The 72,089-nt window shown below is 42.8% G+C and overlaps 1 protein-coding gene across 1 annotated transcript; it reads left to right on the forward strand.

The window, feature by feature from the left end:
- The first annotated feature begins 25,880 nt into the window (after positions 1 to 25,880).
- Positions 25,881 to 32,889, forward strand: OBP (odorant binding protein). The gene is made up of 6 exons (NM_213796.1): positions 25,881 to 25,958; positions 26,415 to 26,554; positions 28,636 to 28,706; positions 31,244 to 31,354; positions 32,562 to 32,663; positions 32,870 to 32,889. The coding sequence occupies exons 1-6, from the start codon at positions 25,881 to 25,883 to the stop codon at positions 32,887 to 32,889; spliced, it is 522 nt and encodes a 173-aa protein (NP_998961.1).
- Positions 32,890 to 72,089: the final 39,200 nt, after the last annotated feature.

Below are 72,089 nucleotides of genomic sequence, written 5' to 3' on the forward strand. Positions count from 1 at the left end.
AGGGCTTTAACCCTTGCTGCTGAAAATTGTGCTGTGACAGAAGAAGCAGTGATGTGTCCTGGGGTGCTGGTTAGAAAGACAGGGTTCTAGGCTCAAGGAACAAGGATGTGGTCTGAAAAAGTTTGCTTGTGGTTAACTACCCAATTGACAGTCTAAGTGCATTGGAACCTTGGCCAGGAATCCTTGGGGGAACAGGGTGTGTGTGGTGATCAGGTGATAAATCTTCCATGCACAATGGAGATGGGAGTTGTGGAACCTAAGATATCCAAAAAAAAAAATGCAGATAAAACAGAAAAAGGATACTGAAATTTACAACCTGGGAGACAGACTTCATAGTTTTAGAATCCTGGATAACTTGGAGAAGGAAGTACCACTGAAAAGGTACACAGGATAGCTTGGCATTATTTTGGGGCAGGATGTAAGAATAAAGTTTCTGTGGGCATGTCCCATTTTTGCTATATTATAACCTGCATTTTGATCATCAGGATAAATGAAAGAGTTGGAATTAACCTTGTGTGACTTCCTTTGGCTCTCACAAGATTAATAAGCAGCAAAGCCAAACGGTCACCACCATCTCTTAGAGTAACTACTGTTTAGCTTCCCTGGATGGGCAGCTGGAAAAGTCTTCCAAACATGGAATGATCTTAGCACACATCCCCAGGGCAAAACATGTTGGTAGGACTCCAAGAGCAAAACCTGGAATGATGAAGTTATATAATGATGGAGGCGGTGATGACAGGAAGCTAAGAGGTGTCATGTGGGATCATAGCCCTGTTCAAAGTTTGCTGAATCAAGGACCTAAGAGAGAAAAACTTCCAGGGTATTATGAGACATCAAAATTCCAGTCATATATACTTCACAGCAGAAGATTAGATAAGACAATACACAGAGGAATATATGGAGAAAAGAGAAAAAAGGATTTGGGGGCTAAAAGAGAATGTAAAAAAGATAGTCTTTCTGGTCCTCTTGGGTATGAAGCTGGGGTCCACTGAAGATGGAGGCTGCAGAACCCCTTAAGCCACCCTCTTCTCAAAGATGTGACATCCAACACAGAGAATGATCCTGAGGCTTGGAGATGACCCTCGAGCATCAAATCCTGACTCAGCACTCTGGATGTTTTCACTTGGTTGAGTTGGAATTCTTAAGAGGTTCATGTTTCTTTATTTCACACTAAGAACACAATATATATTTTAGGGTATTTATTAGACAAATGACTAGAAAAGAAAAAGAAATTGAATAAAACTTTCATTAAAAAATACAAACAAGAGGTTTGTTGGCTGTTTCAATGTCTTTGAAAATAACCAGAGATACAGAAAGGGGAAATTTGTTTGTTTTCTCCTTCCAACTATTAAAAATAGGGGGAACTAATACCATGCTTTCTTGCTTGCCTGGAGAAACAACGGAGCCAATGAGTACATAGTCTATTACAGATTAGGTCTAAAAGATGTTTGGGGAATGGAGGAATAAAATGAACAGATGATATGCCTTCTTACATGAAGGTACCAGGCATGTTCATGGGTGGTCCTCTCAGTTTAAAAAAAAGGGAGTTCCCACCATGGCTCACTGGTTAACGGATCTGAATAGGAACCATGGAGTTGTGGGTTCAATCCCCGGCCTTGCTCAGTGGGTTAAGGATCCGGCATTGCTGTGAGTTGTGGTGTAGAGTCTGTAGCTCAGAGCCCAAGTTGCTGTGGCTCTGGCATAGGTTGGTGGCTATAGCTCTGATTCAACTCCTAGCCTGGGAATCTCCATATGCCATGGGTGCGGCCCTGGAAAAGACAAAAAAGACAAAAAGTAAAATGACAGAGCCTGCTGTGGGGCAGAAAAAGGTTATAATATACCCATCATTCCAGAGAAAGTGGAGGGTTTCCATGGGTATCTTAAGAAATTGTTTTAACTTGTAAAACCAGAGAGAAAATCTTTGGGTCTAGAAAAAGAGTTTATACATATCACCTCAACATTAAGAAAATAATACAGGTATTGGGGATATGTGTCTTGGATTGCTTATCCCATTTCGTATCTCAGGATATATAAGAAAATAAATCTTACTGTCCTTAAAATACTTGCTATGTTTTGTGACTAATCACTGACTCTAAAGGTCAAATATTCAGATCCACTTAAGCTTCTCCTAAATCAGATCTCATCGATAAAATGACAAAATGCCAGAATAGCTCATCACTGCCAACCAGGATATTTTAAGGTGACTTAATGTCACCAAGGTTTAGATTAACAACCTAACAACCATTGGTTCATCAAGCCTCATGACAACAGACCAGTCCTATGAAGAGGGGCAGAATTCAGATAACCTCCAACAACTGGGAAGCTCACAACTTCTCCAGAAGGACAGGAACCACCCGGATGAAGAGTCTGCTGCTGAGTCTGGCACTTGGTCTGGTTTGCGCCCAGGAACCTCAGCCTGAGCAAGATCCCTCACAGGTACCAGGGGTGGGCAGGTCTGGGAAGAGGTCTTGGCTCTGTGGGTGTCTGGGTCCCTAGGGGTTTTTGCTATGTGCATCCACAAGCCTAGCCATCTATCTCCAACTCAGACTTGCTCCATTAATTGGCTCCTTGCCTTCTACAAGTTGGTGTTTGGAGTATCCACTCTATCTATTCATGGGGTTTACACCTTTTTACTATTTCTATAAACTAGAAGGTGGATCAGCCAAGATCTGTTGGGAGTGGATTCTTGCATCTGGTGACAGAGTGTCAGCTATTTCAGAACGACATCAAACCCTTGTTTTAACTTTGCCATGATTGTTTACAGGATTTTCTAAATCCTGCTTTGTTCAGTGCACTCAGATAATGTGGGCTGATTTGCAAACGTGAGGGGACACGCTTGATGGATGATGGCAGCATCCATCAAAATAGATGAATCTATCTTTCTAAGATGGATTTTGATTTTAGCTTTCAGGAGCATGGAAAACCCACTCTTTCACAGCCAGTAACCAAGAGAAGACCAGTGATAATGGCCTATGCCAGGTTTATGTCCACAGCATTTTGCTAACATAGAGGATACAGTATCCTTCCACTTTTTTGTCAACTAAGTAACATAACAGGGAAGGAAAACACATAAAAATACCTGACCCTGAGGAAGGTCCAGCTTCTCTATGTGCGGGGACATGCCTGGGTTTTGCACAGGAGCCAGACCCCCTCAGGTGTACAGTTTAGAATGGTCTCTGGAGACCTTGTGTCATTTCCACCATAAGCCTCCAGAGAAATTCAGGGACCTTGGCTTCTAAGGAAAGTCCCAGGAGGTCCACTGGCATCAAGCCCTTCAAGGAAAGAGGGACAAAGCAGCAGGAAGTGGCCAGTGCCCTAAACCCTACAGTCCCCACCAGGGGCTGGAATTTTTCACACAGAATTTGTAGGAGAGCCTTCACACTGAGCCTCAGAGGTTGTGAGCAGGTGCAGGGCAAAAAGGGAGCTCTACCCTGAAGGGTGACTCCGAGATTTTTAGTCAGGAGTCAATTTATTAAAGTCATCATAACAGCAAGTGATATCCATGGAATGTTCATGACAGCACAGGTGTTTTATGAGGAATGTGCAAAACAAATAACATACTGTGACAAAGAAGCATATTAAGAAAACAGTAGGAAAAGGTTTATGCATGGAGAGATGGTGTATTAGAAATATAAACATAGAATTGATTATATCTTAAATTTCACATATTAGATAGCATAATTCAATTATACAGACACATATATAGCCTCACACATACACTCTCAGGAGATATACATATCTGTTCCCAATAATATTTTAAAGAATACCATATTATTTTCCTGTTTATACTTTGGGGCCCTAGATTTGACTTATATGGCCACCCCTCCTGAAATCAACTTTGATGTATTTATGTGGAATTATATGCACCATGGGGAAGGACATAGTTGAGTGAGTTCTGATATGTGCACACCTGTTTAACCACCTGAACAGTCATGACATACCATTCTCCCATCACTGCCCCAAATCTCATTTTTTCCCCTCACCACTAACTGCCTTCTAGCTTCAAGTAAAAACTCCTCTGATTGTCTCACCACTTCTACAACCTCAGACAGGGAATTGATGCCCCCTACATCAATTCCTTTGTTTCTTTCACTCAGCAAAAGGTTTTCAAAATGTTTCTGTGTGTCCATATACAAGAAGTCACTTTTTACAAGACACGTGAAAGGACTTGGTTTAAATGTGTAAAAATGTGTATACTTTGTAGTTCTTGCACAACTATTCCCACTTCGTGGCTGTTCAGAATCACTTCAGTGCATTTCCTTGAAGGACTCCTAACAGTGAACACACCTCACTGTGGTCATTCCTTTGCAATATGTCTTGTCAATAATTAAACTGGTTCTTCCTGAATTATTTCCATTTTAATAGTGTGTGGTTTTTTTGTGTAGGTCAAATAAATGTTTTTCATGTACATGCACAGATAGATCTGTATGAAGTCACTCAAGAATATTTTTACACAGGTGACAATCTATACTTATCATATAGGGAAATAATTTCCATACATCATAAAAGAATATCAGGTGTTTTCCTCTGTATGCTTCTGTGTGGGATTCTCTTTGTATACAGATATGTGCCCTTTCTTATTTCATTCTCCTATGATGTATTGATAGAAGAGGAGTTTGTCTTTTTGATATAAGTAAACACATTTTTCCTTTAATTTTTTGGCATGTTTTGGCTATCATCTAAAAATACACTGTCAGAGTGCTGAGAGACCACTAAGGTCTATCTTGAGACCCATGCCTCCCAGTTTCAAGCAAAGCCTTTTTCATTTCTAATAGGTTTTTTTTTTGTTTGTTTGTTTTCTTTTTTGGCAAAGGCTTTTTGCTTCTTTCCCTGAGATTCCTGAGTTTTAAATGTTTATTTGGTTTCAAACATGACCTATTTTGAACCTGCAATTGAGCTGTAGTCCTTCTGCTCAGATATGATGTGTAGACAAAACAGCCTGTCCCTTGGGAGTTCCTTGATCTTAGACAACAAATTTCTTCCTGGTTAATGTCCCATTTATCATAGGCACTGAGATGATCCCTACACAGGGTCTAGAGAGGGTTAAAAACTGAAAGTTCTGTTTATATGCCAAATTTTCATTGTTCTACATCAACCAATATAATGTTTTCTTTTTAAGGGTGAATGGAAAATGTGTAGAATTAACTACAAAGGGAACAAAGACAGACAACAAGGCTTATGATGATGTTGACTGTGAGTGTTTAACAGCTAAAAGTAGATGGGGGTGGAAATTGCGGTCTGCATTTCCTTCAAGACCCCATACATGGGAATTCTAGTTCTACTAAGGCTGCAGGTGTCACCAGGCTGAAGTCTCTCAATTTTCCAAGCATTGTGCTCTCATGAACAAAGGGCTCCATCAAACGATTCAGACAGCCCCTCTGACTATAAATGTTCCTTGTGGGGGGGGCAGACCCTAGAGCTGATATTTCATGAGGGTGTCAGGTACACAAAAAAGTTTCTAGAATATTTAAAACAACCTTAGAAACAACATCTCAAGGGTCTCCCTTGAGTGTACACATGAATAGCATCCTGCAGGATGCACTTTTTATAAACCATCTCAGAATATCTTCATCTATTTGGTGAATGCGGGATGAATTTAAAATCCACGGAAATCATAGGGATTTCAAACACCAACCACAATGCCTCTTACATGCAACTTTGGGTCAAAGCAATGAGGATGCTGGCTAAGACTGACATCTCTACGTTCTTTTGGACAGCCCTCAAAGACATGACTAATTTCCAATGGACAAAGGGGTACATATTTGATTAAAGTTTAAATATGTCAATATGCATTCCCAGGAGATCCCGGGGAGCCTAGTGGGTTAAGTATGGGGTGATGCCACCGCTTTGGCTCAGGTCACTGCTGTGGTTTGGGTCTGATCTCAGGCCAGGAACTTCTGAATGCTGCAGGCACAGACACACCAAAAAGGTGATATCTAATGCCTGGCTAACATAAGCAATAGCCTGCTGGCTGGGCAATGAAGAGAAATCAGTAAATATGTCATTGAAATATTTCCCTACATGTTCATCAATAATGTTCACTATTAGGAGGTAATTTTCATATATTATTTATTTATAAAACATAGTTGATTTAAATATTGTGCCAAGAGCTGCTGTACAGAAAAGTGAATCAATTCTTCATATATATACTCATAAACATGTATATATTTGCATATATGTATATATTATATATGTACATATATTCAAATACGTGTGCATATAATGTCGTGCATGTGTATAGGCAGAGACATAGGTCCATATTCCCTTTTTAATTAAGGTATAGTGGATTTACAATGTCGTAACAATGTCTGCTGTACAGCATAGTGACCCAGTCATACATATATATACATATACACATATTCTCTTTCTCTTATTATTTTCCATCATGTTCTACCCCAGGAAATTGAACATAGTTCCCCATATTGTAGAATAGGCCTGCACTGCTTATCCATTCTCAATGTCATAGTTTGCATCTACTAACCCCAAATTCCCCATCCATCCCACTCCCTCCCCATCCCCCTCAGCAACCACAAGTCTGTTCTTCATGTCTGTGAGTCTGTTCTCGCTTTGTAGAGAGGACTGTTAGTGATACGGATGGCAAAAACCCTCATTTGTAAAACCATGATTCAATCATACAGGCCAACTGTGAGTCTGAAGGAGGCTTACAGTCTGATTTTAACTTCCCCATATAAGCCCAGGCTCATGGATCCCCAGAGGGCTTGAGCAAGACACAGGCACTGGTGTGGGGCTAGGGAACCATGAAGCCATTTCTGCTGCTGCTTCGTCTTGGCTCATGCAGACTCCTGATATTCTAATGGTGAATACTATGGGGATCCAGGCAGAAATGGGATTCTGGGGTCTCAGGGGCACAGATCAGAAGTTTAAAATCTGACCTTGAGGAGAGAACCCAATGAGGTGTTATGGAGGGCTGGAAGAGAATGCCTTCCCAGGGTTTAGAGGGAAGACAAAGTCCATCAATGCTCATTCTCCTCCAGAGAAACATGGCAGAGCCACAGAGGTGGAGGGAAGCCCCCCCACGTGGGTGTGAATTAATTGTTTTGTAGTCGATGCTTGCACAGCCCGGCAACACAAATTGTCTTATTACCTATGGACATGGTAGTGGCCGCTACACACCCACTACACATTTTTAAAGTAATAACCGAGACTGAGGGGCTAAGGAAAAGTGATCATTCATATCAAATGTTCAGAAGATTGCCTGATGGTACAGGACAGACACTCAGCAACCCAAAGTTATGAAAGGTAAGTTGATTCTGGTACTCAAGAGAAAACAATTCTGTGGCTGGAATCACAGAAATATAAAAGATTGTTGAACTTACATTTGATAATCTATGCTCATGGTGTTTAAATATATTGAAGGCAGGTTGAGAATATGTCTGTTTTCTCTTTCTCACAGATGGGGGTAAATACAAATTTAAAGGTATTCACGTCTCTGAAAATGCCCTGATAGGATATAATGAAAACGTGGATGACGAAGGCAAGATCCCCAAAATGACTGCACTCTTTGGTCTGTATTCACACTAAGAATATTCCCAATGTCACTGTCATAAAACATTTGCCTTGTCAGCATTTTCCCTCATAAATGTAATATGTGCACATGCTAATCATTTTCCATTTACAAGGCCCATGTCTTTAGGTTCCTTGAGCTAAGGATTCTGGAATGTAATCTACAAAGAAGGGAGGGGAAAACAGGAGCTGGGAGAGGAGAGTATCATCAGATGTTTCCAAAAAGTCACACTAGTTAAAAGGAAAACCCCTCGGTTTGTAAATGTTCTGTCAGCAAGAGTTTTACTCCAAACAAGTTTCTACCATGTCAACTCTCTCAAGCCATGGCTTTAATCAAGTTGAATGCAATCTCTTTACTTGATGTTAGCTTTCAATGCATTCTAAGCCCTGGAACAGAAAGGGGTGGAATACATCTTCATGCTGTTTCATGTTTCTGGTGCCTTGTCCTCATGAATGTAGTTCTCAACCCCAATGACCACAAAAGGGCACCAGGAGGTGTGCTGTCACCCTGGACAGGAGTGTCTGTTTCAAAGAAGCTATCAGGCAGAACTGTGGTTGAGTGAAAGAAGAAATAGTCTCTCGTTATGAGTGTGACAGGGCAACTGTGTCTCTGGAAAGGGAGAACCCTGTTTCCTAGTTATCGCCTCCAGAACAAGGCAGGAATTCAGCAATAGAGACTCAGAAGCTGAGAGAGGAGCATGCAGGTTCATATTTGTGATGCACTTGACTCTAATGCATGGACCTCCTGAGGAGCCTTTGGGGTCCTACCGCTGATGCTGGAGGGTGTGCAGTCAGTGAGATGGATGGGGATGAATTCTTCAGACAGAGAGCAGACCTCTGCATCGTGGCAAATGGGAACTGTCTGAGATGCTCTTGAATTATTCCAAGTGAAGCTTGATTTGCCCATTCAATCTTATTCTGTATGCAGATACCTTTATGGGGGCAATTTTGTATTCAGATATATTTAATGGGGGAATTCTGCTGTATCCATGGTGATTTTCAGGCAAAGGAAATAAAATTCAAGACGAAGACTTGGAGAAGTTCAAGGAGCTGATGAGAGAGAAGGGCATTCCAGAAGAAAGTATGGTGCACGTCATCAAAGCTGCTAAAGGACTGTACTTTTCCTGAATCTGTCATCCCCTCGGTTTGTAAATGTTCTGTCAGCAAACACGTGGATTCCTAAAAGGTTTTCTTCCATATTTTTTATAAAGAATTATAAAGTTTTTTTTTATAAAACCCCTTACATAAAAAAGCAAACCTTGGAAATTTGGGGACACGGCATGTTCACTGATTTCATTCCTGTCCCTTATTATTTGTTCCCAGATGACTGTCCTAGCAGTGAATAAAAAGTGACTTCAACGTCACCTAACTGTAAGTAAAAATGACCTGCTATCAATGCTGCTTCAGCAAAGACATCAAGTACCTAGCACTGTAATTTTATGGATGTCGAATTTTGCAGGTTAGAGTTTTGGGACCCAATCACTGAAATCCTACTACCTGACCTCACCCCTCTCAGCTGTCACAGAATTCACTCTCCTAAATCTACTCTCCTGTTTCATTCATCTACAGGGTGTGCCACTGGGGACCAGGCAAAAGATTTTCTCTAGGGAATTAAGACCAACAACCAACATCCCTGGTTCCTGTATAACCTCATCTTTTTCTCTCCACAATCAAACTCCCTTTCCCATTTCATCTCTCCTGGTCACTACTCCTATCATGTTTGGTGGCTTTTGATTTCTGAGGGTTCAAATAAATTGATTGACTACACACCTGGAAAACGTGTATCTCTGTAGAAACTTACCTAATTGAATTTCATCACACAAATATTCCCATTAAATATCCTTTAATAGGGAAGATGTTCCATCAGAGAACACTCTTAAGAGGATTAAATAGAGATGTCCTATTGGTATCAAGGTGATATTGAGAAAAAGGATGAAACCATCATGAAAAATGAGGCAGGGTTATGAACATTTTATTGAACTGGGACGAGGAAGTCTCATCATGAAAAATACCCCTAGAGAGCATCTTACTCATTACAGGGAACGAAACCTATGTTCGACTCACTGAGGTTCAGAGAGAGAAAGTGTAAGATGCCATGGGCCATAAGAGGAAGAAACATTTATTCTGACAGCAACCAACCTCCTGAAACTGCACTGCAGAACACTCTTGCTCAACGCCCTGATCACTAGGAAGCAAAGATGGGGCAGCAACGAGACAGGATCGATCCACAGTATTGTGACATCAACGTAGAGCTTGGAGGAACAGTTTGACTCAGAGCTTATATAGGAAGTGGCGACTGCAAACACAGCTCACAACGTCTACACATGGTGCTCTCTCCTCTTAGGTCTCAAAAGCCAGTGGACACTAGTATTTCCAATGAATGACCTTTCCCACTGTAACTGGGTGAGCACATGCTTCAACTCAGCTTGACATTCAAGGTTTTACAACCAAAGTGTCTCAGTACCCTAGATGCAAACCTTATTCCAAAGGCTCGACAAAACCCTTGGGGAAAAAACTCAACCTAAGTGACTTTTATCAGAATTAATGTTTTAGACACTCCAGAGACATGGCCTCCAAATGGGCTATAGCTGTCTTTGAGGTCCTGCTGACTAGGCCAATCTTCCCAGCAGTTAGGTGGCTTCCCAGGAGGTGGGTTCCTTTTCTCCTTCACTCCTCCCTCTGGAATGCTAGCCCCATCCTGATTCCTTTTCTCTCTCTCTCTCTCTCTCTCTCTCTGTTTCTTTTATTCTACCCAGATATATCAAGAGTTTCTTGCCCTTTCTGGAGGTTTAAGGTCTTCTGCCATAATTCAGCTGATGTTCTGTGCAAGGGTTCCAAATCCTTGGGAAAAAAAAACACTCAACCTAAGTGACTTTTATCAGAAGTAACATTTTAGATCCTACATAGACATGGCCTCCAAATAGGCTACAGCTGTCTGCTGTAAAAGGCATCAATAAGGAATGTTATTATGGCCTGAGTTGGAAGTATTGGAGATATCGTGGACAATATTTAAAATCCCCCACTTTGTAGAAAAGAATGTCTGCCTCTAGAGTTCTGACTCTGGTCTATACAGTGTGTGTGGAAATTTTGGATTGAGTCCATGGATATACACATGAGCAATTGAATACAGAGTGAAGGGGTGAACTTCTTTAGGAACGTGGAGGGGAGGTGGAGCAAGGTGGTGGAGGAGTAAGAGGTCGTGTTCACCTTCTCCCACAAACACATCAAAAAAAAAAAAAACCATACACATGTAAAACAGCTTATACAGAACATTAACTGGATGCTGGCAGATGAACTTAAACCTCCAAAAAGGGCAAGAAACTCTTGACATAACTGGGTACAACAAAAGAAACAAAGAGAGAGAAAAGGAATCAGGATAGGATTAGCATTCCCAAGAGGGAGGAGTGAGAGAGGAGTGAGAGTGGCTTACCTCCTGGGAAGCCACCTAAATGATGGGAAGATTGGCCTAGCTGGCAGGACCTCAAAGTCTCTGAGAAAAGCACAGTAGCTGGACTGAGAACAGCAAAGCAGAGTGAGAGCCACACAGTTCATCTGAACCACTGGCCCAGACACCACAGCCTGAGATGCTCAGGAGGGGGCTGGGTGCTGAGACTCAGGCTCCAGAGGTCAGTCTGGGAGAGAGGACTGGGGCTGGCTGTGTGGGCACAGCCTGAGGGGCTAAGGAGCAGCATGCCATGGGCAGGGGAGCATAACGCCATGGGCTGAGGAGGGAAACGCAACAGCAGAGGGAACAGGGGAGAAGGTCTGGATGCACAGGAGAGGCAAGGCGCCACTGTTGGGAAGGGCAAGAGGAGGAGGGGCAGGTGCCATAGGAAACTCCCTACACTGTAGCGCATGCAGGCACATGACTGCGGGCTCTCAGAGGGTGGGGCGGCTCTGATGCATGCTACGAGGGGCGAAAAGCCTCTCGCACATTTAGGGGAGATTGCGCACTCCCTGTGCAGGCTATAGGTGTCCAGGCACCTCTTCTGGGGGATAAGGGCATCAGGGGGCTACCTGCGATGTGGTCCCTCTTGCATGACCTACAGGTGGCTGGGACAGACTGAGGCCTGCCACCACTTGGGGCCTTGAGTGGGTTCCACCTGTGACCCCAGTCACCTCAGGGGTTGGCAAAAAGAAAAAAAGAGGGCAGTGCAAACAAGCACCATACACTGTTGCTCTCACTCCCCTGGGAACACACCCGCCCTGCAGCTGCCACAGCCAACACTCTGAGTGGTGTGTCATTGGTCACTGTCCCTTCCCAAGACTCCACAACTAGGAGCAGCTGATACATCACCTCCTTCATGGGCTAAGTGGGACAGCGTACTTCTTGGGTGGTCTGCAGGTGGCAGAGGCAAACTGCAAGTTATCCCTGATTCCAAAGATAGGCATGGCTGAGCACCACTGGGGATACCTGAAAAAAAATTGCTTGCAACTCCTGCCACCTCAGAGGGCACCACAGAGAAGGACATTGTTACGGAACATACCTGGTGTTGCTCTCACTCCCCGAGGAGCACACTCACCTACTGGTGCCACTGCCAAGTGCTCTAGGCAGTGCCCAGATGCTTGATCACTGTCCTTTCCCAGGAACCTACAACTAGGAGCAGCTTGTGCAGCACCTCCTGTGGGGGCTAAGCAGGATGAGGTGTTTCTGGCATGGTCTACAGGAAGTGGGGGCAAACCACCAGAGTTACCTCTGGCTCCAGAGGTAAGAGTGGCTCGATACCAATAGGGGTCTGTGAACAGACACCATTTGTAGCCCCATTCAAGAGGAGGGTATTGTGACCGAACACCACCTGTTGGTGCTCTTGCACCCCTGGGAAAACACCCACCCTGCTGCTGCCACTGCCAAACGTTCTGGGCCGGACCCACAGGCCTGATCTCTGTCACTTCCCAGGATCCTGAAACCAGGAGCAGCCTCCACAGCACCTCCTATGTGGGCTAAGTGAGATAGGTTGCTTCATGCATGGTCTACGGTAGGGGAAAACCACCAGTTATCATTCCATCTAGAGATGGTCATGGCCCACTCCCACAAGGGTTCCCTGAACAGGCACAACCTGTGGTTCCAGTCGCCTCACAGGAGGGCACTGCAATCAAACACAAGCTTTTGCTGCTCTCAATCCCCTGGGAACTCGAACAGCCTGCTGCTGCTTCTACCAAAGGCTCTGGTAAACTTGTAGGTCTGCCTAGAGCTTATTACCACTTCCCGGGGCCCTGAAACTAGGAGCAGCCTGTGCCAGCTTCCTGCAGGTCCTGGCTGCTATTGAGAGACCAAAGACCAACCACCCACTGCTGGCCCTACCCATTGCCTCCTTCACCCTGAAAACACACTGAACATTGTGAGAATAACAGGCTGCTCAAACCGAAGAAAGAGAGAGCAAATATTCAAACTCCCACACCAAAAACAAATAGTAACCCCCCAAAAATACATGGGCTATTCTTGCAGAGAAGTAACCTTATAAGACTACAGTTTGGCTTCCAAAAACTCACAGAAAAACAACATAAGCTGGATGAAGAAGCTCAGAAACCATTCCCAGTTAAAGCAACAGGAGAATTCATCTAAAGCAGGCAGCTATGAAACAGATCTCTGCACTCTGACAGACTTGGAGTTCAAAAGGGAGATAGCAAAGATACTGAAGGATTTAAGAGGGGATATGAACAGTAAGGCAGATTCCCTCAGAAAGGAACTAGAAAATATAAGGAAAAGTGAAGAAAAACAAGAAAATTCATTTGCAGAGATACAAACTGAGCTAAAGGCCATAAAGACCAAAATGAATAATGCAGAGGAACTAACCAGTGACTGGGAAGATAGAATAATGGAAATCACCCAATCAGGACAGCAGACAGAAAACCAAAGGAAAAAAAAAAACATGAAAGCAATTAAGAGACCTATAGGATAATATAAAGTGGGCCAATCTATACATAATAGGAATTTTAGAAGGAAAAAAGGGGGGGGATTGAATATATTTGAAGAAGTTATGGCCGAAAACTTTCCAAATCTAAAGGATACTGATATCAAGATACAGGAAGTACAGAGGGCTGAAAAAGTTGAACCCAAACAGGACCACACCAAGATATATTGTAATAAAAATGGAAAGCTATAGGTAAAGAGATGATTCTAAAGGCAGCAAGAGAAAAGCAAACATTAATTATAAGGGGACACCCATAAGGCTATCAGCTGATTTCTCTACAGAAACAATCCAGGACAGAAGGGAGTGGCAATATATATTTAAAGTGCTGAAAGGAAAAAATGGCAATCTAGAATACTCTATCCAGCAAGAATATCACTTAAAATAGAAGAGGAAATAAAGAATTTTCCCAACAAACAAAAGCTAAAAGAGTACAGCAAAATAAAACCCATTCTAAAATATATACTGAAAGGGCTTCTCTAAATTAAAAAAGAAAAAGGAAAACAGAAGAATTAGGATGGAGAAAACCACAATTGGAAAGCAGTCACTTAAATAAGCCAGCACACAGATCTAAACATAAAGATGTTGGGGGAAAAAAAGAGACATAAAAATCATACAATGTGGGGAAGGAAAGTAAGAAAATATAGATTCTTTTTTTATTTTAATGATGTGTTTGAGCATATATGACTATCAGGCTAAAGCAAGCATATATAGGAAAGGGTCAACATACTTAAAAAACATGGCAACCACAAACCAAAACCAAACATTACATTCACAAAACTAAAAAGAAAAGTACTTGAATAAAATAAATGGAACCATCCAACCAAAAAAGAAAAGAACAAAAAAGAAACATAGAACCAACTGGAAAATAAGGTTTAAAATGGAAATAAATAAACATCTATCAATAATCACCTTAAATGTTGATGGACTGAATGCTCCAATCAAAAGACACACAGTGGCAGATTGGATACAAAAGTAAAAAGCTTCAATCAGCTGCCAACAGGAAACTCATTTTAGGGCAAAGGACACATATAGATTGAAAGTGAGGGGATGGGAAAAGATATTTCACGTCAATGGACAAGAAAGGAAAGCAGGAGTTGCAATACTCATATCACACAAAATAGACTTTAAAATGAAGGCCATAAAGAAAGACAAAGAAGGACACTATTTAATGGTGAAAGGATCCATTCAAGAAGAAGATAGTACAATTGTCAATATATATGCCCCTAATATAAGAGCACTCAGATATCTCCAACAAATACTAACAGACATAAAAGGAGAAATCGATGGGAATACAATCAGAGTAAGATTTTAACACCCCACTCACATCAATGCACAGATTCTCTAGACAGAAAATCAATAGAGCAACAGAGATCCTAAGGACACAATAGAAAAGTTAGACTTAACATTTACAGGACATTGCATCCAAAAAAAATCAAATTATACATTCTTCTCAAGTACACATGGAACATTCTCAAGAATTGATCACATCCTGGGGCACAAAGCTAAGCTCAACAAATTTAAGAGTGTAGAAATTATTTCAATTATCTTCTCTGACCACATGACATGAAACTAGAAATCAACCACAGGAAAAGAAATGAGAAAAAAAAAAAAAACCTGTCTACTTGGAGACTAAACTACATTCTACTAAAAAAAAAAAAAAAAAAAAAAAAAACAAACATGGGTTAATGAGGAAATCAAGGAGAATATTTAAAAAACACCTCAAGAAAAATACTAATGAAGACACAATGACTCAGAATCTATGGGATGCCACAAAAGCAGTGCTCAGAGGGAAATTCGTAACAATACAAGCCTTCCTCAAAAAAGAAAAAAAAATTCATATATTATGGTGAACCTAGGTTGGGTCTGTAGATATTTAAAACGTTTATATCTTCTTCTTGGATTAATCCTTTGATCATTAGGTAGTGACCTTCCTTATCCCATGAAACATTCTTCATTTTATTTTTTTTCCAAAATTATATTTTTTATTAAAGTTATACATGCACATACTTTTATAAAGGCAAAGAGTGCTTGAAGCTTATAATGAAACATTCTTCATTTTAAAGTCCATTTTGTCTGACACGAGTATTGCTACTCCAGCTTTCCTTTGATTCCTGTTGCCACGGAATATCTTCTTCCATCCTCTCACTTTCAATTTGTATGCATCCTTAGAAGTGAAATGGGCCTCTTGAAGACAGCATGTATATGGGTCTTGTTTTTGTATCCATTCAGCCAGTCTATGTTTTTGGTTGGGGCATTTATTCCATTAACATTTAAGGTACTTATTGATATGTATATTCTTATTGCCATTTTATTAACTGATTTGGATTTGTTTTTGTTGCTCTTTTTTCTTTCCTTTTTCTCTTGTTCTCTCCTCCTGTGGTTTGATGACTATCTTTAGTGTTGTATTTGAGTTGATTTTTCTTATTTGTGTATCACCTGTAGATTTTTGGTTTGCAGTTATTCTGAAGTTTTGATATGAGTCTATATATATATATATATATATATATATATATATGAGATTTTTTTAAGTTGTTGGTCTCTTAATTGCAAGTGCATCTCCAGTGTTCTGCATTTGTACCCTCCTCTTCTCACAATTTCTGATTTTGGTCGGATAATTGTGCATGGATGATTTTGTATCTTTACTGTATATATACCTTCAAAAATGACACAAATACATGGAAAGACATACCATGCTCTTGGATTGGAAGAGTCAATATTATCAAAATGACTATACTACCCAAGGCAATCTACAGATTCAATGAAATCCCCATCAAATTACCAAGGACATTTTTCACAGAACTCGAACAAAATATTTTAAAGTTTGGAAGCACAAAAGACCCAAAACAGCCAAAGACACCCTGAAAAAGAAAAATGGAGCTGGAAGAATAAGGCTCCTGGACTCCAGACTATACTGCAAAACAACAATCATCAAAACCATATGGTAGTGGCACAAAGACAGAAATATAGATCAATGGAACAGGATAGAAAGCCCAGAATTAAACCCACACACCTACAGCCAAATCATCTATGACAAAGGAGGCAAGAATATACGATGTAGAAAAGACAGCCTGTTCAATAAATGGTGCTTGGAAGGGATTAATCTCCAAAATTTATAAATACCTCCTACTACTCAATACCAAAAAACAACCCCATCAAAAATTGGGCAGAAGATCTAAACAGACAATTCTCCAAAGAAGGCATACAGATGGCCAAAAACAAATGAAAAGATGTTCAACATCACTCATTATTAGAGAAATGCAAATCAAAACCACTATGAGGTACCACCTTACACCAGACAGAATGAAAACCATCAAAAAGTCTACAAACAATAAGTGCTGGAGAGGGTGTGGAGAAAAAGGAACCCTACTACACTGTTGGTGAGATTGTAAATTGGTGCAACCACTGTGGAAAGCAGTATGGAGATTCCTCAGAAAACTCAAATAGAACTCCCATTTGATCCAGCAATCCCACTTCTGGTCATCTCTCCAAAGAAAACCATGACTTGAAAAGACACATGTACTCTCCAATGTTCACTGCAACATTATTTGCAATAGCCAAGACGTGGAAACAACCTAAATGTCCATCAACAGAGGAGTGGTTAAAGAGGAGGTGGTACATATACACAACGGAATATTACTCAGCTATTAAAAGGAATGAAATAACATTTTTAGCAACATGGATGGACCTAGAAATTATCATGCTAAGTGAAGTCAGTCAGACAATGAGACACCAAAATCAAATGCTTTCACTGACATGTGGAATCTGAACAAAGGACAGAATGAACTTCTTTGCAGAACAGATACTGACTCACAGACTTTGAAAAACTGATGGTTTCCAAAGGAGACATTTTGGGGGGTGGGGGATGCACTGGGGTTGTGGGATGGAAATGCTATAAAACTGGATTGTGATGATCATTGTACAACTATAAACGTAATAAATTCATTGATGAATAAAAAATAGAAGAAAAAATCTCAAATAGACTTAACCCACCACCTAAATGAATTAGAAATAAAAAAAACAAACAAAACATGAAGTCAGAAGAAGGAAGGAAATCATAAAGATCAAAGAGGAAATAAATAAAATAGAGATAAGAAATCAATCAAACCAAGAGCTCGTTCTTTGAAAAGGTAAACAAAACAGACACACCTCTGGCTAGACTCACCAAGGAGAGGACAGAAAAAAAAAATAAAATAAGAAATGAAAAAAGGAGAAGTCACAGCTGATAATACAGAAATGCCAAAAACCATAAGATAACATTGTGAACAATTATATGCTAAAACATTAGACAACCTAGAAGAAATGGACAACTTTCTATTGATTTTCAGCCTGCCAAAACTGAATAAAGAAGAAAAGAGATCAACTGAAGAGACTGATCACTAGAAATGAAATTGAATATGTCATAAAAACACTCCCTACACATAAAAGTCCAGGACCAGATAGCTTCACAGGTGAATTCTACCAAACATACAAAAAGGAAATTATACCCATCCTCCTTAAACTTTTTCAAAAGTCTGAAGAAGAAACACTCCAAAAGACATTCTATGATGCCACCATCACCCTAATTCCAAAACCAGACAAAGATACCACCAAAAAAGAAAACTATTGGCCAATACCCTTGATGAATATGAATGCAAAAATTCTCAACAAACTTTTAGCCAACCGAATCCAAACATATCAAAAAGATCGTACACCACTACCAGGAGGGATTCATCCCAGGTCCACAAGGATGGTTCAACATACACAAAACAATCAATGACATACACCGCATTAACTAAAGTCAAGTCAAAAATCACATGATCCTTTCAATGGATGCAGACAAAGCTTCTGACAAAGTCCAACATCCGTTCATGAGCAAAACTCTTACCCAAGTGGGAGGAGAAGGAAGATTCCTTAACATCATCAAAGCCATTTATGTCAAACCCACAGCAAATATAACACTCAGTGGAGAAAAGCTGAAGGTTTTCCCATGCAAATCTGGAAAAAGACAAGGATGCCCACTCTCACCACTGTTATTCAACATAGTACTGGAAGTCCTAGCCACAGCAATCAGACAAACAAAAAGAAACAAAAGACATCCAAATTGGAAGAGAAGAGTTAAAACTGTCACTGTATGCAGATGACATGATACTATATAGTAGTATATATACTGTATATTGCTATATAATTTTCTAAACTATAGAAAACCCTAAGGACTCAACCCAAAAACTACTTGCACTGATCAAATTCAACAAAGGAGCAGGATATAGGACTAGCATTCAGAAATCAGTCACATTTCTCTATACTAACAATTATGAGAAAAGGATTACAAAAATACAATACCTTTTAAAATTGCACCACAAAAAAATCAAATACCTGTGAAATCAGCTGACCAAGGAAGTAAAGGACTTAGATGCCAAGAAGTACAAAACATTCATCAAGGAAATTAAAGAAGAGGTAAAAGAAATGGAAAGATATTCCATGTTCATGGGTCAGAAAAATTAATATTGTAAAAATGGCCATACTACACAAAGAAATCTACAGATTCAATGAAATCCCTATCAAATTACCCATGATGTTTTTCCCAGAACAAGAACAATCCAAAAAATTATATGGAACCACAAAAGACCAAGATTTTCCAAAGCAATTCAGAAGAAGAAAAAAAACACCCAGGAGGCATAACTCTTCCAGACTTCAGGCAATATTACAAAGCCACAATTACCAAGACAGGTGGTATTGGTGCCAAAACAGACATACAGACCAATGGAACAGAATAGAGAACCCAGAAATAAACCCAGACACTTTCGGTCAATTAATCTTTGACAAAGGAGGCAAGAACATAAAATGGGAAAAAGACAGTCTTTTCAACAAGGATTGCTGGGAAACCTGAATAGCTACATGCAAATCAGTGCAACTAGAACACACCATGCACAAAAATAAACTCAAAATGGCTGAAAGACTTAAATATAAGACAAGACACCATCAAAATCCTGGAAGAGAATATAGGCAAAACATTCTCTGACATCAACCTCATGAATATTTTCTCAGGTCAGTCTCCCAAAGAAATAGAAATAAAAGCAAAAACAAACCAATGGTACCTAATCAAACTCACAAGTTTTGCACAGCAAAGGAAACCACAAAGAAATGAAAAAGACAACTTCCAGAATGGGAGAAAATAGTTTCAAATGATGCAACTGACAAGGGCCTAATCTCTAGAATATACAAGCAACTTATGCATCCCAACAGCGAAAAGCCAATCAACCAATGGAAAAATGGGCAAAAGACCCGAATAGACATTTTTTCAAGGAAGATGTACCGATGGCCAGCAAGCACATGAAACCATGCTCAACATCCCTGATTATTAGAGAAATGCAAATCAAAACTACCATGAGATACCACCTCACACCAGTCAGAATGGCCATCATTAATAAGTTCACAAGTAACAAATGCTGGAGGGGTTGTGGGGAAAAGGGAACCCTCCTGCACTGTTGGTGGGAATGTAAGCTGGTACAACCACTATGGAGAACACTATGGAGGTACCTTAGAAAACTACACATAAAACGGCCGTATGACCAAGCATTCCCACTCTTGGGCATATATCCAGACAAAATTTTCTTTAAAAAAGACACATGCACCCACATGTTCATTGCACCACTATTCACAATAGCCAAAACTTGGATTCAACTAAAATGTCCATTGACAGATGACTGGATTCGGCAGATGTGGTATATACACACAATGAAATACTACTCAGCCATAAAAAAGGACAAAATAATGCCATTGGCAGCAACATGAATGGAACTAGAGACTCTCATCCGGAGTGAAGTAAGACAGCAAGAGAAAAACAAATACCATATGATATTACTTATATCTGGAATCTAATATATGGCACAAAGGAAACTTTCCACAGAAAAGAAAATCATGGACTTGAAGAATAGACTTGTGGTTGCTTGGGGCGGGGGGGGAGGCAGTGGGATGGACTGGGAACTTAGGGTTAATAGGTGTAAACTATTGCCTTTGGAGTGGATAAGCGAGGAGATCCTGCTGTGTAGCACTGGGAACTATGTCTAGTGACTTGTGATGGAGCATAAGCATGTGAGAAAAAAGAATGTATACATGTATGTGTAAATGGGTTACCATGCTGTACAGTAGGAAAAATTGTATTTGGTAAATAAAAATGAAATAAATTTTTAAGAAAACATTGAAAAGGAGGACCTGGCTGAATCAAAAGCATCACAATGTTGTTAGTATGGGTTTTGTGATATATCACCAACATTAATCAAGGAAAAGAGGGTTTTCACCAGAAATGCTAGAGAAATGAATAGAATAGATATGTAAGAAAAAACTAGAAACAAAGTTACTTCCACCAAACGTTTTCTATGAAACAGACACGTTTCTTGCAACACTGACATAAGATGAAACAGAAAATTTAAATATTCCTTTTTTTTGATTAAAGAAATGGAATCTGTCATCACCAAACTTTCCATTAAGAACATGCAGGTCCAGAAGATTTTACTACAGAAACTTCTCCAATATATAAGAAGGAAAAAGCACTGCACTCCCTCAAAGTTTTCAGAAGGAGAGAGAAGAAAGTCTGTTCTATGCATTTCCTGAGACCAGCATAACCTGAAGCCCCAATTTCTGCTCTTTTTCCAATAGTAATCTTTTAGAGAGTATTCACATACTGATTCATAGCGTAGAGATCCAAATTATAAATTTACTACCTCTTCCACAATGAATGTGTCAGACCTTCTAGACTGTTAAACTTATTTTGAAATATTTCGGAGTTCCCATCGTGGCGCAGTGGTTAACGAATCTGACTAGGAACCATGAGGTTGCAGGTTCGGTCCCTGCCCTTGCTCAGTGGGTTAAGGATCCGGCATTGCCATGAGCTGTGGTGTAGGTCACAGACGCGGCTCGGATCCCGCCTTGCTGTGGCTCTGGCGTAGGCCGGCGGCTACAGCTCTGATTAGACCCCTAGCCTGGGAACCTCCATATGCCACAGGAGCGGCCCTAGAAAAGGCAAAAAGACAAAAAAAAAAAAAAAAAAAAAAAAAAAAAGAAAAAAGAAATATTTCAACATTAAAAACACCAAACCAGGGAATGCTTCTATGCCTCAATCCCTGCATAATTTCTGGGCAGGGAATTGCCTTCTCCAAGTGAAGACAGCTTTGGAGTGTTGACAGTTAACACCAAAATAACCTTTTAAAAAATCTTTGTACTTCCTCTTGTCATTTCCCAGCATAACACACTTAAATCACCTTCCAACAACCATCGGAGCTTCACTTGAAACCGTCCTTTTTGGAAACTGTGTCTCCTTCTGAAATGGATCACACACACTCTGCTGGTTCTTACCTTGCCTGGTTTTCCACCCTACCACTTATGAACAGGTTATCTGCGACTGATTGTGGCTTCACTGGCTTTTCCTTTGTCCCCTTTCATTGGAAGGCATCCCCCTGGATGAGGAACAGAGTCTGACTTACAAGGTTTAGGAAATTATGGCACTAAATCAGTATTTTCTGAACACAGACGAAACACCAGACAAGAGGAATCTTACTGAGCATATGTGGATAAAAGTTTATAAGGCATATATGGATAAAAGTTTCTAGGTTACTGGACTACATTATATACATCCTACCAAGTTCCTATAAAGTGAAGGAAAATCCAGTCTTTCTGCAGAACACTGAGAGTTCTCTCAGTGCATCTGAACCCCGGAAAATGCTGATCTGGGAGTCCCTCTTCTTCACATTGGATATTTTAATGTGCAGAGTCTAACTGTCTGAAATATGCACACAGGAATTAAGTGTCCACCATGGAGTAAAACAAACACACACTCTGAAATTAAGACAAAGAACAAGCATACACGCACTGATAAATACTCATGCAGGAACAGAACACCAGGAGAAAACAGTCCCAAGGGACAAGGACCTGTATATTTCTGGAAACTGCTTTCCCTGACATTGGTAGGATATTAAGCCCTGTAGATTTACCTGCAGGACTACAAGTTTCCAGAAGTATTAGGAAGGTTGTGGAATATGTTAAGTTTTTTTTTTCTTGTAATAGCACTCTTTTCCTCTCTGCCTAAGTAAGCTAGAGAAGACCTTGGTGCTAGACATGATCTTAAAGGAAGCTCCAAAGGGTGAAGCCTTCTAGCATGAAAATGGGAGAAAATGTAGAGATAGCCCTTCCTCGACTCACACTGAGTGTTTACCTGGTCTTTCCTTGGTCTGTCACCTCTTAGTCTTTCCAACTCCCCTGACATTTAATGGAAAAATGGCCATCCTTTCCTGAGTCAGCCTAATGAGGCACCCTTGGAAGCTCTGAAGTGTCCAAGCTGGGGACTTATTACATAGAGGAATCCCTGTTCTCTGTAAGTCGGTTTCTAGGTCTACCTTTAAACATCCTACCCTGTGTTACTGAACCCACCATGGTTATCTTTCCCTTTCTTTGGGAATTTCAGGTACAACTAGTTGGAGGGTGGGGGGTGCCACAAGGCTCTTTATTCCCTTCTAAACACACCTGGTCCATGGCACCCCAGCCTCAAGGACAAAGGACCTCCCTGGTTCATTTATTAACCTGCTCTGCACTGGGATGCAGCTAATACCAAAGTTCGAAGAAAATGACGTTGAAGAAGTTACTCTTTAATGAATAAAGACTACTTATGAAATGAGAAAAATGAACATAAAGGGGAAAGGGGAGAGGACATGGGGGCTTCCTACTCTTTGGAAATTTGCAGGTTCCTGTAAGGATGGATGCTTCACTCCGTGTGAGAGAAGTATATGAACACATAAGAATCAGGATTTCTCAACTGCCCCCTGGTTGGCACGTTGGTGGATAACTCTCTCTTGGGAGAGTCTCCCTGCACATAGTAGGATGTTTAGCAGCACGCTTTATCTCTATCTCCTAGATGGAAGGTGTCAACACCCACTTTTCCCATGAGGACAACAAAAACTGTCACCATTCATGTGCCTGGGAGGGACGGTGATGCCTCACTGTGAACCACTCCCCAACAAGAAGTTGTACAAAGCCTTCTTAGATCTGCTCAAACCAAAACTCTAGTTTAAGAACAGAGAATGCTACATCAGGAATCAAAACTGAGGAGATGCTGCAAACAGGGCAGGCTTTGGGAAGACAGCTCTGAAGCCTCACTACTTACAAGTGTGGGCTGAGACCAGAAGCAATGGCATCTCCTGAGGTCACCTGTTAGAAATTACTTCCACACACAACACTATATCCACTCCATCAGAACCACCAGTGTCAGTAACTTTCTCTGGGAATCACTGAGCATGCTGTCATTTGACACACACTTGGAGAGAATTTCACCAGGATCAGATCTCAAACAGGGGGCTTGTGCTTAATTAGCTCAACTGAGATTATCAGTACTTTGGAACCTTAGTTGGGAATCCTTGAGGGAACAGGATGGGTCCGGTGACCAGGGTCAAAAGCTTCCTTGCACGATGGAGAGATGGGAATTGTGAAACTTAAGATGTCAAACCATGATCACAGGGAAAACAGGTAAAGACGTCAGAAATTTAACACTGAGGAGAGAGAGGCATCATAGTTACAGTAACCTGGATAAATTGAACAAGGAAGAACCTGGAAGAGGGACACAGGATAGCTTAGCATTGTTTTGTGGAGGTTTTGAGAATAACATTTCGGTAGGAGTGTCCCCGTTTTATCATACTATCACCTGCATTTTGATCTTAAACCTTAACGAAAGATACGGAATTAAAGTTCTAGCGACTTCCTTTATTTATAACAGGATTACTAAGAACCAAACCCAACCTGTGCCATCATCTGAAAGTAATTACTGCTTAGCTCCCCCTTGATTGGCAGTTGGAAAGGTCTTCCAAACATGGGATGATCTTAGGATTCATTCCCAAGGAACACATGTTGGTAGGACTCCAAGAGTACAACCTGGAAGAAGTAGGTTATATAAGGAGACATGGAAGTGGAGGTGACAGGAAGCCAAGAGGTGTTTGTTGGGACCTTTGGGTGCCCCTGCTCCAAATTTGCTCAATCAGGCAGCTACAAGAAAAAAAAAACCCTGAGATATTTGGTGACATGAAAACCCCATCATATATTTTCCAACAGAAGAATATAGAGGACAATAGACAGAGAAGTCAGTGGGAAAAGGAGAGAAAAAAAAATGCATGGGGGACCCAAAGAAGAGAGAACAACCACCACAAAAATATAACATTTTTAGGAGTTCCCGTCGTGGCGCAGTGGTTAACGAATCTGACTAGGAACCATGAGGTTGCGGGTTCGGTCCCTGCCCTTGCTCAGTGGGTTAAGGATCCGGCGTTGCCGTGAGCTGTGGTGTAGGTTGCAGACGCAGCTCGGATCCTGCATTGCTGTGGCTCTGGCGTAGGCCGGTGGCTACAGCTCCGATTCAACCCCTAGCCTGGGAACCTCCATATGCCGCGGGAGTGGCCCAAGAAATAGCAGCAACAACAACAACAACAACAACAAAACAACAACAAAAAAAAGACAAAAATATATATATAATATTTTTAGTCCTTGCAAGTGTGAATGGAAGTGGCCAACCAACAAAGATGGAGGCTGAAGATCCCTTTTCTGTTGCTTTTCAAGTGACAGACATCTGTTGATTTCACAAAAGTATTGAGATTTTGTCTGTGACTTTTTTCGGGGGGCTGCACTCATGGCTAGGGTTCCAATCAGCGCTCCAGCTGCAGGCCTACACCACAGCTGGAGCAATGTGGTATCCAGAACTGTGTCTGCAACATACACCACAGCTCACAGCAATGCCAGATCCTTCACCCACTGAGCAAAGCCAGAGATTGAATCCAGGTCATCACATATTACATTAAAAATGACATTTTCTGAAAAGGTGTTTTGCACACAGAACGATAAAATGAGTGGTTGAGATACCTTCTTCACATGAGGTTACTGGACATGTCACAGGTGGACCTCTGAGTAAAAAAAAAAAATAACAGAGCCTGCTGTGGGGTAGAAGAAGGTTATGACCCCAGGGAATGAGGGGTCTTTTAACATTGTTCCACCAGATGGTTTGTCTTCAGTTTGAGAAAAGAAGTGTAGACGTATCTCTTCAAGGTTAAGGAAATAATACGGGTCCTGGGGATATGTGCCTTGGATTGCTGATCCCATTATGGACCTTGGACATAAAAGAAAATAAGTATTACTCTCCTTAAAACACTTGGCATGTATTGCGATTTGTCACTCACCATAAAGGCCAAATATTCAGATCCACTTAAGCTTCTCAGAAAACAAATCCCATCGTTCAAAGCACAAAATGCCAGAATAGCTCATCACTGCCAAGCAGGATATTGGAAGATGACTTAATGTAACCAAGGGGTAAGATTAATCATTGTACATCCAACGTTATGACAACAGACCAAGACTATAAAAACGGGGAGGATTCCGACTCTCTCTAACAACTGGGACACTCCAAGCTTCTCCTGAAGAAGAATAGCAGGAACCACCAGGATGAAGAGTCTGCTGCTGAGTCTGGTCCTTGGTCTGGTTTGTGCCCAGGAACCTCAACCTGAACAAGATCCCTTTGAGGTAAGAGGGATGGGCTGGGTGGGAGTAGAGCTTGTGAATGTGTGTTGCTGTGGGGGTTTCCTTGGGCGCCTCCAGAAGCCTAGCCATCCACCTCAAACTCAGAATTGCTCCATTAATTGGCTCCTGGACTTGTAGGATTTGGTCTCTGTGGTATCTACTCTGTCTATTCCTCAAATCGATATATTGATATAGTTCTTGGAAAAAGAGCTGGATCAGCCAGGAACTGCTGGGAGTGGAGTTATTGCATCTGAAGCTGAGCATCAGCTATTTCTGAAATGTCTCCATTCCTTGTTATATGCTGGCTTGAGTTTTCACATTATTATCTAAATCTGGCTCCGTTCGGTCAAATCTGCTAATGTGTGCTGATAGGTAAAAGGGAACGGACGCTCCTGAAGGATGATGTGGGGGTCATCAGAAACAGAGGAACTCTCCTGCATCACAAGTATTTCTTTTTAGCTTTCAGGAAAATGGATAACCAGCTACATAGGCTCTAGTGACCTGGAGAAGATTGGAGAAAATGCACCCTTCCAGGTTTTCATGCGTAGCATTGAATTTGATGACAAAGAGAGCAAAGTATACTTGAACTTTTTTAGCAAGTAAGTAAAAATAATGGGGAAGGAAACCACGTATAAATACCAGAACCTGAGGAAGGTCTGGCATCCATGTGTGCAGGGAAATGCCTGGGTTTGAACAGGAGCCTGGTCCCCTCATGTGAACAGCCGAGAAGGGTCTCTGGAGACCTTGAGTCCTTGCCACCAGAAGCCTTCCGAGAAGGTCAGGAGTCCTGCCTGAGAGTAGAGGTCCCAGAAGGTCCCCTGGCTTCAAGCCATTCAAGGCAAGAGGGGCAGAGCAGCAGCAAGAGCGCAGTGCCCTAAACCCTACAGTCCCCACCTGGGGCTGCAACCTTTCAGGCAGACTTTGTAGGACAGGCTTCACAGGGAGCCCCACTGGCTGGGAGCAGGTGCGGAACACAAAGGGGTCTCTACTCAAAGGTGAATCAGCAAAGGTTCATTGTGACTATGTTTATTAAAGTCCTCATAGCACAAAGCACGCTTGATGGAATGTCCACTATAGAACAGGTGTTTTATTGGGAACATGCCCACACAGAAACAAACTTTCAAGAATAGAAATATTAATGATAAAAACCCTAAAATATTTATGCCTGAGGAGCTTGGGGTATAGATATATAAATATGTATAACTGATTTTATTTTAAACAGCATGTATTTGAGAGTATACTGACATTTAACTTGTACACACACACATATCATATCTCAGGATACATACAGAACTGTTCTAATTTTGTAACAAATACTTTACTATCTTCCTCTTTGCCATGTTGATTATGTTTGTGCCCTATCTTTGACTTGTTGTGGGGCCACTCTCTCTGAAATCAACTCTAGAGTGTACTGACCCACAGGTACCCCTCTAAAGGGCAGGGTGCTCTGAGATTTCACTTGTGGACACTGGTTTCACCACCTCAACAGTCATGATATAAATCTCCTCCCCAAATCTCATTTCTGTCCCTCACCGTTAACCACCCACCTAGCCACAGGTAACAACGGACCTGATTATTCTCACCTCCTCTAGAACTTCACACAAGGAAATCACACAGTCCACATTGTATCCCCTGCTTCTTTCACTCAGCAAAATGGTTTAAAAAGAGAATTGTTTGTCTGCATAGAGAAGGAGTCCCTTTTCTCAAGACAAGTGGAGGGACTAGGTTTGAATACACAACCATGTGGATACTTTGCAGTTTCTGCAACTGCATGTGGTTTTTGTTGTCACCACTTCATGGTTTGGTTTTGTATGTTTGTTTTTTGAGTCACTGGATGCATTTCCATAATGACTAATTACAGTGAACACAACTCACTCTGGTCATTGTCTGGCAATAGGTCTTTCCACTAATTAAGCCAGTATTTCTTGGGTGATTTCTCTTGTAACATTTGAGGCATCTGCATTTGTCATATATACCAAATACACATTTTTCACTTACGTGCACAGAGAGATACATATGAAGTCACTCAAATACATTGTAATAGAGGTGACAATATAAACATATCAGATACGTATACCACTTACTTATGTTATACAGGCATATCATGTGTATCTTTGTGTGTGATTTTCCTGGTACACACATATGTATCTTTCAATGTGTATTCCTCTGATGATGAATTAATAGAAGAAGACTTTCTATCTTGGATATGAAAAACTAAAATTTCCTATAATTTCTGCAATGTTTGGCGATCCTTTCAGCATCCATTGCCAACGTTATGAAAACCCTAACGGCTCTTTTGAGAGCTCTGCCTCTCATTACTAGGCAAAGGATGTTTTAAACAGTTTTTTTTTTAATTTGTTTTCATTTCAGTAGGAAAAGACTTTTTTTACTCTTTTCCCCTAAAGTCTCAATTTCTTTATTTAGTTTCAAGGAAACATGGCTAAATATGTACAGTTCATTCTCAGAACTTCTACTCAGAACGAATGTGGAAATGAAATGTCTTGTCCCTTGGGAGCTACCTGATCTGAAACAATGCATTCCTGTCCTGTGCATGTCCCAGGGCTCTTAGGCATTACGGTGTTACTTACACTGGGGCTGAGAGGGTGCATCAGTGAAATTGGCAATTATAGGTCAAATTTTTAGGATGTGAAATCAACCAACTCACTGCTTTCTTTTTCAGGGAAAATGGAATCTGTGAAGAATTTTCGCTGATCGGAACCAAACAAGAAGGCAATACTTACGATGTTAACTGTGAGTAGGAGAGTTGAATGGATAAAAGTAGAGGAGGGTGCAAATCGGGGCCTCCTGTCCCGTCAGGACACCACACATGTCCATTCCAGGGTCCATCAAAGGACAGGTGTGGTCAGGCACCTATCCTCAATGCTCGAAGCCCTCTGCCATCCTGAACAAAGGCTTCCATCCCACAACTCAGAGGGCCCCTCCCGACTCACAGGGGTCCTCCATGGTGGACCCTAGACTTGGTCTTTCAGGAGGGTCTCAGGTATATGGAGCGGTTACTAGAATATTTAAAACACCCTTCAGAACGCGTGTCTCAAGGGTCTATGTGGACAGGACACATCAATATCATCCTGCAGGAGACAACTTTTAGAAATTAGCTCTGAACATCCTAATTGCTTCCGTGAATGCCAGATGAATTTCAAATCCATGGAAATCCTAGGAATTTCAAACACCAAACACAACGCTTCTTACATGCAGCTTCTGGTCAAAGCAATGAGGATGCTGGCTAAGATTTACAGCTCTACGTTCTATGCGAGAGCCTGCAGCCACATAACCAGTGGTCATTGCTCCAAGGCATATATATTGGATTACAACTTACATATATCAATATGGGATTCCAGGAGGTCCCTAGTGGTTTACGATTTGGTGTTCTCACTGCTGTGGCCTGGGTGGGATTTCCACATGCTATGGGTGTGGCCAAAACATAAGTGATTCCAACCCTTGCTTACTATAAATCATAGCACAGCCGTTGCACTATTAACACAAAGAAATCAAATGTGTGCCAGATTCTTAGCCCTTCATGTACATTGATAAACTTTTAATATTAGGTAGGAATTTTTTGAATAATTTTTTGCCTTTATTTTATGGCCCCACTCATGGCATATGCAGGCTCCCAGGCTAGGGATAGCATCTGAGCTGTATGTGCTCCTCCATGCCACAGCCAGAGCAACCCAGGAAAAGGGCCATGTGTGCAATCAAAACCAGAGCTCAATGCAATACCATATCCTTAACCCACTGAGCAACACCAGAGATCCAGCCTGCATCCTCAAGGATCCCAGGCAGATTCATTTCCAGTGAACCACGATGGAAATTCCCAAATCATGCCTTTTTTCTTTCCTAGGGGATTTCTTTCCCTCAGCTGAGGCACCCGTGCTTCTACTGTATAGACCTTCATTTCTGCCATGTTCCTATATATTTTCCTGGATCGAGAAATGGCAGTTCAAGTAGGGAAAGAAACAGAACAGCCCACCTCTTCCTCCACGTCTCTTGGCAACGAGCAATCGCAACCAGACTAGCTTGGGTTTAGGGGAAATCCCTGCACCCATACGAAGCACACACTGGACTTTGGGTGAGGGCAGCCTCAGCCAAGATATAGCCTTACCTTCCTGGCCTCTACCAGCTGCAAAACCTTTATGGCCATTAGAAATTGAGATGGCAAAACCCTCCCGGAGAAACCATGGTTAGAGCAAAGGGGGTTCCGGAGAGTCTCAGGAGAGGCATCATCTGACATGAACTGTCCCCAAATAAGCCCAGGCTCATGGATGCCCAGGGGCTTGGGAAAGATGCATACACAGGTATGGGGTTAGAAACCAAGGAAGCCATTTCAGGAGCTACCTCGTCTTGGCCCAGGCAGACAACTGGCAATTCAGTGGTGCTGACTATGAATAATGCTATGCGGGGTTTCAGGAACACAGATGGGCTGATGAAAACCAGATCTTGATGAGCGATCCCAGTGAGGTGTTATGGAGGGCTGGAAGCGAGAACGCATGCCCAGGGCTTAGAGGGAACACAAACTCGGTCAATGCTTAATCTTCTGCAGAGCAACATGGCACAGCCACAGAGGGGGAGGTGCAGGCCTCCAGGTGGGGGTGAGCTGATGCTTTAGGTGCTCACTGCCTGCACAGCTCCACGAGGACAACAGTCCTGATAGCTATACACTGGCTAGAGGCCTCTGGGCATCTGCTAAGGAATCACCTAGATGGAGAACAGAGGAAATGCAATCACGGATACTGATGGTTCAGAATATGGCAGTTCTGGTTCGGGGTGGGCACTCAGTAACCCAAAGGGTGGAAGGGTGCCTTGACTCTGGTCCTAAAGAGTGCTCTAAGCCATGGCTGGGAAAATGAAAATTGACAGGATGTTTCGACTTGGATTTCCTAACCTCCCTCATGATATTTGAAATGATGCTGCCTTCATTGGAACTCACATTCAAGAAAACATGCTAGTAGCATTGCAAGGGGGAATAAGGTTCATGCCATCAGAAGATGTCCATAAGGAAAAGCCCCTCCCCTTGCCATCCTAATCGGCTGAAGCGTTCCCTGCACCCACAGGGGGAGAGACCCATAAACACAGGATGCACTGGAGCCCAAGCCCCAAGTTTTCCATGATAAAGTTCAGCTACAAGAAATTAATTAAGGCCAGGCAACATATACATGAATGTATGTATGTTTATGTGTATAATTGCATAGACATGCACATACATTTCTATTTACATGTGTGTATAAATGTGTGTGTGTGTGTATATGTATGTATCATTTCTCTCTTTACAGACGCAGGTAACAACAAATTTGTAGTTAGTTATGCGTCCGAAACTGCCCTGATAATCTCTAACATCAATGTGGATGAAGAAGGCGACAAAACCATAATGACGGGACTGTTGGGTAAGTCTAAATCCTCATGCCATCCCCATGGGCATGGTCATGAACCATGTGCCCTGGAAGCATCTTTCTCCACACGTCAGTCGCAACAGACAGAACTCAGTATCCACTTAGAAGGCGTAGGTCTTTACGTTCCTTGCATTAAGGATTCTGGAATGGAATCTACAAAGAGAGGAGGGAACATCAGAGCTGGGAGAGAAGGGCAGTTTCAGCAGCTGTTTCCAACCACATCTCATTCCTGCAAAGTAACATTTTGGAAAAGAGTTTTCCTGGAAATGGGTCCCTCCCATGGCAACTCATCTCAAGCCATGGCTTTAATCAGGTTGACCTCAATCTCTATACTTCAAGTTCATGGTCAATGCATTCAAAACCCTAAGACAGAAACATTTGAAATACATCTTCATGGGGTCCGTGGTTCTTTTTTTTTTTTTTTTTTTTTTTGGTCTTTTTTCGCTATTTCTTGGGCCGCTCCCGCGGCATATGGAGGTTCCCAGGCTAGGGGTCGAATCGGAGCTGTAGCCACCGGCCTACGCCAGAGCCACAGCAACGCAGGATCCGAGCCGTGTCTGCAACCTACACCACAGCTCACGGCAACGCCGGATCGTTAACCCACAGAGCAAGGGCAAGGACCGAACCCACAACCTCATGGTTCCTAGTCAGATTCATTAACCACTGCGCCACCACGGGAACTCTGGGTCCGTGGTTCTGATGCCACAGAGGGGCACTGGGAGGTGTTCTGTCACCCTGGACAGTAGGCGTCAGCTCCACAGAAGGTGTCAGGCAGAACTGTGGTTGAATGAAAGAAGAAGACATAGTCTCCCATGACAAGAGTGTCCCTGGAAGGGTGAACCCTGTTTCCCAGGTACCTGGGTCCAGAACGAGGCAGGAATTCAGGAAGACATACCAGGAAGCTGATAGAGAAGCAGGCACGTCCATGTCTGGGTGGTGCACTGGGCTCTAATGCATGGAGCCCCTGAGGAGGCTTTGGGGTCCTCCTGCTGACACTGGAGGGTATGCAGTGCGTGAGCTGAACTGGGATCAATCCTCGCACACACAGCAGGCCTCTGCATCATGGCAAGTGGCACCTGGTTGGGACTCCCTTCAATTACTCCAAGGGAAGCTCTGTTTGCACACTGAATCTCCCATTCGGTACTCAGACATCATGATGGGGTCTAATGGGTCCATTGTGTTGTATGCATGCTGATTTTAGGCAAAGGAACTGACATTGAAGACCAAGATTTGGAGAAGTTTAAAGAGGTGACAAGAGAGAACGGGATTCCAGAAGAAAATATTGTGAACATCATCGAAAGAGGTAAAGCAATGCGCATTGCCTGGACATATCATTCACTGGGTCTGTGCACTTGCTAGCAGAAGACACACTGAGTGCATGCACCTATTGTCTCCCATACGGAAATGGCTAGAAAACCCCATAGGTACAATCGTAAAGTAAAATAAGACTATTAGGACTTGCTTGTATTGGTGGATTGTTTGAAACCTGTCCTTTTTATTTTCCCCCAGATGACTGTCCTGCCAAGTGAATCAAAAGCGACTTCGACATCATCAAACTGTAAGTAAAATCACCTGTTATCAATGCTGCTCCAGCAGAAAAGTCAAGGCGCAGACACTGTCCTTTCCTAAAGGTCACATTGTGTCGCTTGCAATGTTTTGCTCCAACAATGGAAATCCTCCTGCCTGACCTCACGCCTGTCACCTGTCACAGGGGCCATGCTCCTAAACCTTTGTCCTGTTTCATTCATCAACAGGATGCAACACGAAGAACCAGGCATTGCCATTGCTCCATGGAATCAATACCAATGACCCACATGCCTGGTTCCTGCCTCTTATAATCCTGCTCTGCCCATGATTATCCCACGTCCTCTCTCCTCATCCCTTAATCACATCCTCTGGGGTGGTCCTTGACTTCGGAAGGTTCAAATAAAGGGAATTCATGCAGACCTGGGCAATGGCACTCTCTGTAACACGTCAGCTACATGACATCACCCAAGGAGCCCTGTGAACTATCCAGGAAAACCTTCCCTTGTAGGACATGTATGTCATCCCACACAAATCAAAATAAGATGAAACACAGGTGTCTAGCGATGTCAAGGTGAGCAGGAGAAAAAGGACTAAACCAGCACAGAAAGGCAGGATTCTTGTGAGGACTTTGATTGTAGTGGTCAGAGTCCAAAACAGAACCCCAAGTGCATTTCCTTCATGGCAATAAAGGAAACTTTGGTTCCAGTCACTGAGGTTTACCCAGAAAACTATGACATGGCCTGGGCCATCACTGAGGGAACATGCCTCTTCGGACAGCACCAACCCTTCTGAAACTCCACGGAAGAACTCTTACGTCTTCAGGTTTAAGGCACTAGTAGTCAAACATGGGCAGGTGAGCCATGGGCAAACCACAGTACCATGAAGGCCACATAGTACCTGGAGGAACAAAATGACCAAGAGGCCAGGTACAAAGCGCTCACTGCACACCCAGGTCACCACACATAAAGATGCGGTCCCATCCTCTCCGGCTTCAAACAGCATCAGACACTCGTCCTCCCAACAAAGAGCCCTTCCCCTGGCCATGAGCCCAGAACACCCACAGCACATTGTGCTACTCATGTCACCATCCAAGGGTTCTAGGCTCCTAGAGGCAGCCCTTCTTTGAAGGGCTGAACAACCGTTCACAGACCAGGACCAAGCCGTGAGAAAACACAGCTCCACATAAGGGATTTTGCTCAGGATCCGAGGTTCTGACAAATAAACATTGACAGGTTACAAGGAAGTAGGAAGAGTAAATGGGTATGCATAAATACACCTAGAAGGGGCCCCTCAGTGGGAACAGAGGGCACCAGGAATGAAGACTATGTTGGCTTTAGTTGGAAGTCATGGAGATATCAAGGACATTGTGGGAAATCTCCTGCTTCCTATAAATGAGTGCGTGCCTTGGGAGTTCTGATTCTCATCGACAGTGGGCATCGGAAATGGTTGGATTGGGTGGTTGCATATATACACAGGCTATGAAATGGACAGGGAAGGATGAATTGCCACAGGAATGAGGAAAGGTAGACCCTGACATACACAAAAGCACTGTGAAATGTTACCTGGGCTTGCACCATGTCACCATCATCAATTTAAAAAAAATAGAAAAGGGTGTCACTAGAAATGGAAAGAGATGAAGAGTAATGTAAGATAAAAGTAGCAACAAAGTTAGTGCAACTATATATGCCATCAAGTGGACACAGTGCTTGGAATGTCTGGTAGCAAAACTGGCCCCAGATGAAACAGAAAATGTCAATAGACCTATATTCTATTAATGATACTCCCTCTGGCATCATACAATTATCCATCAAAGACTGCAGGTCCAAAGCATTTCACCAGAGCATCTGCTCAAATATCCAATGAGGAAACGTCACACGACTCAGACAAGGTTGCAGAAAGACATGACAAGAAAGATGGTGCCACCCATTTCGTGAGGTCTGCATAGACTACATCCCAAATCGGATAAAGACATCGAACTCTACAGAAACCCATGAGTTGCTATAAAAATACCACATGCCCTCAACTGCGGTGTAGACCCCTAGGTAGAAAAGGAACCCTCCAGGGACTCGTATGATTTCCTGATTCTCAAGAGGCACACATTGTCCTTGAAACACAAACATGCTCACACAGGGGAGTGCTGTCTGTGTTTTACACATACATTACCCAAGAAGGGAAAGATAAAGAGAATCCATTTCTGGCTCTGGTTCCGAAAGGACTACTTTAGAGATCATCCATATGCTCATCCTAAAGATCCACCTTATTCATTCATGACCCCTTCCAACAGGTGCCATGGCTCCCAGACAGGCAACGTCATTTGGGAATGCTTTTGCAACATGACAAACAACAACCCTGTGGATACTGATATGCCTCCATCTCTGAGAATTTCTGTAAATGCAATTGGCTTCTCAAAGGGAAGACAACCTTCGGGCACTCTCAGTGCCCACCTAAAAGACCTTGCACCAGACACCCTGGCATGTGCTGTTGTCATTTCCCCTCATGTCATTCCCACACGTACACACTTAACTCACATTCCAACCATCCAGAGAGGTTCGCCTGTCACCCTTCTCTTTGCAAACTCTGACTCCTTCACAAATGGATCACAACCACACCCATTGCCCTTCCTAGACTCCGAGCTACAACATACACGCAGGTGATGCAATTCGCAAAACAAACACTCGGAAGGTAAAACAAAGAATAAGCATGCACCAAATGATAAATACCAGTGCAACACAGAACAGCAGAGGCAAACGCTCCCAAGAGACAATGGGACCTTTCCTTCTGGGAGCTGCCTTCTCTGACATCGGGAGGATTTACTCCTGTCTACATCGACCTGCACGCCAACAAGTGTCCAGAAGAAATAGGAACGTCATGGAACATGACATTTGTTTTCTCCTTTAGCAGCTCAAATTTCTTCTCCACTTGGATAGATTAGAGAGGACCTCGGTGGCAAATACAAGCTCCAAGAAGCTCCAAGGCGTGAGGATTTCTAGCCAAATAAAGGAAGAAAATGGAGCCATGCTGCTTCCTCGACTCACACTGTGTGTCTCTGCTCTATACTGGGTCTGCATGACACCACAGTATCTTTCAACCACCCCTGACATTGAAGGGAACAAGGGCCATCCTTCCTGAATTGGCCCAAGGAGGTACGTCTGGGAGCTCTGCTGAAGTGTACCCAGGGTTAAATCCTTTCACAGAGGATCCCCTAGTCTGTGGAGAACAGTTGCTAGGTGGGGATGTCTATCTTGAAACAACCCCTCTTCGGTGCTTGAGCCTGCCATGGCTAGCAGGCCTATTCTTCCTGCATTTCGGGTACAACCAGAGGGACGGTGGGAATCGCTGGGTGAGTCTTGGTTTCTTCTGAACACACCTGGGTCAGTACACCCTGGCCTCGAGAACAAAAACCCCAGGGACACACAATGACTCCCTTATTAACCAGCTCTGGGCTCAGAGGCCACCAACACCAAAGTCAAATACAACAAGGTTGGAACCTTACTCTACAGCGACCAAGACTATTTATGAAGAGAGAAATGGCCATGCAGTGGCAAGGAGAATAGGTCCGTGAGTACAGTGCTCTCCTTCTTCCAAAGGGAGCCATACATTCGGATGAACCGTCAGGTTCCTGTAAGGACTGAGGCTTTCTTCTCAGTAAAAGGAGAGGGGTCAATCAACCTCACCATGCTTTCACTGACCTACAGGAAGGGTCACTACAAAGCAAGTACACCCTCTTTGCTATGGAGTAAAGGTCCAAAACAAACAATCCGTTGTCCTCCGTAACATTATCTGAATATGTATTCACACGCCTGATCCCAGGTCATCTCTCCTGGTCATGATTCCTATCTTTGGGCTCCCATGGGGTTTCTGAGCTGCTGTTCAAACAAGCTGACTTCATGCACCCTTGCTAAATGTGCATCTCGTAGAGAGGCATCTCATTCAAATCACAAAAAATATCCCATTAAATATCCAGGAAAATGTTCCCTTAATAGGACAGAGGGTTTTCGCCAGAGATGATGCTGAAGAGAATGACACAGAGATGTCCTAAGGTATCAAGGTGTGAGGGAGAAAAAGGCTTAAACCCATCACAAAAAGGGAGGAGTGTAATGGAGAGCTCAGGGGAGGAAGAGGAGGGCCGTGTGGTTAAGGGAAAAGTCCCTTGAGAGCAACTTAGTCTTCATAGGCATGTGTGGCTTAAAGGCGACAGGTGCCCGAAAACAGGGCAGTGCCTCTTGCATGATGTAAGGCCCAGGGAACAAACCACAGCAGTCCGCTCAGAAACCACAGGGAGAGGGGCCTGCCATAGCTTGGGATCTGGGAACAGTCTCCACCTGCAGGCCACTCACCTCAGAGGGTGGCAAACAAGAGGACATTGCAACCTTGCACCAGCCACTGCTTCTCTCACTGCCCTGGGAATGCACCTGCCTGCTGCCACAGACACGGCGAAATGATTCAGGCTGTGCCCACATGCTTAATCACTGTCCCTTCCCAGGACCCTGAAAACAGCAGCAGCCTAGGCCATGTCTCCTCCGGGGGCAGAGGGTGATGGGCTGCTTTGTGCATGGTCTACAGGTGGTGAGGGCAAACCACAGCAGGTATTGCTGACTCCACAGGTGGGGGTGGCCACCGCCTCTAGGGGTCTGTCAACAGGCACCACTTGCAGCCCCTGTCACCTCAGAGGACACCACAGAGGACGGCATTGCGAGGGAACCCTCACTGCTCTTACTCTCACTCCCCTGGCAACTCACACACCCTGCCACGGCCATGGCCAAATGATCTGGGCACTTCCTACATCAGCCGAAGGTGCATTACCCTTCCCAGGCCCTTGCAACTAGGAGCAGCCTGCATCACTTCTCTGCAGGGCCTTCCTCCTGTCAAGACTCCAGCAACTGGGCACTCTGTCCTTGCCTCAGCCACTGACTCGTTCTCCCTGGAAACACACTCAGCACCATGGACACCCCAGAGGGCTCCCACCAAGGACAGCAACAGCAAATAGCCAAACTCCCATGCCCAAAGTATACAGGGACACCCTACCAGACACAAAGGGGCGCTGGTGCATAGAAACAGCCCTCCAGGACTACAGTTTGGTTCCCCTCAACACAGACAAAATGAAAACCAGAAGCAAGAGGAGGACCCTCAGGAAGCATTCCCAGCTAAAAGAAGAGGAGAAGTCCCCAGAGGCAGCAATCCAGGAAACAGACCTCTGCAGTCTGACGGACCCTGGGGTCAAAAGGGAGATTATGAAACTCCTGAAGGCATGAAGGCTGAAGAGGAGGGACTTAAGAGCCCTTTTAAAGAGTAAGAATGGGGAGAGAGGACAAGATGGCGGAGGAGTAGGGGGACACGCTCGCCCTCTCCCACAAACACAACAAAAAAAGCACATCTACAGAATAAATGACTCGCACAGAACAGCAACCAATCGCTGGCAGAGGAACCTAAACTCCAATAATGGCAAGAAGTTCGTGACATTACTGGGCAGAACGGGAGAAAAGAGGAGAGTGAGAGAAGGTGAATCCGAGCGGGACGGGCGCTCCCAAAAGGGAACTGCGGTGGAGAAAGGGATCCCGCACCCTGGAAAGTCACCTACTCAGGGGAAAGATCAAACGAACCAGAGGAATCTCCAGATGGAGAGAAGAGTGTAGCAGTAAGTTGGAGTAGGGAAAAGCTGATCAAGAACCGAACGGACCATCTGAACTACGGGCACAGTCACCAAAAACTGAGACGCCTGGGAGGGGGCTGGGCACCGAATCCTCGGCTCCAGAGGTTAGTCCCCAAGAAAGGGCCGGGGGACGCCTGGGTGGGGGCTGGGCACCGACACCTCGCCTCCAAAGGTTAGTCCCCAAGAAAGGGCCGGGGGACGCCTGGTTGGGGGCTGGGCACGGCGACCTCGCCTCCAAAGGTTAGTCCCTGAGAAAGGGCCGGGGGCTGCCTGGTTGGGGGCTGGGCACGGCGACCTCGCCTCCAAAGGTTAGTCCCCGAGAAAGGGCCGGGGGATTCCTAGGTGGGGGCTGGGCACAGACACCTCGCCTCCGAAGGTTAGTCACCGAGAAAGGGGCGGGGGACGCCTGTGAGGTGGCTGGGCATCGAGACCTCGGCTCCAGAGGTTAGTCCCCGGGCTGGGGGGGCGGGGCGGAGCGGAAACTGCTTGGGAGGTCTAGAAACCATTTGATGGGGCAGAGACTGCCTGGGAGACTAGAAAACAAAGCTGTCACAGAGGAAGGGAACAATACTCTAGGGGCGGGGAAGTGGAAAGCCACCTCAGAGGGAACCTGGGAGAAGAGCCTGATCTGCGCCTGTGCTGGGGAGGGGAGAGAAGAAGGGATGGGTCCCCACAGAATACCCCCCACGCCACAGCAAGCTTACAGGCCCGCTAGCTAGCAGAAAGCTGTGCTTCCCAGTGCATCCCCTCCACCCACCCCCGCCACCCCCTACGCTCTCAACGGACCTGGGGCAGCCTGCCATCCAGGAGGGCTGGCCTCAACAATTTCCTGAAGCCTACCACCGCAGGCGCTGTCCCTGCACAGGCCTGCTTGCCCTTTGGAGGGGCTACACTTCTGCAGAGCAGCACCAAACACCACCAGCCCCCGAGAAAAGGCCTGCAGCCCAGAAAAGCTAGAACAAGCTTAGCCAGGCCGTGAATAGATCGACCTAATTCTCAGATGGTTTTTCTGAGTCGGGCTGCCCTGGGAAGAAGCCTCTTGGGTCTCCAACGGTCCTACACCCATGCAAGCCCCCAGGGGGTACCCTAGTGGATCAGCTGCATAGGACTGCCAGCTCTAGGCAGGACCCCTGCACCCCAGAAAAGCTGCAACAAGCCTGGCCGAGTCGGGAAAAGATCTCAGACGGGCTTTCTGAGTCGGGCAGCCCTGGGGAGGAGCCTCTTGGCTCTCCAAAGGCCCTGCTACCCACCAAAGCCCCCAGGGGGTGCTGAGACCTAGTGGACCAGCTGCATAGGACTGCCAGCTCCAGGCAGGACCCCCTGCAGCCCAGAAAAGCTGCAACAAGCCTGGCCGAGTCGGGAAAAGATCTCAGACGGGCTTTCTGAGTCGGGCTGCCCTGGGGAGGAGCCTCTTGGGTTTCCAGTGGCCCTGCTACCCGCCCAAGCCCCCAGGGGGTGCCCCACTCCCACGGAATAGTTGCTCAACACCCCCGGCCCCCTGGAAGAGCCCATGCAGTCCAGAATAGCTGCAACAAGCTCGGCCGGACTGTGAAAAGATCTGCCTACATTCTCAGGCTGTCCTTCTGAGTTGGGCTGCCCTAGGGAAGAGCCTCTTAGGTTCTCAGTGACCCAGATAGCTGCTCCAGCCCCCAGGGGGTGATGCACTCCTGAGGAACAGGAGTTCACTGCCAACACCCTGCAAGAACCCCACAGCCTAAAAACACCAGAGCAAGCTCTGCATGACCAAGTGAAATCTGCTACCATCCTGGGGTGGACCTCCCAGTCCTGTCTGCCCTCAGGAAGCCCTCCTTTGCTTCAAAGAAACAATGTTAGCTCCATCAACCCTCCAGAAAAGCCACACTGCCTCAAAAAAGATTGACCAACAACGCCAGCCCTCAGGAAATATTCCACGGCAGTGACAAGGCAAACACTGCCCCATAACGGAGAGTACAACTCCCTCAGGAGAAAGAAAACAACAAGCAAGATGAAGAAGCTGAGAAACCACCCCCAGTCAAACCAACAGGAGAACTCACCTAAAACAGTCAACAATGAAACAGATCTCTGCAGTCAGACAGACCTGGAGTTCAAAAGAGAAATAGGGAAAATACTGAAGGAATGAAGAGAAGATAGGAACAGTAATGCAGATACCCTCAGAAAGGAACTAGAAAATATAAGGAGGAGCCAAGAAAAACTAGAACATTCATTTGCAGAGATGCAAACTGAACTAGGGGCAGGAAAAACCAGAATGAATAATGCAGAAGAACGAATCAGTGATATGGAAGAGAGAATAATGGAAATCACTCAATCTGGTCAACAGACAGAAAACCGAATCCAAAAACTGGAAAGCAATATAAGAGACCTATGGGATAATATAAAGCGGGCCAATCTACGCATAATAGGAATTCCAGAAGGAGTAGAAAAAGATAAGGGGATGGAAAATATATTTGAAGAAATTACCGCTGGAAACTTCCCAAGTCTAAAGGATGCTGGGTTCAAGATACAAGAAGCACAGAGGGCCCCAAACAAACTGAACCCAAACAGACCCACACCAAGACACATCATAATAAAAATGGCAAAAGTTAGTGATAAAGAGAGGATCCTCAAGGCAGCAAGAGAAAACCAGAATGTTCCCTACAAGGCAACCCCCATAAGAATGTCAGCTGATTTCTCTACAGAAACACTACAGGCCAGGAGGGAATGGCAAGAAATATTTAAAGTGCTAAAAGGAAAAAATATGCAACCTAGAATACTCTATCCAGCAAGAATATCATTTAAAATAGAAGGGGAAATAAAAATTTTTCCCAACAAACAAAAACTTAGAGAATACAGCAACACAAAACCCAGCTTCAAGGAAATATTGAAAGGGCTTCTCTAAACCAAAAAGAAAGGAAGGAAAGGCAAGAAAAAAGAAAAGAAGAAAAAAAGAAGAAGAGGAAGAACTAGGACTGAGGAAAATGCAATCAGAGAGCAGTCACTCAAATAAGCCAGCATACAGATTTAATCATGAACATGCTTCAAACAAAATAAAATTAAAAAGAAAAAAATAAAAAAGAGTCATCAAAACCATAAAATGTGGGAAAGGGATGTTAGCAAGTAAATAACCCTTTTTGTTTGTTTGTTTGTACGTTTCTATTCTTAATTTTAATATAGTAATGAAGTGTTTGAACTTACAGGACCATCAGGCTAAAACACACAATTATGGCAAGGGGATAGCATACTTAAAAAACAGGGCAACCACAAGCCAAAACCAAATATTGCATTTGCAAAAAATGAAAAAAAATACACTCAAGCAGATAATATCCGGAGACCATCCAACCAAAAAAAAAAAAAAAAAAAGGAAGAAAGGACAACCATAGAATCAACTGGAACACGAGGTTCAAATGGCAATAAATAATCACCTATCAATTATCATCTTAAATGTCAATGGACTGAACGTCCCAATCAAAAGACACAGAGTGCATCAGTGGATAAAAAGGCAAAAACCTTCAATATGCTGCCTACAAGAAACTCACCTGAGGACAAAAGATACATATAGAATGAAAGTGAAAGGGTGGGGAAAAATACTTCACGCCAATAGACATGACAGAAAAGCAGGAGTTGCAACGCTCATATCAGACAAAATAGACTTTAAAACAAAAGACATAAAGAAAGACAAAGAAGGACACTACTTAATGATTAAGGGATCCATCCAAGGAGAGGATGTTACTATCATCAACATATATGCACCAAATATAGGAGCACCCAGATACATGCAACAAATATTAACAGACATAAAGGGAGATATTGATGAGAATACAATCAGAGTAGGAGACCTAAATACCCCCCTCACATCAATGGACAGATCCTCTAGACAGAAAACCAATAAAGCAACAGAGATCCTAAAGGAAACAATAGAAAAGTTAGACTTCATTGATATCTTCAGGACACTACATCCAAAAAAGGCAGACTACATATTTTCTCAAATGCTCATGGAACATTCTCAAGAATCGACCACATATTGGGACACAAAGCGAATCTCAGTAAATTTAGGAGCATAGAAATTATCTCAAGTATCTTCTCTGACCACAATGCCATGAAATTAGAAATCAACCATGGGAAAAGGAAAGAGAAAAAACCTACTCCATGGAGACTAAACAACATGCTACTAAAAAACCAATGGGTCAATGAGGAAATCAAGAAGGAAATTAAAAACTACCTTGAAACAAAGGATAATGAAGACACAACCTCTCAAAATCTAAGGGATGCTGAGAAAGCAGTGCTCAGAGGGAAATTTATAGCAATCCAGGCCTTTCTCAAAAAAGAAGAAAGATCCCAAATTGACAACTTAACCCTCCACCTAAATGAATTAGAAAAAGAAGAACAAAAAAGTCCTAAAGTCAGCAGAAGGAAGGAAAGTATAAAGATCAAAGAAGAAATCAATAAAATAGAGACAAAAAACAATAGAGAAAATTAATAAAACCAAGAGCTGGTTCTTTGAAAAGGTGAACAAAATGGACAAACCCCTGGCCAGACTCACTAAAAAGAGGAGAGAAAGAACCCAAATAACCAAAATTATAAATGGAAAAGGAGAAATCACAACGGATACAGCAGAAATACAAAACACCATAAGAGAATACTATGAACAACTGTACGGCAACAACTTGACAATCTGGAAGAAATGGACAATTTTCTAGAATCTTACAGCCTGCCAAAACTGAATCAAGTAGAAACAGACCAAATGAACAGACCAATCACTAGAAATGAAATTGAAGAGGTCATAAAATCACTCCCTACAAATAAAAGTCCAGGACCAGTTGGCTTCACAGGTGAATTCTATCAAACATATAAAGAGGAATTGGTGCCCATCCTCCTTAAACTCTTTCAAAAGGTTGAAGAAGAAGGAAGACTCCCAAAGACATTCTATGAGGCCACCATCACCCTCATTCCAAAACCAGGCAGAGATACCACCAAAAAAGAAAACTATCGCCCAATATCATTGATGAATATAGATGCAAAAATTCTCAACAAAATCTTAGACAACCGAATCCAACAACATACCAAAAAAATTATACACCATGACCAGGTTGGGTTCATCCCAGGTTCACAAGGATGGTTCAACATGCGCAAATCAATCAGCATCATACACCACATTAACAAGAAAAAAGTCAAAAATCATATGATCATCTCAATAGATGCAGAAAAAGCATTTGACAAAGTCCAACATCCATTCATGATCAAGACCCTCGCCACAGTGGGTATACAGGGAACATTCCTGAATAGAATCAAAGCCAGTTATGATAAACACACAGCAAATATAATCCTCAATGGGGAAAAACTGAAAGCCTTCTCACTAAAATCTGGAACAAGCCAGGGCTGCCCACTCTCACCACTGCTCTTCAACATAGTTTTGGAAGTCCTGGACACAGCAATCCGACAAACAAAAGAAATAAAAGGCATCCATATAGGAAGAGAAGAGATCAAACTGTCACTGTATGCAGAGGACATGATACTATACCTAGAAAACCCTAAGGACTCAACCCCAAAACTCCTTGAACTGATTAATAAATTCAGCAAAGTGGCAGGATATAAGATTAACATTCAGAAGTCAGTTGCATTTCTGTATACCAGCAATGAAACATCAGAAAAGGAATACAAAAATACGATACTTTTTAAAATTGTACCTCACAAAATCAAATAACTCGGAAAACACCTGACCAAGGAGGTAAAGAAAATTATACACCATGACCAGGTTGGGTTCATCCCAGGTTCAGCAGAAGGAACTATAGAACTATATGCCGAGAACTATAGAACTTTAATCAAGGAAATCAAAGAAGATGTAAAGAAATGGAAAGATATTCCATGTTCCTGGATTGGGAAAATCAATATTGTAAAAATGGCCATACTACCCAAAGCAATCTACAGATTCAATCCAATCCCTACCAAATTATCCAGGACATTTTTCACAGAACTACAACAAACAATCCAAACATTTATATGGAACCACAAAAGACCCAGAATCACAAAAGCAATCCTGAGAAACAAAAACCAAGCAGGAGGCATAACTCTCCCAGGCTTCAAGAAATACTACAAAGCCACAGTCATTAAAACAGCATGGTACTGGTGTCAGAACAGACAGACAGACCAATGGAACAGAATAGAGAATCTGGAAATAAACCCTGACACCTATGGTCAATTAATCTTTGACAAGGGAGGCAAGAACATAAAATGAGAAAAGGAAAGTCTATTCAGCAAGCATTGCTGGGAAACCTGGACAGCTGCATGCAAAGCAATGAAACTAGAAAACACCCTCACACCATGCACAAAAAGAAACTCAAAATGGCTGAAAGGCTTAAATATACGACAGGACACCATCAAACTCCTAGAAGAAAACATAGGCAAAACACTCTCTGACATCAACCTCATGAATATTTTCTCAGGGCAGTCTCCCAAAGCAATAGAAATTAGAGCAAAAATAAACCCATGGGACCTCATCAAACTGAAAAGCGTTTGCACAGCAAAGGAAACCCAAAAGAAAACAAGAAGACACCAGACAGAATGGGAGAAAATAGTTTCAAATGATGCAACTGACAAGGGCTTCATCTCTAGGATATATAAACAACTTATACAACCCAACAGCAAAAAAAAACAATCAATCAATGGAAAAATGGGCAAAAGACCTGAAGAAACATTTCTCCAAAGAAGATATACAGATGGCCAGCAAACACATGAAAAAAATGCTCAACATCGCTGATTATAAGAGAAATGCAAATCAAAACTACCATGAGATACCACCTCACACCAGTCAGAATGGCCATCATTAATAAATCCACAAATAACAAGTGCTGGAGGGGCTGTGGAGAAAAGGGAACCCTCCTGCACTGTTGGTGGGAATGTCAACTATGGAGAACAGTTTGGACATACCTTAGAAATCTATACATAGAACTTTCATATGACCCCACAATCCCACTCTTGGGCATCTATCCGGACAAAACTCTACTTAAAAGAGACACATGCACCCGCATGTTCATTGCAGCACTATTCACAATAGCCTGGACATGGAAACAACACAAATGTCCATCCACAGATGATTGGATTCAGAAGATGTGGTATATAGACACAATGGAATACTACTCAGCCATTAAAAAGAATGACATAATGCCATTTGCAGCAACATGGATGGAACTAGAGACTCTCATCCTGAGTGAAATGAGCCAGAAAGACAAAGACAAATACCATATGATATCACTTATAACTGGAATCTAATATCCAGCACAAAGAAACATCTCCTCAGAAAAGAAAATCATGGACTTGGAGAAGAGACTTGTGGCTGCCTGATGGGAGGGGGAGGGAGTGGGAGGGATTGGGAGCTTGGGCTTATCAGACACAACTTAGAATAGATTTACAAGGAGATCCTGCTGAATAGCATTGAGAACTAAGTCTAGATACGCATGTTGCAACAGAAGAAAGGGTGGGGGGAAAATGTAATTGTAATGTATATGTAAGGATAACCTGAACCCCTTGATGTACAGTGGGAAAATTAAAAAAATATATTAAAAAAAGAGTAAGAATGCAGATGCCTTTTAGAAAGGAACTAGACTATATAAGGAGGAACCAAGAAACTTTAGAAAATTCATTACCAGAGATGCACACTGAGCTAAAGGCACCAAAGAGCAGAATGAATGAGGCAGAGGAATCAACCAGGGACTGGGAAGAGAGAATCATGGAAATCACCCAACCAGGACAGCAGAAAAAAAACATGAAAGCAATATAAGAACTCTATGGGATGATATAAAGTGGGACAATGTATGCATCATAGGAATTCTAGAAGGAGAAAAGCAAGGGTATTGAAACGAGAGTTGAAGAAATTATGCCTCAAAACGTCCCCAGTCTAAAGGATACGGATAGCAAGAAACAGGAAGCACAGAGAGGCCCCAAACAAGTTGAACCCAAACAGCTCCACACCAAGACATAGTCTGTCTGATAAAAAGGGCAGAAGGTCAAGTTAACGAGAGGAGTCCAAAGACAGCAAGAGAAACACAAAGCATTCATTCTAAGGGAAGCCCCACATGCTATGCTATGAATAGAGTTCTCGACAGAAACACTACAGGCCAGAAGAGAGGGGCTAGATATAGTCAACGTTCTAAAGCAGAAATCGTTTCCACCAAGAATACGCTCCCCAGCAAGAATCTCATTTAAAATAGAAGGAGAAAGAAGGACTTTCTCCCACAAACAAAAGCTAAAAGAGTAGAGCAATGCTAAAACCCTTCTGAAAGAAACACTGAAAGGGCTGCTCTAAATAAAAACAAAAGAAGAACTAAGAAGAAAGAGGATGGAGGAAATCACAGCTGGAAAGCAGTCACTTAAGCCAGCAGACACAATGAAAAGGGACAAACACACACACACAAAAGCACCATGGAAAAGTGACAATAAACACGAAGAGCAGAAAACGGACCAACATGCAGATGTTTAAAAAGGACTTCAAGGAGTCCCCATCTTAGCCCAGGGGAAACAAAACCAACTCGGAACCATGAGCCTGGGGGTTTGACCTCTGGCCTCACTCAGTGGGTTAAGGATCCAGCCTTGCTGGGAGCTGTGGTGGAGGTCACAGAGGCGGCTCAGATCTGGCACTGCGGTGGCTCTGGGGTAGGAGAACTCCAATGAGACCCCTAGCTTGGGAACCTCCGTATGCCTAACAAGACAAAAGATGCAAACACTTTTTAAAGAATTAAAGGACTTAAATAAAGAAGGGTGAGCAGGAAGTCAGAGAATGTGGGAAGGCAATTAAGAAAACCTAGGCACAGTTTTGTAAATCATGTGTTTGACCCTCTATGACTCTCAGGCCAAATCAAGCAGATACAGGAAGTGCTTCACAGACTTAAAAAAGAGAGCAACCGCAAATCCAAACCACACATGAAATGCGCAAAAAAAACAGTGAGAGGTTTACCTCTTCTCTTCCTATTTGGATGCCCTTGATTGCTTCTGTTTGTCTGATTGCTGTGGCTAGGACTTCCAATACCATGGGGAATAACAGTGCTGAGAGTGGGCATCCTTGTCTTGTTCCAGATTCGAGTGGGAAAGCCTTCAGCTTTTCTCCACTGAGGATTATACTTGCGGAGGGTTTGTCATAAATCCCTTTGATGATGCTAAGGAGTGTTCCGTCTATTCCCACTTGGGTAAGAGTTTGGATTATGGAGGGATGTTGGACTTTGTCAGATGCTTTGTCTGCATCCATTGAGAGCATCGTGTGATTTTTGACTTTTCTTTTCTTAATGTGGTGTGTGCCATGGATGGATTTGTGTACGTTGAACCATCCTTGTGGATCTGGGATGGATCCCACCTGGTCGTGGTGTATGATCTTTTGGATATGCTGTTGGATTCGGTTAGCTAAAATGTTGTTGAGAAGATTTGCATCTAAATTCATCAAGGTTATTGGCCAATAGTAGTCTTTTTTGGTGGTCTCTTTGTCTGGTTTTGGAATTAAGGTGAGCGTGACCATCATAGAACATCTTTGAGAGTAATCCTTCTTCTTCAACCTTTTGAAAAAGTTTAAGGAGGATGGGTACAAGTTTCTCTTTGTATGTTTGTTAGAATTCGCCTGGGAACCATATGGCCTTGGACATTTATGTGTAGGGAGTGTTTTTAGGACATACTCCATTTCACTTCCAGTGATTGGTCTGTTGCGTTCGTCTGTTTCTTCTTGATTCAGTTTTGGCAGGATGTAGGTCCCTAGAAAGATGTCCATTGCTTCTAGGTTTTCGAATTTGTTGGCAGATAGTTGTTGACAGTATTCTCTTATGGTTTTTTATATTTCTGTAGTATCTGTTGTGACTTCTCCTTTTTCATTTCTTATTTTGTTTATTTCGGTTTTTTCATTCCTCTCCTTGGTGAGTCTAGCCTGAGATTCATCTATTTTGTTTAACTTTTCAAAGAACCAGCTCTTGGTTTGATTGATTTTGCCTATTGTTTTTGAATCTCTATTTTATTTCCTCTTTGGACTTTATGATTTCCTTCCTCCTATTGACTTTAGGTTTTGCTTGTTCTTCTTTTTCTAATTCATTCAGGTGGTGGGTTAAGGTGTCAATTTGAGATGTTTCTTCTTTTTTTGAAGAAGGCCTGGATTGGTATGAACTTCCCCCTGAGCACTGCTTTTGCAGCATCCCATAGATTTTGAGTGGTTGTGTCTTCATTATCATTTGTCTCAAGGTATTTTAATTTCCTTCTTGATTTCCTCATTGACCCACTGGTTTTTTAGTAGCATGCTGTTTAGTCTCCATGTAGCTGGGCTGTTTTCGCTTATTTTTCTCTGGCTGATTTCTAGTTTCATGCCATTGTGGTCAGAGAAGATACTTAAAATAATTTCTATACTCGTAAATTCACTGACGTTAGCTTTGTGCCCCACTATGTGATCAATTTGTAAGAGGTCAAACTGTCACTGTATGCAGAGGACATGATACTACAGATAGAAAACCCTAAGGATTCAACCCAAAAGCTACTTTAACAGATCAACAAATTCAGCAACGAAAGAGGATATAAAATTAACATTCAGAAATCAGTCTCATTTCTGTATACTAACAAAGAAATATTAGAAAAGGAAGACAGAAATAAAATACCTTTTAACATTGCACCTCAAAAAATCAAATACCTGGGCACACACCTGGCCAAGGAGGTAAAGAACTTTTATGCTGAGAACTAGAAAACATTAACCAAGGAAATTCAAGAAGAGGTAAAGAAAGGGAAAGATATTCCATGCTCCTGTGTTGGAAAAATTAATATTGTAAAGATAGCCATACTACCCAAAGTGATATACATATTCAATGCAATCTGTACCAAATGACCCATGACATGTTTCACAGAAGTAGAACAACAATCCAAACATTTATATGGAACCACAAAAGACCCATAATTGCCAAAGCAATTCTGAAGAATAAAAACCAAGCAGGAGGCCTCTCTCTCCCAGACTTCTGGCAATATTACCAAGCCACGGTCATCAAGACAGGTGGTACTGGTACCTAAAGAGATACACAGACCAATGGAACAGAACAGAGAACCCAGAAATAAGCCCAGACACCTATGGTCAATTAATCTTGGACAAAGGAGGCAAGAACATAAAATGGGAAAAAGAGAGTCTTTTCAGCAAGCATTGCTGGGAAACCTGGACAGCTGCATGCACATCAATGAAACTAGAACACACCCTCACACCATGCACAAAAATAAACTCCCAATGGTTGAAGGACCTAATTAAAAGACAAGACACCATCAAACTCCTGGAAGAGAATATAGGCAAAACATTCTCGGATATAAACCTTACAAATGTTTTCTCATAATCAACAGAAATAAGAGCAAAAATAAACCAGTGGGACCTAATTAAACTGACAAGCTTTTGCACAGCAGAGGAAACCAAAAAGAAAACAAAAGGCAACTTACATAATGGGAGAAAATATTTTCAAATGATGCAACTGACAAGGGCTTAATCTCTAGAATACACAAGCAACTTATACAACTCAACAGCAAAAAAGCCAATCAACCAATGGAAAAATGGGCAAAAGACCTGAAGAGACATTTCTCCAAAGAAGATATACAGATGGCCAACAAACACATGAAAAAATGCTCAACATCGCTGGTTATAAGAGAAACGCAAATCAAAACTACCATGAGATACCACCTCACACCAGTCAGAATGGCCATCATTAAGAAGTCCACAAATAACAAGTGCTGGATGGGGTATGGAGAAAAGGGAACCCTCCTGCTCTGTTGGTGGGAATGTAAGCTGGTACAACCACTAGGGAGAACAGTATGTATGTACCTTAGAAAAATATACAGAGAACCACCATATGACCCAGCAATTCCACTCTTAGGCATCCATCCGGACAGAATTTTCCTGAAAAAGTCACATGCACCTGCATGTTCACTGCAGCACTATTCACAATAGTCAAGACAAGGAAACAACCCAAATGTTCATCGACAGATGATTGGATTAGGAAGATGTGGTATAGACACACAATGGAATACCACTCAGCCATAAGAAAAAAACAAAATAATGGCATTGGCAGCACCATGGATGGAACTAGAGACTCTCATCCTGAGTGAAGTAAGTCAGAAAGAGAAAGACAAATACCACATGATATCACTTTTATCTGGAATCTAATATACTACAAAATGAACATCTCCACAGAAAAGAAAATCATGGACTTGGAGAATAGACTGGGGGGAGAGGGAGGGAGTGGGATGGATTGGGAGCTTGGGGTTAATGGATGTAAATTGCTGCTTTTGGAATAGATTAGCAATGAGATCCTGCTGTGTAGCACTGAGAACTATGTCTATTTACTTGTGACAGAGCATGATCATGGGATTAAAAAAAGAATGTATATGTGTATGTGTAACTCGGCCACCATGCTGTAGAGTAGAAAACAATTTTTATTGGGGAAATAACACTAAAAAAATAAATACAAAAAAATAAAAGTGTGGTACTGGTATGAAAACAGACAGACAGATCAATGGAACAGAATAGAGACCCCAGAAATACACCCAGACACTTATGGTCAATTCATCTCTGACAAAGGAGGCAGGAATATAAATTGGGGAAGAGACAGTTGTTTCAGCAACTCATGCTGGGAAAGCTGGACAGCTGCATGTAAAGCAATGAAACTCGAACACACCCCCACACCACGTGCAAAAAGGAATTGAAAATGGCTGAAAGACTGAAACAAAAAAGATATCATAAAACTCCTAAAATTCAATATAGGCAAAACATTCTCTGACATCAACGTTACAAATGCTTCCTTAAATCAGATCCCAAGGCATCAAAAATAAAAACAAACCATTGGGACCAAATCAAACTTAAAAGCTTCTCCGCAGTAAAGGAAACCATAAAAAACAAACACACACACACAAAAAAAAAAAAAAAAAAAAAAAAAACCAAATCAAAAAGAGACAACCTAAGGCACAGGAGAAAAGAGTTTCAAATGATTCAACTCACAAGGGCTTAATCTCTAAAATATACAAAGAACTTATGTAACTCAACAGAAGAAAACAAACACCTGAATTGAAAAAAAAAATGTGCAGAAGGCCTGAATAGACATTACTCCAAAGAAGATATACGGATGGCCAACTGGCACATGAAAAAATACTCAAAATCACTAAATAGCGAACAGACATTTACATCTATTTTCACGTTTCAATATTATGAACCCAATGAATAATGCTTATGTGTCTCCATCACTGTAGAATTTCTGTACATGACACTGCCTTTGCAAACTGAGAACATCTCCAGAGTACCTGCAATTCATACCAAAAGGACCTTTCCACACACCTTTGTCATCCCAGCATGTCCTCACACAGGTACACACTTAACTCACCTTGCAACTACCATCAGAGCCTCACCTGCAACCCCCTTATTTTTTTTTGGAGATTGTGTCGCTTCCCCAAAACGGATGCAATCACACTCCTGGTAAGTACTTGGCCCTCGTTTCCATCCTAGAACTTACCAACAGGTGGTCTATTTGGCAATTCCCGGTGAACCTGCTTTTCCTCTGTCCCCAGTATGCTGTACTATGAAGAGAGTCTGCTTTGAACAGAGTCTGCTTTGAGCCTCAGGCTTTTGTGGCACCAAATCAATATTTATTAAATACAAACAGTGGTCAGGAGGCATTTCACAGAGAATGCTTTCTTTATGATGTCTATATGGAAAAAATGTCATAGTATATTGGACTATATTCTGTTTCCTATATTTTATAGGGACATCCTACTGTGTTCCTATAAAAGAAAAGTCCAGTCTTCCTACAGAAACCTGGGACTTTCTCTCACTGAGTGTGAACACCTGGAAAAGGCTGGTCTGGGAGTCACTGGCCTTCACATTGGATTTTTCTCCACCGTGGCGTTACCCAACAGCCAGCAATGACTAAGGCAGAGTGGGGGCTGTGGATAAAATCAATTCCTATTTACTTGGCCAGAAACATTTTCACCAGCGACTAATTCCAGAGGCTGATGGACTCAAATATCCACGTGGAAATTAAATGTCCATCATGGAGCAAGACACACAGGCTAACAATAAGGCAAAGAACAAGCAGACACCAACTGATAAACACCAACACAGGAACAGAACACCGAAGGGAAACAGGTGCAAGAGCCCATGGGAACTTTCTTTCCAGAAGTTCCCTTCCCAAACATTGGTAGGAAATGTTGTCCCGTGTACATCTACCTTCAGGCGAAGAGCATCCAGAAGTATTAGGAAGGTCCTGGAACATATTACTGTTCTCCTTTTAAGACGTATCTTTTCATCTCCAGCTCAAGAAGCTGGAGAGCTTCTCCATGGCAAAGACACGCTTAAAGGAAGCTCCAAAGCATGAGGAATTTCAGGAAGAACATGTGACAAAAAGGAATAGTTGTTGCCACCTCTGCTCACATGGAGAGTTTATCTGGTCTTTCCTTGCTCCCAGGTTCTCCTCACGGTCTTGCCAAAACTCCAGACCTCTAAACGGAAACCTGAGCATGCTTTGCCAAGTCAACCGAATGAGGCATTTTTGGAAGCTCTGCAGAAGCGCACAGGCTGGGCCATTGTTTCATAGAGGAATCCCTTTTTTTGTGTTTATCAGTTTCCAAGTGAGAACATCTACCTTTAAGTGTCCCCACTTATGTTTCTGAGCCTTCCATGCCTCTTTCCCTTTCTTCCTGCATTTCATGTACAACTTGCTGGTGGGTAGGAGAGTCTGGGGGACACGGAGTTCCTTCTAAACACATCTGGTCCAGTGCACCCTAGCCTCAAGGACAAATACACCCCCCCCATTTAGAAGTACATCAAAACTGAACCTGGATACGACCACATACTTATTATAATGTCAAATGAAAACAGCTGACCACCCTGAGTCTTGGCAATGGCTTGGAGCAACCAGAATTCTCATATACTGTTGAAAGAGATGTGACATTAGAAAGGCCCTTTGGTCCAGCCATGCCACTCCTAAGTGTCTACCCAAGAGTTAGGACAGCTCAGTTCCTTAGAGAGACTTATGCATGAATGAATGGGCATCCATCGTTATTTGAGTGGATAAAAACGGACTATATTCATATAAGATTGGGCAGGGATAACAGGAACCATATAGATAATTACAAAAATTGTTATGCTGACTGAAGTGGGGGGAGAGGAAGAATGACCAGGGCGTCCAAGGATAGTTCTGAAGTTGAGAGACATATGGTCCATGTCCTGACTGGGGAAAAGCTTTCATAGTTGTAGGCATCCATCCATGTGTATCACCTGTACAACTGAGATACGTGATGTTGCCCCGTGTCCCATTTCTCTCTCCATGAAAGTTTTAAAAACTCTTCTTTCCATTGAGATAAAGAGTTCAGTTCAGTGACAGAGGGATTTCCCTATGTTCTTGTCTCTAATTCCTACCCATCCGTGGACTGTACTCTTAACATGGTCATCTCAGGGCTGCCAACCTCTCAACAGCCAACTATCCACCTGAGTGTGTGAGACTAGTGGTCCAGGGATGCTGGAATCCAGGTTGACTGATGTGTGCACAGTTCAGGACGATGGTGGGAAGAAAATGGATTTCAGTATCAGGAGCTCCACCTACGGGAGAAATCTCAACAAGGGTAGTGAGATGCAGTTACACACCAAGGCAAGATGCAATTGTGGAGATAGACTGGTAGGGTTCCTTGAGGAGGACAGAGAGGAAAATTTGCTCTCATGGAAGTATTTCACTAAATCGAAAGATAAAACTATACACCATCTGTGTTGTATATCCATGTGTTTACACACATACACACACACACACAATGGACTACCACTCATCCATAAAAAAGAATGTTTACGGAGGCATTATTTACAATTGGCAAGACATGGAACCAACCTCAATGTCCAACGGACAGAGAAATGGATAAAGAAGATGTGGAACATATATGTAGTGGAATACTACTCAGCCATGGAAAAGAATGCAATAATGCCATTTGCAGCAACCTGGACGGACTTGGAGAGTATTACCGTAAGTAAAACATGTCAGAGAAGGACAAATAATGCGTGATATTGCATGCATAAATGATAGAAATAAACTAGTGAACATAACAAACAGAAAAAGAGTCAGATATAGAGAAAAAACTACTGGGTACCGGGGGGAAGGGGGCAAGATACACGAGGGCATTAAGAGATACAAACTACTCTGTTCTCTGTATAAATAGGTAAGCAACAGGCAAGACTGTACAACACAGAGAATATAGCCACTAACTTAACAATTAGAAATGGAATATAATCAAAAATTATGACTCACTACATAGTATAAGGACACCTCATATATTATATATCACCTGTAATTCCACTAAAAATACATAGACTACTCTGAGCAATACCTTGATAACTGATTCATGGTACAGATGTCTCATTTTAACTTTGTTAAACCAGGCAGTCACATCTTTAGCCCTAGAAAATAAACTTACATATCCCTCCTCAAGGTTAAAGAAAAAATACAGGTCTTGAGGATATGTGTCTTGGATTGCTTCTCCCCTTTTCAAAACTCAGGCTATAAAAGAAAATAAATACTACTGTCCTTGAAGCACGTCCTAGGTATTGTGATTTTTCAGGCTCGAGGCCAAATTTTCACATCCCCTCAATGTTCTCTTCCAACAAACCTCAGGCTGAAAAGGAAAAAATGCCAGACGTGTTTATGGCTGCCAACCAGGATATTGTCAGATGGATCTGTGTAACCAAGGTCTTATAATTAACAACCGTGGGGTCATCAAGTGTCCTCACAACAGACCAGTCCTATTAAAAGGGGCAGAATTCAGATAACCTCCAACAACTGGAATGGGCACAACTTCTCCAGAAGAAGGAGGACAGGAAGGACCAGGATGAAGGGTTTGCTGCTGAGTCTGGTACTTGGTCTGGTTTGTGCCCAGGAACCTCAACCTGAGCAAGATCCCTCACAAGTACCAGGGATGGGCTGTTATGGTAGGACATCTCGTGTGTGTGTCTGTGTGTGTCTGTGTGTCTGCACGTGCGTTTCTCACTCTTCTGTATGTGGGTGATTCACGTTTCTCTACACCTCGATCCATGGATGCCCATGAGGATAAAACAACCTCTTCTTTCAGTTCTTTCTATGTTTTTTTTCATCTTATTTGTCTACAGGTGAAAAAAACTGAGAGTCCTCAACAATAGCTATATGAGTTGTCCTGGTCTTTACCTGCATTGTTTTAGCTCTTGCAAGAACTTCTGAGTTGTGTGCTTTCTGTGGGAACATGAAGCATCACTTTTTTTCCTATCATGCTGCAAGTTAGTGGGGAGGACTCTACTTCCCTCACTGAGATCTGGTTTATTTTTTCTTTGGAGGCCACGCAGAAGCAATGATTTTGATGGGTGCTGCTGAGAAAACAGTTAAAGAGATTAGCCAACATTTCTTTGTCTTTTTTTTTTCTTCTTTGTATGGCTGCCCCTGTGGTGTATGGACATTCCCAGGCTAGGGGTGGAATCAGAGCTGCAGGTGCAGGCCGGTGTGTGACAGGCACAGCCACCCTCGATCCGAGCCTCACCTGCAACATACACCGCAGCCGCAGCTAAGGCAACGCCAGATCCTTAACCCGCTGAGAGAGGCAAGGGATCGAACCTGCAACCTCAGGATACGAGTCAGGTCCTGAACCCCCTGAGCCACGATGGCAACTCCTAACAGCAACTTCTTCCATTAACTTTCCCTTTCAGATGACAGGAAGCTTGTGTACGATTTGCACAGCAGTCGATGATGTAGAGAAGATAGGTGAAAACGGCAAACTCCGGGGCTACATTCGCGGGATTGAATATAGGGACGTGTGTGAAATGCTCATCATTACCTTTTATAACAAGTAAGTAGCCTCTGCCCCAACGTAAGGCCGCAGGTCTGCTGACTTCCGACATGGGGTCCAGACTCCAATTTGCAGTGAACTGTCCGGATGATGCTGAAGAATTGGCATAGGTGAGGTCTCTTCCTTGGAAGGGTGTTCTTGGGAGAGTGTCTACCCTGGGGGTTCTTCAGGAACCCCCTGCATCACTGCGTGGAGCCTTTCCTTCAAGGGCATGCTAGGGGAGCCGCTCTGCTGGGATTCAACATGATCAATGACACAGAGGGAGGCCATGAGAAGAGGCTGTGGGCTCGAAGGGCTGACAGTCACGGCCACGGCCAGGCTGTCCCTAGGGCCTGTGTGTTCCAAGAGTTTGCCTATCTTGGAAAGAGAGGATCCAAGTTTATCCAAAGATGCATGTCCATGGGAAGAGTTACCCACACAGGTTGTTTCCAGGAAGGAATGAGGGCTTCAGGACAGTGCGTAAACCCATATAGGATGTTTATGGCAGGCTTATTTAAGTAGAAGAAGCAAGACAGGACAGGTCCTGCATCTCATTACAGTTCGAAAGGTAAAATCAGGGTCCCACACGTCTGTGTTACAAAGGTTAACACAACCACTCGAGGATCAAGGTCATACAGAAGCAAAGATCCCTGAAGGAACCTGCCAGGCATGGGGCTGGGACATGGTTGCATGGGGGATGGTACTTATTCTGTGAGCACTAAACGAGAACTGAAGCCAAGAGTCAGAGAAAGAGATGGACTGTGTGGAGAGTCACAGATGTAGGAAGGGCCATGGTGAGTTCTGGGGTGCTTGGATTTTGCGTGTGGCCATGTCCTGCACATCTGAAATCAATGGCAGAACAGCTACTGGGAATAAAAACTCACAATTGGCTGTGAAGCATTTCCTGGGTCCTAACTATGACCTGTATGTTTATCATATGGGGCAGCCGCCAGGATGTAGGTGTGCCCATAAGAGCATCATAAAACTCATTTGCTCTCTCCAGGAGCTCAAGGGCAAAGCCTGTACTTAGAGAGAAAGGGGGAAAATTTTAGCAAAAGAGTCCGTTGATTGGGGGGAGGAAGGGTATCAACATTTTAAGGAAAATCTAGGCTTTCGATGTTCACGTCTCCAATTCAACATTGCGGTACGTATGGACTTGCTCATCTGTAAAAACAGTGAGGCCATTAAACCCAAGTAGAGAATAACGTAGCACATGGAGAAACAGTCATAAACAGGAACGTGAGCTCTGCGTGTGAGATGTGGATAACACGTTTGCACACACCAGATCTGTGCACCGAATGGACATGCCTCTCTTTCCATTTCTCTCTTGTGTCTTTTTTAGGGCCACCCCTGCAGCACATGGAAGTTCCCAGGCTAGGGGGCAAATCCGAGCTACAGCTGCAGGCTTACACCACAGCCACAGCCACGCCAGATCTGAGCTGCCTCTGTGACTTACCCTGCAGCTTGCAGCCACACCAGATCCTTAACCCACCAAGCAAGGTCAGGGATCAAACCTGCATCCTCACGGAGATCTCAATGGGTTCTTAACCCACGGAGCCACCACAGGAATGCGTCCATTGATGTCTATGTCTATGATCGGGTCTGTGTCTATTGCCAGGTCTATTTCTCTCACCATCTAGCTCTGTTTGAATCTTCTTGCTCCATCTGTGTGACCTGAATTCACAGAGGCTGAAGAACTTGCTTAGGGAGAGGGAGGACCAAACAATTGACGGGAACGCCCTCAGTGATGGTGGAGGGATGGAGTCTGTGGGATGGGGGGAAAGGACAAGGCAGGATAGTTTCTATCCGAGGAATGAAGCACCAAGCTTCAATGGAGCTGAGACTCTCTGCCCCTCCCCCCCAGTTGGTATGTGCCATGTCTGGAGACATTTTTGACCTCACCGTCAGAGGTTGGGGCTACCCAAATCTCCCAGATGGAGATCAGAGATGTTGCCCAGGACAGCCTCCCTTCTCCTGCCAAAAGGCCAATAGCCCTGAGCATCAGAAACCCCCCAAAATGGAGTCCATGAAGCACAGATTAAAGACACCCGTTGTTTTGAGCAATTCAAATGCATGGCAATTCTGGCAGCTCCTCGTGTCTTGAGGAATGGCTGGGGAATACGGAATGTCTTGTCTGTTTGTTTTGAAGGGTTACTGGGATATGCCAAGATATACAAGGCAGTGGGGAAGACACAAGAAAACAGTATTTACAGGACAGACTGAGTACATGGCTTTTTCAGACAGGTGCATCTGCTCAAATCATGGAACATGGCTCGGCTCCATCCAAGACATCTCACTGTCCGGAGCTGTGTACAACTGTTCTTGCTCATTACAAAGACCATATGGGGAAAGATATAATTTTCCAAGCATTAATCTGGTCACATGATGTCCACATAAGGTCCAACTCTGAAATATTGCTATTGATGGAACCTGAGAAGTAGCCTCAGAACACTGATTTCATGTATTCTTCAGGCATCCCAAAGGATTTAAAGGAAATTAAGGGAGTTCCCATTGGAAACAAATCCAACCAGTATCCATGAGGATGCAGGTTCTGTCCCTGGCCTTGCTGAGAGGATTAAGGATCCAGTAGCATTTCTGCGATCGAAGTGTAGGCTGGCAGCTGGAGCTCCGATTCCATCCCTAGCCTGGGAACTTCCATATGCTGCAGGTGCAACCCTAGAAAGCAAAAATATGTTACATAAAATTATACCAACTCTTCAAAAATGTTTCAACCTTTTATTTGAGCAGCACAGTCACATCTGCTTTAATTAAAGCCATTATTTAAATACTAAAAGGTCTTTATTCAAGTGTGTAAGTAGAATCTGATTAATTAAAACCCCAAAGATAAGTCTGAGACTAGCTAACATAACAGCAAGAATTTCAAACCAATTTTGACATCCTTTGAAAGCAATGACGGTACCAGGATGGACTGCTCTCTCTGCAGTTTAAGGTAACTACAAAGGCAGCGACCACATGGCTCAGCGGTAATGAATCTGACTAGTATCCACCAAGATGGGGGTTCCATCTGCTCAGCAGGTTAAGAATCTGGCATTGCCATGAGCTGTGGTGTAGATCGCAGAGGCGGCTCAGATCCTGCATTGCTGTGGCTGGGGTGTAGGCTGGCAGCTTCAGCTCTCATTTGACCCCTTGCCTGGGAACTTCCATATGCTACAGTGTGGAGCCCTAAAAAAGACAGGGGAAAAAAAAACTGCAAAGAATTCTCAAGTGTCAGTACTATCATATTAAATAATCCAATGCCTAAAGATTGGATTTTCCTGGAAAACCAGTGAAGCATTCTAACCTTGCTCTCATAAGTATTTTTGAATTTTACATGTGGATAAGCACCAATAGGATCTGATTGTCTGATTGGGACATTAATTACAGATGATATCTGTCCAACATTTTGCAATAGCCTTCTTAACCCCTCTGTCTTATTACCTATTGTACTAGGAAATAAGTGATGATATGTCTTTCCAATTGTGATAGGATATATTTAAGTACTTAGAATTACTGCTTTTTGTCTTTCTAGGGCTGCACTCACGACATAGGCAAGTTCCCAAGCTAGGGGTCGAATCGGAGGTGCAGCTGCCAGCCTACACCACGGCCACAGCCACAGCCACAGCAGATCCAAGCCACATCTGTGACCTACATCCATCCCAGCTCACAGTGCTGCTGGATCCTTAACCCACTGAGCCTGGCCAGGGATCGAACCTGCATCCTCAGGGACAGTGGTCAGGTTCATTACCGCCAAGCCATAGTGGGAACTCCTAGAAGGACTTTTTAATAATGGCTGTATTTAAGATGGGTTGCAAAATTCCTGAAATGTTAACTGTTGGCTCTCGTGAGCTGGAATGAGGGGGCAGCACCCCACCTATCAATTCTGCAGTTAGCAACCCTGCTCTCCTTAGCCGACTGCCCATGTCCTCCGGAAGACTGGAAAGCCTTGCCATCTGAAGACGCGGGGTGGGGTGCAGAAAGCATCCCTCCCTTTGTAGCTGGCTGAACCCCTTCTAACCGTGCTGAGGGATGTTCCTAAGACAGAGAGAGTGATGAAGGAAGATGTGAGACGCAATGTCCAAATGAACACTTTGTAGTGCGTTTTGAAATTGTTTTTTCTTTCACAGACATGAGTGAAAATTATTTCCACGTGCTTTATGTTTCAAACGGCACGTTGGTTACCTACGCTGTCAACACCGAAGAAGGGGAGACCACACATCTGACGGAAGTTGTCGGTAGGTTTATGCTGTGCAGAAGGCATACGTTAACAGCACCTACATTTTTATATTGTGGAGAGTGGCAGGTATATAGCATGCTGCCGCAGAAATACGTTCATATATGAGAAATCAGACAGCATGCTGGCAGAATCCCAGATGCTGAAAGATTGTCCACCAAAAAAAAAAAAAGCACCCACTCTGGAATTTATCAGATGGCTTTTTTTTTTCCCTCTGTGGTTTCTTTTATTTTTACTTTTTTAAAATTATTATTTCCCCAATACCTTTTTTTTTCTACTGTACAGCATGGTGACCCAGTTACACACACATGTATACATTCTATTATCTGACAGCTTTTTAAATTTTTGTTTGTTTGTTTGTTAGGGCTGCACCTGTGGCATGTGGAGGTTCCTAGGCTAAGGGTCCCATCAAAGCTGCAGCTGTTGGCCTAGGCCAGAGACACAGCAACGCAAGATCCAAGCCTTTTCTGCAACCTACACCATAGCTCACAGCAACACCAGATCCTTCACCCACTGAGTGAAGCCCGCATGCTCACGGATCCAAGTCGGGTTCGTTAACCACTGACCCACAAGGGAACTCCTGAAAATATGATATACACTTATTCTGGAGATTTTCACAAGACTCCAGGATGGTCTGTGGGTTTATTGCCACCTACCACACGTTGGAAGAGCTGAGTCCTGACTCCACAGTGAAGCAAGCTTTCCAAGTGGATTCAGCAGACTCTCTCTTTCCCAGCCATGACTGCATTCATCTCAACCACACATGCTTTATTTTTACCAAAATTGTTACGACGGTGCTAGAGCCTTGAACCCATTGCTCTGCAAATAACCACAAGACTCTGCTGAGTCCTTCCAATGCAGTGTTCCTAGGCTGGTAAAGAATCCTGCCCTGGGGGCAATGTCAGGGGCCAAAGATGGACCCTTTCCAGCCTTTCTGATATTATAACCACACTGGAGGGGGCTGGGGGCTGAATCGTGTCTTTGACCAAGGACAGAGCTGGACGTTTCCCTGAGCAGGGTGGGATGACAGGATGAGTATGTGCGGTGAAAAGTTCAAAGTCTCAGGCCACACCGTGACCTGTCCCGATGTAGCTTTGGAGATGCTATCTCATCTGGGGATTCTTAAGCTCCAAGGATGAAGGGGCTTCAGTTTCCTCAGTCATTCTAAGAATTGAAAAGGGGTAAGATGCTAAGTGTTTGGATTCTACCATATGGTACTCTCTGAAGACCGAATGTGCACACTGAGGCACCTCCCGTGCAAATTACATGGTGAGCATCAGTAAAGTGATGGGGAATGGAGGTCCCATGGTGGCTCAATGGTAATGAACCCCACTAGGATCCATGAGGATGTGAGTTCGATCCCTGGCCTCGCTCAGTGGGTTATGGATCTGGCAACTTCCATATGCTGCAGGTGCAGCCATAAAAAGAAGAAAAAAGAAAGGAAAAGAAAAAAACAGCTTTTCCTGGGCACCATATGCCACCAGTACGGCCAGGGGAAAAAAAAAAAAAGTGATGGGGGGAGGGGCAGTGGTGATGGTGAGAGTGACCAGACAGTGCATTTATGACCCAGGTTGCACGTGATGAATGGTAAAGGGTCCTAACGGCTCACTGCTCTGCCTTATTCGCTATGCAATCCAGCCAAAGGATATGGCCTCATTGAGAAAGAATATCAGATGTATAAGGAACTAGCTGAGATCAAGGGTATTCCAGCAGACAACATAGAAAACGTCGTTGGAACAGGTAGAGTCCCAGAGCACAGCATGTATCCAAGATGAAAACCTATCACTAGGATGCTCAATTCAAGTTTCCTGTTGACACAATCGTCTTTTCTACAGGCTGTTATTAAATAATCCTTACACTTTTCAAGAATTTTACTGAGCTCTTCCCCTCTTATTCATTCTCTTTCACAGATGACTGTCCTCAGTAAGAAAGAAGATCATCAGTGGGGTGAGTGGAAAGGTGATACATACACCTGCTGACTTTGTCAGGAGGTTAACCTCTTCTTCTTTTGTTTCTATGGCTTACAACTTGAAGAATGGCATGTATGCACAACGGAATATTACTCAGCCCTGAAAAAAATGAAATAACGCCCTTTGTAGCAATATGGATGGACTGTTATGATGAAGTCAGACAAAGACAGGGATCACATGACATCGCTTCCAGGTGGAATCTAAAACAGGCCACCAATGAACTTATTTACAAAACAAAGACTCAACAGTCATAGAAAACAAATGTAAGGTTCCCAAACGGGAAAGGAAGAGGAAAGGATACATGAGGAGATTGGACTTAACATATACACATGATGATACATAAAACAGATCAATAGCAAGGTCCTCCTGTACAGCACAGGGAACTCGACCTAATTTCCTGAGATTATGATGGAAAGTAGTATCAAAAAAAAAAGAGTGTATCCATATAGCTATGTATGTATGTATGTATGACTGAGTCCCATTGCTATGTAGGAGAGATTGGCACAGCCTTAAAAAGCAACTATACATCAATAAAAACTAAGTTTTACAAAGAATGGGATAACCAAACAGTCCAACTTGCCAGGTGGCAAAGGCTAGGACTGAGGCACCTGTGTGGATTTCAATGTCTTAAAAAAAAAAAAAAAAAAAAAAAAAAAAAAAAAAAAAAAACCGACAGTGACATAGACTATACAAAAGGATGCTTCCTTTTAGGGAAAAGGGAAGAAATGTTGTCACCTGCTGAACAGGGACATATGATGAGCCCTGGTGAATGGCAGTGTGACTGCATGATGTTGTAGCCACAATGCCTATTATAAACAAAATGGACAGAAAATGTAAGGGGCACAGCCGAGTAGATACTTTTGTCTCTATCTTGCAGCAGTGACTATGTAACTTAAAAACTCTCCACCTAAGACGCAATACAGGATTGATCTCTACGCAATGCATCCTGTGGAAGAGTTCTAGCCAACCCCGCACCTGCACACATACGGATGCAGTTCCGTAACCAGAGTCCTGGAGGAGAATTCCTCCACTGTTTCTCCCCAGATTGCTTTTCTCTTTTCCTTTCATGCTCTCACCAGTATTACTGTATGCCTATCAGCTCAATGATGTTTGGGGTTTTTTTCATGCTTCAAGACGATCATGACATGAGACTACCAACCGCGTTGGCACCACTAAGGCGCCAAATCCTCAACGTGAGGACGGAGAAGCCTTGTCCATCAAATGATAATGATTTCCTCTTTCCTAGAAAGTCCTCTTGGACTCCTGGCTTTCCCTTCCTTTCATGGATTCTGCCCTTGCAGATGTTACCAGATCCCCAAAGTGTTTAATAAATTGATGAATATACACACTATGCATCTGGGAAGAAAGGTAGGGTACTTGTAATGCACAGAAATACTCGAATGCCCCTAAGCAGAAAATCGAGTATGCAATGAACTGGGAGAGAATTCTGTGAGTTTAGGACTCAGGGCGCAAATCCTGGGAGTGTCACGGTGAGAAGAGAAAATAAGTCACAGGCGGTCCTTGGAAAATGGGATATAAATTTTCACTAGACGTCACTTGAGAAATGGGACTCATCAGTCAGACAGACCACTTCAAAATAAAACACTCTGCTTTCCTAACTGGCACCTGAAAACACCCCAATTATGATGGGGCAGAATAGCAGAAATGTGCCGTGGGGCCTGAGGGTGGCCATAAGGATTCAGCGGAATGCAGTATAAAATGACACACAACTGTGGGAGCTCCCCCTGTGGCTCAGTGGAAATGAACCTGGCTAATATCCAACAGGATGCAGGTTCCATCCCTGGCCTGGCTCAACAGGTTGAAGGATTCCATGTTGCCGTGAGCTGTGGTGTAGGTCGCAGACTCGGCTCAGATCCTGGGTTGCTGTGGCTGTGGTGTAGACCGGCAGCTGCTGCTCAGATTCAACCCCTAGCCTGGGATCCTCCATATGCTGCGGGTACAGCCATAAAAAGCAACAAAAATAAACAATAACCATAAAACAATAAAATGACACACATGGTAATTTAGAGGAAGCACCTGCTGAATCAGACCCACCATGTCTCCTCTGCTTAGAGCTCTTTGCTGAAATGAGAGGCTTCGTTTTCCTTCAGGTATGACTGTTGCTCATGAAAGATGAGCATGTAGCTGAAATCGGGTAAGAGGCTAAATTGCAGGAAGAGAATCTGGTCAAGATGCAAGACAAAGAACATGAAGATATGATGCACAAAGCCCTGACACTATTCAGAATGAGATAAGAGAAGCACAGCACCAAGTTACCTATGTAAAGGAATTCTTTTAGGTCGAGGAGATTCACAGTTAACTACTAGCAACAAACAAAATGCTTAGCATGTATGAGATACTCCCTTTCTTAAGCAAAATCCACCAATCAGGTGGCTTAAGTGAGCAGCCCCAGTTGACAAAAAAACCCAAAGACTTGAATAGGAAACTTACAAAATTCTCTCCTGCAACAAACAACTCTGAAACTCACAAAATCATGCAAATATCAAAGACCACCATTCTGGAGTTTTGGAAATTAACTAAAAGCATATGCAAAATATTTACTCACAAAGAAGTACTCAAGGGAGTTCCCACTGTGACTCAGCTGGTTAAGATCCTGACTAGTATTCATGAGGACTCAGGTTTCATCCCTAGCCTCGCTCAGTGGGTTAAGGACCCAGTGTTGCTGTGGCTGGTGTAGGCTGGCAGCTGCAGCTCTGTTTCAACCCCTAGCCAGGGAACTTCCATATGCTGCGGGTGCAGCCCTAACAAGACAAAAAAGAAAAAAAAAGAAAAAAAAAACAAGAACAAGTACTCAAGGAGGTTGGTTGAAAACCACAGGGTCTGTAGTGTCTGTCTTGGGGTTGCTACAATCCTACCCACCCCTAATGACCACCAGCCTTGCTGCTGCTGCTGCTGCTGCTGAAGTAGGCTGACTTGCATGCAGCTCTGCCAAAAAGGGCATTTCCAAAATCAAGAGTCGTTGATTGGTGACACATGATGGGGAAAAAGCTTCATGGCTACCCCCAAAAGATGATACTGTTGGATCAGGTAAGAGACCAGGCAAACACAGTAAGGGAAATGTGAACGCTGAGATTGACCTAGAAAAGTCTGGAAACCTCTGGCATATTCCCCCGGGGTTGGGGAGGCTGTGTGCCTATGCAGGGCTGCAGCCGTGCCAGGAAAGACAGAAGAGAGCCCTGGTTTCCCATTTGCCTGGGGCTCTCTGTACAACTAAAATGCTTGAACTTGGAATGCATGATGCAAGCCACACATGGGTCTCCTGGGGTGAGATGTTTGTGCCTTGTTGCCTCAAGTTGTTTAAAGGAAACAAACCACTGAATGGTTGAGTACTAAGGGAGGTTGATTCAGGGCTGACCTCTAGGAGAACAGCATTAAATGCAAAAACAAGAGGAGCTCCTGCCATGGCACAGTGGGATCAGTGGTATCTTGAGTTCACTGGGACATGGGTTCGATCCCTGGCCCAGTACAGTGGGTTAGGGATCTGGCACTGCTGCAGCTGCAGTGTAGGATGCAACTCCAGGATGGATCTGATCCCTCGCCCAGGTACTCCATATGCCATGGGGCAGCCAAAAGAGACCAAATAAATAAATATAAGAATTTTTTTAAAAAATGAGCAGACTTAACTGGCTGTGCACTGCAAGGAACAGAGACTATAAAATTATTACAGGCAAGTCACTAAACAAAAAAAAAAAAAAAAAAAAAAAAGCAAAGTTTTCTGAGCCCCTCATTAGTCATAATAATGAGTTTCCATCATGGCTCAGTGGTAATGAACCCAACTAGTATCCATGAGGATGCAGGTTCAATCCCTTGCCTCACTCAGTGGCTTAAGGATCCAGCATTGATGAAGTATAGCTCATCAACAGTGGGGGGGAAAGGTATAACGGAAAGGCCCAGACACTGGTCTTTGCATAAAAGTGCTTAAAAATCAGCTATTTTAAATATGTTAAAATAAGAAAAAGATTTTTAAATAATAAAAGACAGTAACACAGCTCCAAAAAAGCCTTTTGATACAGAGAGACAACTTCCTTAAAAAAAAAAAAAAAAAAAAAAAAAAAGACTGCAACTTTGGAATTGAAAGTTACAAAATAAATGAAAAGTTTCCTAGCATGGCTCAGCTGCAGATTTGACTTGAGGGAGGAGTGAATCCGTGAATCTGAAGCTAGGTCAGTAGTTATTATTCATGCTGAGAAAATGTAAGAATAAAGAATGACGAAAAATGTACAGAGTCTCAGAGACCTACGGAATTCCACGAATACTAAGGCCCATAGATAGAGAGAAAAAAAAAGCACAAATTTTATTTGACAAATATATTGTCTGAACACTTCCCCAATTCTATGGAAAAAATAAATAACTACAAAAAAACCTACCTTATACTTGGAAAACGCTCATGAAACTCCAAGTAAGACAAACAGAAGGACTTGCTCATCAAGATACATCCTAAGAAATTTGGCAAAAGCCAAAGATAAAGGGGAAATCCTGAAACTGGCAAGAGAAAAGCAACCTGTGGCATACATGACCTGCTCAACCTGATTAACAGCTTACCTGTCATCAAATATGACGGGTCTAGAAAACAGCAGGATGCCATATCCAAAGTGTGGAAGGGGCGGGGGGGGACTATCCAAAAAAACTCTACACCCAACAAAACTATTCTTCAAACAAGGTGTTAAAATAAATGCATTCAAATCCAATCATCTGTGGATGGACATTTGGGTTGTTTCTATGTCCTGGCTATTGTGAAGAGTGCTGCAATGAACATGTGGGTGCACGTGTCTCTTTTAAGTAGAGTTTTGTCCGGATGCCCAAGAGTGGGATTGCGGGGTCATATGGAAGTTCTATGTATAGATTTCTAAGGTATGTCCAAACTGTTCTCCATAGTGGCTGTACCAGTTGACATTCCCACCAACAGTGCAGGAGGGTTCCCTTTTCTCCACAGCCCCTCCAGCACTTGTTATTTGTGGATTTGTTAATGATGGCCATTCTGACTGGTGTGAGGTGATATCTCATGATAGTTTTGATTTGCATTTCTCTTATAATCAACGATGTTGAGCATTTTTTCACGTGTTTGCTGGCCATCTGTATATCTTCCTTGGAGAAATATCTATTCAGATCTTTTGCCCATTTTTCCATTGATTGATTGGCTTTTTTGCTCTTGGGTTGTATAAGTTGTTTATATATTCTAGAGATTAAGCCCTTGTCGGTTGCATCATTTGAAACTATTTTCTCCCATTCTGAAAAGATGTGGTATATATACACAATGGAATACTACTCAGCCATAAAAAAGAATGACATAATTCTATTTGCGGCAACATGGATGGAACTAGAGAATCTCATACTGAGTGAAATGAGCCAGAAAGACAAAGACAAATGCCATATGATATCACTTATAACTGGAATCTAATATCCAGCACAAACATCTCCTCAGAAAAGAAAATCATGGACTTGGAGAAGAGACTTGTAGCTGCCTGATGGGAGGGGGAGGGAGTGGGAGGGATTGGGAGCTTGGGCTTATCAGACACAACTTAGAATAGATTTACAAGGAGATCCTGCTGAGTAGCATTGAGAACTTTGTCTAGATACTCATGTTGCAACAGAACAAAGGGTGGGAAAAAATGTAATTGTAATGTATACATGTAAGGATAACTTGATCCCCTTGCTGTACAGAGGGAAAATAAAATAAAAATAAATAAATGCATTCACAGATAAAAACTTATAGAATTGTATGTCAATTATACATCAATAAAGCTATTCCAAACAACAACAAAAAAAGACTTATAGAATTGATGATTGGCATACTAGCCTTACGAGATACAAGATGAGACGAAAACAAATTGAAAGCTGAGCAGTAATGACAGCAGGTGGGTAACCTGGATGGGCATTAAGACATAAAGACCTCCAGAGAGTTCCTATTGTGGCTCAGTGGGTTAAAAACCCAGTGTTGTCTCTGTGAGGATGTGGGGTCCATCCTTGGCCTCACTCAGTGGGTTAAGGATTCGGCATTGCTGTGAGCTGTGGTGTAGGTCACAGATGCAGATCAGATTGGGTGTTGCTGCGGCTGTGGTGTAGGCCCACAGCTGTAGCTCTGATTTGACCCCTAGCCTAGCAACTTCCCTATGCTGCAGGTGCGACCATAAAAAGAAAAAAAAAAAAAAAAAGAAGAAGGAAGCAAGAAAAAAAGAACTACAGACAGCTCCTGAAGCTTTCTAAATAGCAAACAGGGAAATATAGAATGTATACATATTTATTATACAGACTTTATCCAAGAGGAAATTCATGTTACAGTTTGGAATACGTCCGCTCTAAAATTCCTCTGGGGAAGCCCTAAAGTCCAGTACATCATGTTATAACTGTATCTGGGGAGTTCCCTCTATGAAGCAGCAGAAACGATGCTGACCAGTATCCATGAGGATGCAGGTTCCATCCCTGGCCTCGCTCAATGGGTCTGGGATCGGGCGTTGCCGTGGGCTGCGGTGCAGGTTGCAGACAAGGCTTGGATCCCACATCGCCAGGGCATAGGTCGACAGCGACAGCTCTGATTAGACCTCTAGCCTGGGAACTTCCTATGCCGCAGGTGCAGCAAGCCAAGCAAAGTAGGAATGCACTATATTTGGAGATGGCATCTTTAAATGATGCACCATTAAGGTAAAATGAGGCCACTGGATTTGTCCACATCCTATGTGACTGGTGTTTTCATAAAGAGATGGAAATTCAGACACACACAGAGGCATGAGACTTTCTGAGGACAAGGGAAAAGGCCCTATGAGGCCACAGAGAGACAATAAGCCAAGGAGAACATTTCTCAGAAGAAACCAACCCTGCCAGAACCTGGATCTTAGACTTTCAGATTCCAGGACCATGCAAAAGATATGTTTGTGGCTTGTCCTGCCCTGTCTGTAGTACCTTGCTATGGCAGCCCTACCAAACTGATAAAATCCCTTTAATCATGTCGATACATAAAGAAAAAGCACCTGATCACATGTATCAATTAGAAACATTATTAGGACACCAGAAAAAAATTTTTTAACGTCCTGAACTTTAGATAGGCATAAAATAAAAATGAACATATAACATTTAAACTTTTTGTTTGGCTACAATCATAAGATTAAATTTAATTGTGTAAATTCATTGGCTCTGAAGGTCATTTCCAAAAAAAGTAAATACTGCATCAATGAAATTTGAACAGATGTGTGGCAATGTTGAGTTTGTGGTCTCTACATATATATTTTTTTTGGGGGGGGGCTTTTTTGTTCTTTTTTGGGCCACTCCCGTAGCATATGGAGGTTCCCAGGCTAGGGGTTAAATCAGAGCTGTAGCTGCCAGCCTACACCACAGCCACAGCAACACAGGATCCGAGCTGCATCTGCAACCTACCCCACAGCTCACAGCAATGCCAGATCCTTAACCCACTTGGCAAGGCCAGGGATCAAACCCAGAACCTCATGGTTCCTAGTCGGATTAGTTTCTGCTGTGCCACTGCAGGAACTCCAGTGGTCTATATTTTAGTTTATTTTATTTGAGTATATGTGATTTACAGCAACATTTAAACTTAATGGTGAAAGATTATGCTATAGCCCACACATCAAGCACAAAATAAAGCTGTCTGTTACCACAACAGCTAGTCAGCATTTATTGGAGCTCCTAGCAGTAACGAAGTAGACTAAAAAAAAAAAAGTATAGTTTCACAAGATACAAAATTTTCCATGTTCACAATGTGATAATTTATAAAGAATAAACCGTAATATCTACAAAATAAACAGGAACAACATAAGTGAGTTTAATGAGGTCCCAGGGAACAAGTCGAATAAATGAAACTAACTGAATTTTTTAGTATGTTATAGACTATTCCGAAGTGAAAATTAAAACAATATGAAATGCTGAAAAGCAGTGGAACACATAAAATACTTAGGATACAGTTAGCAAAATATGTAACATGTGTATTTCCCAAATAGACATGATTCCTAAAATTAATGAAATAAATTAATGAAGTGAATTATCAAGGTTCAGGAGAAAACCTAGATATTCTTGGGTTTGGTGGTACATTTTTAGAGCTACACCAACAGCACAATTTATGCGAGGAAGAAAATGATACATGGAACTTCATTAAAAATTAAAAACTTCTGGAGTTCCCGTCGTGGCGCAGTGGTTAACGAATCCAACTAGGAACCATGAGGTTGAGGGTTCGGTCCCTGCCCTTGCTCAGTGGGTTAATGATCCGGTGTTGCCGTGAGCTGTGGTGTAGGTTGCAGGCGCGGCTCAGATCCCACGTTGCTGTGGCTCTGGCGTAGGCCGGCGGCTACAGCTCCGATTAGACCCCTAGCCTGGAACCTCCATATGCTGTGGGAGCAGCCCAAAGAAATAGCAAAAAGACAAAAAGACAAAAAAAAAAAAAAAAAAGAAACCAAAAAAAAAAAAATTAAAAACTTCTGCTCTGCAAGAGGCACTATTAAGATAATGGAAAAATAAAACACAGACTAAAAGTATTTTCAGAGCACGTATCTACTAAACGAGTTGTATCTAAATAGATATAAAATAACTGAAGCTCACAATATTAAAAAAAAAAAACCAACTGAAAAATCTGGAAAAGATCTGAACAGATATATCCCAAGAAGATAAGCTCAGGTGTATAAGCATATAAAAGGGTTTTCAACATCACAAGTCATTAAGGATTTGCAAATTAAAACAAGGAGCGTTTTATAGCATCCAGTCGATGTTTAGCTCTTTATCTCTTTTTACTTTATTTTTGGGTATGGTGTTAGAGAGTGCTCTGATGTCATTCTCTTGCATGGAGCTGTCCAGTTTTCCCAGCACCATCTACTGAACAGACTGTCTTTTCTCCATTATATATTCTTGCCTCCCTTGTCGTAGACTAGTTGACCAGAGGTGAGTTCCTCAAAAAAGTAAAAATGAAACTACTATAGGATCCAGCAATTCACCTCTTGGGTGTCTATCCAGACAAAACTATAATTCAAAAAGATATATGCACTCATATGTTCATAGCAGCACTACTTAACAACAGCTAAGACTTGGAAACAACCTAAATATTCATCAACAGACGAAGGGATAAAGCCAAGATGTGGTACATTTGTACAATGGAATAGTACTCAGCCCTAAAAAAGAAATAATGCTCTTTGCAGCAACATGGATGGACCTAATGCTGATCATACTAAGGGAAGTAAGTCAGAGAAAGACAAATGTCATATGATATCACTTACATGTGGATCTAAAATAATAGAAATGAGTCTATATACAAAATGGACTCACAGATATAGAAAACAAACCCAGTTACCCAAGGGGAGAGGAAAGGGGGATAAATTGAGAGACTGGGATTAACAGATACAAACTACTATATATAAGCAACAAGGATTTACTGTACAGTACAGGGAACTATATTCGATATCTTGTAACAAACTGTCATCAAAAATAAAATAATCTGTATGGCACAGTCACTAGTGACTTTATCTAGCCACTTGCGATAGAATATGATGGAAAAAAATGTGAGAAAAAGAATGTATATAGTGTGTGTGTATATATATACATATATATATGACTGGG

This window comes from Sus scrofa, chromosome X (assembly GCF_054392235.1).
Source record: "Sus scrofa isolate SSC_HxYL_T2T_F1_AM1 chromosome X, Sscrofa_HxYL_maternal_Yorkshire_Landrace_v2.0, whole genome shotgun sequence".
In the NCBI taxonomy this organism is placed as follows: Eukaryota; Metazoa; Chordata; class Mammalia; order Artiodactyla; family Suidae; genus Sus; species Sus scrofa.

Excerpts from the sequence above, each read along its gene's own strand:
- OBP (NM_213796.1), top strand. The coding sequence starts at position 25,881 with ATGAAGAGTCTGCTGCTGAGTCTGGTCCTTGGTCTGGTTTGTGCCCAG. Across the intron at positions 25,959-26,414 it reads CTGAACAAGATCCCTTTGAG|CTTTCAGGAAAATGGATAAC; the intron begins GTAAGAGGGATG and ends ATTTCTTTTTAG. Across the intron at positions 28,707-31,243 it reads CAATACTTACGATGTTAACT|ACGCAGGTAACAACAAATTT; the intron begins GTGAGTAGGAGA and ends CTCTCTTTACAG.